The sequence below is a fragment of the Vespa mandarinia genome, chromosome 14, assembly GCF_050613455.1.
Source record: "Vespa mandarinia isolate Hongniang chromosome 14, ASM5061345v1, whole genome shotgun sequence".
Lineage (NCBI taxonomy): Eukaryota > Metazoa > Arthropoda > Insecta > Hymenoptera > Vespidae > Vespa > Vespa mandarinia.
This window is the reverse complement of record NC_140823.1, coordinates 157,597-229,685: the sequence shown is the minus strand read 5'-3', so window position 1 is coordinate 229,685 and position 72,089 is coordinate 157,597. Positions and strand designations below refer to the sequence as shown.

Here is a 72,089-nt window from a genome sequence, read left to right as displayed (position 1 = left end):
AATACATGTGGAATATACGCATGGTACTGTCGCTGCATCTTCCAAATCCCAACTTTCAGGCTCGGTCCAAGAAAAAATGTCGTCCATTTGGCAAAGATTTGATAAGCATCTGAAAAAATGTTGTTCATTTCATTTTCTGTTATTTTCTATATGCGATCTCATGATTTTTAATTAGCTCACTTGTTTTGATTAAGTCCCATAATACGTCGACCATCAATAGTGATTCCGCTATATTCTAATCCAAGTACGCAGTCAACATATCTTCTTTCCTGTTGAAATTTATCTAATCCTATTTTACCTGTTGCCAACATTACGTCTTTAAAGTTTAACGATGCATAATGGATGCGAACAAGATCTGCCTTTTGATAGTCCTTCGTAATTGGTCCTTCGAGCCAACATAATGAACTTAAATCTCCGCGTGACTGTTAAAAAGTGTTATTGCACAAATTTTATTGTATTATTTCATGATATTCGATGAAAATTTGATGAAATGTCCTTACATACCAACTGATTAACGAAGGCATGATGCATAAGCTTTGGTTCACAGGATGGAAGTAGCTGATGCCTATATGATCCCCATACGTTTCCTGGTCGTAAAACATTGATGAAAAGATCGATTTCGAATTGTTACGAATAAAGGAGCAATTCTAAAGAAAATTTCGGGGCTGTAAGATCCTGGCCTAAAACAGCTCGAAAGATTTTGCCTCCAGATTCTTTCTGTAAGCAATTAATGAATCCTAACAGACCAGATTCAAAGTTTCCTTCCTCAACAAGTATCACTCTCATGTTATCTTCTTGTGTTTCATTGGCAAGCACATTTTCTACTTCATTCAAACAGTTAAATTCATTGCTCCTAACATTAATACATAGAATATTTTTCGAAATTTTCTTGATCTTCTTTAACAATATCCACGATTCCTCGAAAGCACGTTTCTCCAAAACTATACCTAATCGAAATTCATTTAGAATAGAATAGTCCAATGGTATATTTTCCTTTACGCACGATAAAAGGAAAGCCCCATCTTTTGTAGATTTTAAAAGTTATTTTAAACTTTCCTTTTTTTCATTGGTTAATAAACAACATGCAACTGTTAATATCGCTACATCATCTGTTCGTAATTTTGTTGATTTTGAAATTTCAACATATTTAAGAATGTCTTCTTCGCTAAATTTCTTTGGTGGTGCAAATAAATTAATGCTTGCTTGAATCGAAGGTAAATTGGCGAGAATGTCTCTGAACAATGGAGAAACAAGTTTTTCCGCAGATATATTGTCATTATCCTCAACGAGTTCTATTGTTTTCACTTTCTTCATTGGTATATTCTCAAGAGTAATATGCATACATAACGTTAATATTTCGCGTAATGACATTTCCCTTCTGTCACGATAAGCAATGAATTTATGTTCTTCGATAATTGGATCACTGACAGGTTTCTTCCGAACAATCTCACTGGCCCTAATATTATGAATTTCCACACCCTCTGTTACAATCACATCAATATCCTCAAATAATTGTACAGGTACATCTGAAATAATATTATTGAATATAAAGGAATTTGCTATATAGATTCACTTTGAATTAAAAGTAAGTATTTACATTTTTCATTGGTTGTCAAACTTTGCAGATATCGTTGATGAGCTTTAGTATCTATTATCAATTTTCGAATTCCAGTCGGTACGAATAAACCTCGGGTATCTAAAGAGTATTTTAAAGAGTATTTTAAAGAGTATTTTAAAGAGTATTGTAAAGAATATTTTAAAGAGTATTTTAAAGAGTATTGTAAAGAGTATTTTCATCTGCAATATGTTAACCAGGAATGCTACCCAATTTTTTTTCCACTCGATATGTCCTTTTTTTCCTGAAACTGAGGCACTGTTTAAACTTCGAAAGAGGCCGCTATATTGGTAACCACGTAGTTTCAGCTCTTTATAGATATCTTTCTCATCTAATTCTTCCTTCTCATTGCCAATATTTGATTTGATCAGATCAAGGGGTATTTTCTCTTGTAACAAGTTCGTTGCAACGCGAATCACTCCAGTAACAATAGCAAGACCTCCTTCGGCCACTTCGAAATTACCACTGCCTGTTCATTCAAAGAACGACATATGTTAACATCTGTAAAACAATATGTAGGTACTAGTTGTGGAGAGTGGGTACCTTTTTGAATCATGACTATCATTTCAATTTTGCCTTTTTTCGGTATGGTGGTAGCTCGATTAAACTTTATATTTTCAATGACAACAGATAATTCCGTGTACACTTGTCCTATCATCATGCCGAAAGTTTGCCAAACCAAACATAAATATCCTGTCGCTGGAAACAAATTTCTGCCATCGACCACGTGACCAATAACGTACTGAAATTCTTCATAATCGATCGATATTTCAAATATTCGTTCACCAAAATCAATTCTCTCTTGTCTATTGTAATCTGTCACAAACCAGTCGTCTGAATGTTTTCATCAAAACACATAATAACGTTGAATTTTTATATTACATTCAGAAGAAATAATTATTAGCCTTTTTCGTTTTCTATATCCTCGTAATTTTTATTTAATAAGGGGGTTTCATTGGAGTACCTCGATTGACCGGATATTCTACGTGTGGATATAATTTAATAAGATCAAGCTTTATACTGCTGTTATAAATCTTCCCTAATGCTTGCAGAAAAATGATCACGTTATCTTTATCATTTAGATGAATTAATGCAATATTCCTGACGGTTGGTTGCAATGATTTTCTTAAAGTCGCTTGTAGTAGATTTTGCGGTCCAATTTCAATCGTGACAACATTGTTCGGAATCAGAGCTAATGATTCTGCAAAAAGTAAAGGTTTCAACAGGTTATTGGTGTGATACTCAGTTGACAAGAGTTTTGCGGCTGATGTCGACCACGCGTTTCGTGGCACCGATGTACTGAGCCATTTTTCACTACTTCCCTTCGCTACTGGTATTACTTTTTTTAAATATACAAAAAGTTTCGATCCAACTGCTGCGATATATCGGCTATGGTAAGGTATATTATTGCACGCTACCTCTTCCACGATAACTTCAGTTGCCTTCCAAATACAAACACATTCAAAAAAATCAATTTAATAGTAGGGAATATTTTTATTGGTAAGATCCTGATTATCTTCAAACGAACCTGTAATTTTTTAACGAATTTCTTCACAGAATCGGTCGGTCCGCTAACAGTTGTACTTTTAGTTCCATTGTGACATGCGATGTCGATATCAACAGGACAGCAATTTTTCAGATCTTCATAGGAAAGCCCTACCGTTGCCATAGAACCATGAGATATTTCTGTTTCCATCAAGGCAATTGCTCGCGAATATGCTGCTAATATCATTTCCTCTGCTGTAAAACATCCATCTGCGTAGGCACAACCAAGTTCACCAACGGAATGTCCGATGATGTAATCTGGCACTACACCTACGGAAGTTAGAAGATCTACCAAGCCGATCTGTAAAGATTTTTTCCTTTTGTTAGAACTTATCGAACGTATGCACTTCTCCCAAATAAATAAATAATTGTCGATATTACCTGAACTGCAGCAATTCCGACGATCGAATGCAAGATATTGTCGAACATGCTATTATCTTTTTCAGTTAAAATTTTATAAATATTCAATTTATACTGTTTTAATATAGCGTCGCATTTCTCTATAGCTTTAGCAAATATAGGGAATCTCATTAGACTTTGACCTGTAAATTACAAATTCTACGTTCCAGTACATTTGGTTATTATTTTTATATTTACGATGAAATAATAGAACAAAAATTTCCGTACCCCTTCTACACTAGTGCGATCCCATTCCAGAAGAAACAACCAATATTGGTTTTTTTATACCGGAATAATTTTCAATGTCTCTCAATTTTTCGTCAGACAATTTAGAACTAGTTATCGTGTATGCTCGACATAAATGACTTGATGTTTCTTTGAGATGAATGTCATGAAGGAGACGAATAAATTCGACATCTATCGGTCGATTACCGATCTGCGTAATAGGATGTTGAAATTGTATTGATCTATTTTATTCTAGAATAATCAAGTATAATATCTTTTCTAATAATATAACTAGTATAATATGTTTTCTATTTAATAGAACGTTTCACCTACATCATTTAATATGGTTACAACTGCTTCTTCGGTACGTCCAGAAACAGTTACGAGTCTTGGCAAATCGTCATCTGGCAATCCTTTATTGACCTTTGTTTTTTGATTTGATTTAAGTAAGACGTGAGCATTAGCACCACCAAAGCCGAAAGTGTTAATGCCTATGTATTCCCCATCAAGTGGAGACGTTTCGGTAACAGCCACGATTCTCCCTTCTGTAAAAGCTTTCACGTCTTTGCGTAGTCGATTAAGATTGATATTTGGTGGTATTAGGCCTGATTCCATCGATATTATCGCCTGTAATATATCAAAGAAACGAAGCTGGACGAATAATTGTTTCGTCTTATACTTCAAAATATGTTTACCTTAGCAATGGAGCACATTCCACTGGCTGGTTCGGTATGACCCAAATTTGATTTGATGGAACCGACTTTAAGAGGATTGTTTCTGTTTTTTGTGAAAATCTGATCTATAGCATTTATTTCTTCAGGATCACCAACTTTAGTTCCTGTACCATGAGCTTCGATGTAATTTATACATGCTGTTGGTACACCGCATTCATCGTAGAATTCTTTGAAAAGAGTACTCTGAATTTGGCTAGAAGGAAAAGTTATTCCCTGTTCCTTATAACCATCGCAATTTGTTTTCGCATGGATAACTGTTGCTTAAATTCTTTTAGCATTTTTTCCTTTTTGCAGAAATGCAACAACTACGGCTTCGCTGCGCACGTAACCATCTGCATCTTCGTCGAAACACTTACAACGACCATCCTCAGACAATATTCCTGTTAGAGAGGTACAAGATAGAATAATTGTTTAATTCTCTCATGATAATTCGAAAGAAAAGGAAAAATGCTTCAAGAAAATATCATATTCAATACCTAAACGTTTAAATAGCAAAGTTAGTAATGGATGAAGGCAAAGATTTGATCCAGCGACGATCGCGTAATCGCATTGTCCGTTATTTATATTTCTATATGCGTGTTCCATCGCAAATAGACTTGAGCTGCACGCGGAATCGATGCTATATGTTGGTTCATTGACACCCAACCAATGCGAAATTCTGTTGGCCATAAAAGCTTTGCTACAGCTTATGATACCAAAGCCATTTACCTACAATTGAAAAGACGTATTATACGGCTTATTCGACCATATAAGTAGTTGTATATAAATAATCTATCTATAGACTGATCGTTTGATCGATTCCCCTACCTGGAGTTTGTCGTAGAACCAAGCTTTCTCGGTGTCGGAGAAGCATGAACCTAAAAATACACCTGTCCTCATTTCACGAAGATCTTTTGGATAAATTCCAGCATCTACAATAGCTTCATAAGTATGTTCGAATAATATTCTGCCCATAGGATCCATAGTATGTGCTTCTTTAAAATCGACGTCAAAAAATAATGCATCGAATTTCTCAATATTGATAATTTTCCCCGTTCGTCGTGGAATATCTGAATGCTCTTATAAAAGATAAAGATAGAAAAGTATTAACATTGTTTAATGCTTACGTTGTTAAATAAAATAGATTATATACGTATAATCGATACCTGTATTTATTCCGTTATCTGTGATACAATCTTTGCGATTAAAAATATTATCTTTCAATTCATACAAATTGTTGGGTTTTGGAAATCAACCAGCGATTCCGGAAATAACAACTTCTTCGCCTGGTTCTGGATCGGCATATTTGAATAATTTGTACGATTCCTCTTGCTCCTTAAACTCATTCATGACGTTATGATATTTTACATTCGTTTGTCTGAAATAGAAATTGGACACGAACTGAAATTGTTAACGATGAATTCTTCTTTTCAATAATGCTATCCCTCTCCATGAAATTCGTTATTTCACGTCAGGTATTATAAGTTCTTGTATCCTTCCGTTCGATTTATTCAAATGAAGATATATTTTTAATTGACTCTAATGAACTACCTTTTTATTTTTTTATTCTGATTAAAAAGTTGATAATGGATATTCTTAAACTTATATCTCCCAGATTGTGTATATTATTTTTCTAGAAAGCTGTGTTAATATAAACAAATTCACGACGATCAGATGTATTGAAATAATAAATTATTAATATTAATAATTAATTATATATTTAAATAATATATTATTTATTAATAATATATCTGGTATATACAGTTAAAGTTATTATTGAAGTAATAGCAGCTTCCATTAAAATATAAAATTAAATACTTCTTCTTAACGTATAGTATGAAAATTGTATTTTATACACAAATATTTATTTATGCAATATATATGTAAAGAAAGTATTCTTTCTTAACTTAGATTTGCCGCACTTCTCATATCCCGCTCTTCGATTGACTTTTGTTATTTACAAGTCGAGCCGTTAAGATTTTGAAGAAAAACGGGCATTAAAAAATAGGACCTATGCACAAGAAATTACAAAGAATTTTTATAAAGATAATATAGAAAATAAAATTTAAATAGTTAGAATAATAAACGTAAATTGTCGTTTCTTTGTTCACAGGTAAGACTGTAAATAGCAAATAATTATAAATTAACAAAGAAGTATACCTTTGTTCACAGAGAAACATATTTTCGTTTATCACCTCATCTAATAAATTTGAGATATTATATATATATATATATATATATATATATATATAAATATATATATATGTATATATATATATATATGTATATATATATATATATATATATATATATATATATAAATATATATATAGATATTATATTTATATATATGTATATGTATATATATATATACACACACACACATTCAGATGCACAAAATATGTTTATATCTATGCGTACGCACATAAAAGTATATCTTTATCTCAATGTCTTTATCTTTCATACGTAATACTTAACAAAAGAGTACAAACATATATTACACTTTGTTTACCTTGTTTATTCCTTTAATAAATTTTGTTAAAACATTTAGCGAGCCTTATAAAACCGTGTTTTGTAATATATACTTTTAAATACATACGAAATAAAATAGGTAAAGACGAATCAGTATTATCTAACGAGTTTTCTCTAATACAAAAATTTTACCTTCTCCGTGTTACTTTTTTGTTACGTAAAATTTAACATGTTTTATAACGATATCGAGAACAAAAGTAAAAATAATAAGTGAACCCAAAAGGCGACTTATTTCGATACCAGAATAGTAATTAATATATGATGATAATATAATTTAAAGAAATATTTTGTATGCTATCTAACCTTGAGATATATGCATAATGAAAAAAAAATAATATGGAGTAGCAAACAAACGAGCGACGCATAATTTGAGACTATTTATCACCTTCTGTTCAAAGCGTGTGTAAATTGATCAACAAGTATTGACAAAATATGAAGTATGAATCAAGGTATTTAGTCATGTCACTATCGTTTCTGTGTATAAGCTGGTTTTGTCAATTCCTTTTCACGCGTATGTAACAACGCGTGTAATTAGTAGTAGACTGCGAACGTACACTTTTCAATCTCTCATATGTATATCTTTGGTTGATGGTAGCGTGTCTTGCAGAGATCTGTGCTAAATACGAAGTCGGTACGCATTTGGTTTACGATAAATGCATAGAAAAAAAAATAAATATAATTGATACATAAAAGAATTAGTATATAAATTTGCGACAAAAATAAGAATTTGTTGAATATTTTCTTAAAAATTATTAGTGAATACTTATATATTATATTAATTATAATAAACGCATAACAATCGTAAGGTAAGAGAAGGAAAAACTATATCGTTCGAAAACAGAAGAATCATTTCGTACATTTTTTCGAATGTTGTTTGTATTAGACGGTCCGTCATGATTTGTTGGGAATTCGCGTTTCAAATCATTACATGAAATGATACAATGTTCCATCTTTTATCATAAATTACCGTCATCATATATGTCATGATGTATACAATATAAGTATATTCTTCTGTTTTTTTCTTCTTTTTACTGTTTTTGTAACTATATTATTACATTACATATTATTATCATAGAAATAATAGTAATAATAGCAATAATATGAAATGAACTATCACAGAGGAAACGATATCATAATAGCGCTAGGATGAATATCTCATAGATGATGTGGAAACAAACTCATTTTTTGATCTTTATTAAAAATAATATATAATATATATATACTAATTATTAATTTTGAAAAAATAATCGATAACTTTATGTAGTTTATATGCATTTGTCATCCAACAAAATTATATTGCTGCTATGTTTTATCCAGCATAGATCACCGCGAAATTGACGTCAGCCATCAGTGGAAAAAATAAATATAAAACATTGAATAATAACACCTTGATAAATTATCAAATAAGGAAAAAAGAGTAAATAAGTTCATTATTTTGTTTTACACCGATATAATAAAAAAAAACCATCGCTATCATGTTAACCTCAAACACAAAAAATTCCTAAACTACGTATCTGGATGCATGCTAATATACAATACATTACTAATAGAATATCTTTCTTTTTAGTTTACAAAATTTAAAAGACACTGCAAATTTTTCCAAAATTTAATAATATTTTAGAAACTCATATGCATTGACGTAAACGATTGATTACTTATTTCCTTATTTTTGCCATAGAATCATTTGGCCAAAGCTCATTAAAATAATTATCGTAGCTACTTCGTGTTTCTCCGCGCATGCAGCTCATTTTTTGTCTTTGGAAATGCTCAAGAAGTCAGAACATCAGCTATTTACTCACAAAACCAAGCAAACAATCGCTACTTTACGGGAAGTGTCAAAGTACTACCTTATTTCTTCGCGAAAAACGTCAACATTTAAATCATCTATGAGAAAGAAGTAATTCTCGACCAACATAAATAAATAAGATCTGATATTAAAGAAGAAAGTGTAACATACGGCGTTGTTTCGGCGAAGTTTTTAAAAAAATTTTTATTTGTACATAAACTATCCTCAAGAAAATATCATTTTTTAACACGATTTTCTGATTGGGTAATGGAGAGAGAGAGGGAGGGAGACAGAGAGAGAGATTGTGATGCGAGCGATAGCGATTAAAATGAATCTATATAACGAGAAGTGAGATGAATATAAAATAAGCCATGTGAAAACAGAAATTTGAAAGCTCGTAAGTAAGTAGTCAAAATCATAAAAATATTTAGTTCAAATTATTCCCCAATATGTAATTTTATGTGTAATAAAAATGTTTAATAACTTCAATCCATGCTTTTTGATTTCTCAAGAAATATTGCAGAATAAACTAATCGAATGCAAATATATGCCACCGCATCGTATTTATTAGATAAGCAGTTTTTCAGACATTCGGAAATTAAAATTTAAATGCGTTATGTATCGAATGAAATATTACGATAAGTTTGTTCGTTCATATTTTTACGCAGATTTACCCGACCTATTTTGAATATGTTGCTATTCAGACGACCTAAGTTCATGGTAAACCTATAAATACTAAAAGTTCAATAGGCCACTAATTTCCTATCGTTAACAGAACTGGAATATATTACTATATTATCATGTAAAGAGGAAATGTATTGATACGTCAAACGCCGTTAGTATTAAAAAACTAACAACCTTAGTACGTTCGATACCACATCGCGGAAAAGAAATTCTCTCCATTGCGCATTACATTTTTTTCGAAATTTTGCAAAATATACTACAGATTTGTATTAATTTATGCAGAAATAAAGTAAAGAATGCCTTCATATATCTGTGACGTTGGACTTTTAATGAAAATCTAATAACTCATGTTATCATTGGAGACATCTCGAAAGCAGACATTTTACAAAATGTAAGAAGACTCATTCTCATTATTCTAACAATAGTAAAATAACTTGCGCATATCTTTGCTATATTTTTTGAGATTTATATTACTTTTTTTGGTAATTGCATTAATTTTCTACAGTACTAAGTTTTATACATTTTATAAAATTTATTCTTAAGTACATTTCTTTTTATCTCCAAAACAATGATCATATTCACCATGTCTTTTTCAATTGGAGATAAAAATATTCGAGATTAAGATCAAATGTTGAACGGTGGCAGTCAATTATTAACTGAGAAAATTCGTCGGAAATATAAAAGAACGATAAATTTGTAAAAATCTAAAGGTATACGTTTACTTCTTGGATACAGATAGAAAGTAAATATATTTATAAAGAATTGAAAACATCAATATTTCTCTTACTTATTGCGCAAAAAAGTCTTGAATAGTTTTATCTCTTTCAATCAAACTCTTTTTGATAGAACATCAAAATAAAATGAAATTTTGTTGAACATATACCACTTCCTTTTAAAATATTATATGGAAATATAATTTTTTCAATTGGTACAATCCGCCTGTAGACCATCCTCCGAAGATAGCAGCTGTTATGTGACGAATTCAGATTTAGGGCAAAATATGCACTCGTCATCGAATCTAGTAAATAACTCGGTTATTAGTACACCGAAATATATGCTTTATTATGATGCCATTAATCAGTAAATGATAGTTGAAGAAGAGGATTTTTGTGAACGGGTTAGGCCAAAGATCGAAATGTAAATTGCGATCTGAACGATAGCTTTCACTAGAAGCACTTTTCTGGATAGAGGTTATTCATCCACTCGAATTCTCTTACCTTACTTTTTCTTTATAGCACGTTTAAGGTTTACTCTTTACTTTCACTTTATATACCATTTGTCGACTCTCTTAACTGTTTCACACACCTTAAGATAGTAATAATAATATGTAGTAGACTATTATATAACACGCTCACACTCGCAAAATCTTTCATAGCGAATGTATTTATTCGAGTATTTTCATTCTAACGATGATATTTTTGTAAAATAATATCGCATATATATATATATATATATATATATATATATATATAATATCTCGATTTGATTATGGGAGGTGATAAACTAAAATATGTATCTCTGTAAACAAAGTGATAAATCTGTGAACAAAGAAACGACAATTTACGTTTATTATTCACACTGTTAAATTTTATTTCTATTATATTATGAATCTTCTTCTAGCTCTCGTGTTGCTTTTCTCTTCTATGTTATATTTCATACTGTCCGTTTCTCTTCCAAGTCGTAATGACTCGATTTGTAGGTCACAAAGAAAAATTGTAAATAATAAAGGACAATGGAAGGGCGGAACATGAGACTTGCGGCAAATCTACCTGAAGAAAGTATACTTTCTTTACATATATATATATATACGTAATGTAAGTATATATTACAATATGTTCTATATGTATGGGTGTTTATATATATGTAAACAAACAGGTTATAAATATTTAATTATTTTTTTTAATTTTATTATATTTTACTATTTAATTTCTTTTATACCTATTTTTATTTCTTCTAGAGCAATAAGTCGTTTTTTCTTCTAATTGGACATATTAAAATAAAATAACAAACGTTTTTTTTTTCTAGTTTTTATTTCGATTTTTGCACCTTTCGCTCATTTCTTTTGTGAATACAAAATTTTTGGTATTTAAGTCTGCTCATTACCTTTGGGTTTTTAATGGATTACGTCATCAATGAGAGTAGGCGCAATTCTTAGCCGATTTTAATGAACGAGATCTCAGTTTAAAGACGAAGGTTTAATCTACGGCACCGTTTCGCCAAATTTTTGAAAAATCTTTATTTTCTTCGAAAAAAAATAATATTAAATAATCGTATTTATTCAAGAATAATTTACGCAAAAATAAAAAGCTATTTCCAAACTCCGCCAAAAGGGCGCTGTAGACTAAATCTTCATCTTTTAAATGAGATTTTGTTCATTAAAATTGGTCGAAAATTACTTCTGTTAATTACGATAGACGCATGGCGAGAACAACGTTCCCCGTTTAATTTGTAATTCATATTTAGTCCATATCTACTGTTGAAGACACACATGCTTTGAACAGAAGGTTGTGAACAGTCATAAGCTTGTATTTAGCTTTGTTAGCAAGAAGCACTTATTTCACTTTCTTCCTTAAGAAACGCCTCTCAATATTAATCATTTTATTTCTATTCTTATCTATATTAAACATCTATAATCTAAGTACATACTTATCCCTTGTTAGATTTAATACTCGTATTTTATTCGATTTAATAATAGTTAAAAATAATTTCTAACATGACTTACTCGTAAGCTTACAATTTCCTTTTCATGGCCTCTAGATAATGGTAAAACATTTTTTATCACAATTTTATTTTCTCTTACTTCATAAAATAAATCAGTTGAACTAAAGGTTTGAACATTGAAAAGTTATTTGAAACAAACTTTATCTGAAACATTTTTGTATTGAACGTCCACTTTTTACGATATGTAACATTGTTTAATCAAAAAACTTAGAACAAACAAAAATGCACAACAGCTATGAATTTTTTTTTTTAAAATATTATTTTAATAAATATTCAAAAGATATGATGACCCTAGTCTTCTTAATATGCTTAATAAAAATTAACTAGTAATATAATATCCTTGTCAATAAATGTAATGATTTATATGATACCATGTCCATATCTGATCGTAATGCAATTGATTCCGTACTTCTTCTTAATTCACGATTAGTCGAAGTGTTTCAGTTTCATAATTTTTGTCATGCGAGTGAGTTTTAAAAATGTTAGCCAAGAAAGGCCTTCTAACAAGCGGAAAAAAAATAGAGGCAATCCATTGGCTTTAAGGAAAAAGAAAGAAGAAATAATTCCATAAAAAGAATGGAATGAATATCCAGCACATAAAGTGAAAATTTACAGAATCCATGTTTGGATACTATACAAGTAAGCACGAATAGTTTTATAAGTATAATAAAATTAAAATGTAATAAATGTGGTTTGCTTAGTCAGATTGAAAGAAAGTGATGATGCAACGGAAATAAATTCAAATGTCAACGCCTGAATAGTATCTAGCAGCAGATATTCGCAATTAGAAGAACTTTGTGCCGTGATAAATATCACAAGCTTCTCCAATAGTACATGAATAAAATACCTTACTATTGTATCAAAATATTTTCGTAGTACGACATATAAACTAATGTCCGAAGCTATAGAGGAGGAGACGAATATTGCTTATCTAAAAGAAGAAGTCAATCACGGTGATATACCTTGTATCACCGTCGTCACAGATGAATCATGGGTCAAAAGATAATATAAGAAACTATATAATTTGTTATCGGACGTAGTCGCAATCTCCAGTTTTGATACAAAAAAGATTTTATATATTGAGGTGCGTAATAAATATTGTTCTGTCTACGATCGGTTAAACGGTACAAAAGTAGCTCTTTGCGATCATCAATGCTACAAGAATTGTTATGGTCTGACAATACAGATGGAATTAGACACAATAGGAGTTACACGTTTCGTTGTAATGTCCAAATGTACGATTTGAAATATGTCAAATTGATCAGGGGTGAGAACAACGTACACCGGAAAATGAAAAACGCTTTGCCGTATTGTCCAGAATTACTAATCGACAAGAGTGAATGCCGCAATCATATATTACAAAACTATTGTAGCCTTTTGCAGACTCTTTGTGTAAATAAATATCATGGCTCCGTCATTCAGCGAAATATCTTGTAGAAACATTTGAAACGTTTGCGATTCGCTGTTACGGTAGCTGTAAAATATTGTAAAGGATAACAAAAACAGCCTCTATATCAACGTGGAGGAATTACAGTAATATATTCGCAATGAACTCTACCATGTTTTTGTTTATCGTGAAAAATGTAGCAAATATAATTACACTGGTAAAGAAAAACCTAGTGAGATTAATCACGTACAGAGAATGCAAAACATTGGTATTTTTAACGAAATATTATCGTCAATGCATTACGTAACAGCTAACGTGTCCAGTTTGATATGGCACGTCCATAACAAACTTTGTCTTAAGCAGTTCATATCAAGCTCGATGCAAAGTTGCTGTCATCATACGGGCAACTTTACTTTACAGTATGTGAATAGAAAACGTCGAATTTGTGATTCACGAAAAGTAAAAGACTCTCAATATCCCGCGAAGAAATTTCATATTGAAAACGACGATGATTATGAACCAGATGTGATTTGTCCTCAGCCATCCTATTTATGTGACAAAGACTTGATGCATGTCAGAAAACTATTTGTAGAATCGTTAAATAAAGAAGACACTTTCAAAATAGAGTGCAAAACTTGTGGATAAACAAATTCTATCGAATGGAGTGAGCTCCAATGTTTGGAAAAATTTGTAAAAGGAAGCCGCGCAGGTCTTGTGTAAAATTCAATTTCAAGAGACATAATAATATTAGGTGGGGAATTGAGAAAGAGTCATTGCCAATTAGACGATTCTCCACCGAGTACGGACTCGATATTGAAGATATGGATCTGATTATAGATAAACATCAACTATTCTTGGCTTTTCCGAACGGGTTAAGTGGTATCCTCATTGAAATCAAATGCCCAGTTTCAATGAAGGATATGATGCCAATGGAAAGAATCGGACGTACAAAGATTACATTCATACACCAAGTGCAGAATCTTTTTACACATCACTCAAAGACAATGATATTATTTAATTCTTTGGATGTCGAAAAGAATGAGTGTAGATAAAATTAAAAAAAACAGTTGCTTTTGTTCAGATAAAATAAAGGAGAAGCTAACAGCTTTTTATTACGAGTACCTTTTACCAGAAATTGTCGATTCCCGCAAAGGACGTAATCTTTCGATTCGAAAATCGACGTAGATTTTAAAAGTACAGCGTGCTTATAACAATTAATCCTAGGTTTCCAAATATTAGCATGCCGCCATTTTTTATTTTACTATTATATTATAAAATGCATTAAATACAGGATGGAGTAAAGACTTTGTGGTTGTTCCAATTGGAAAATCAAAGGTGGAAGATGAGAATCAAGGTACTATAGAAGGTATTTGTTCGGCTAAATAAGCCTTGCATATAGGCGACTGCTTCGAATGATACCATATCATGAAGAATATAAAACGTCATATAAACATAGCAAAACTAAATAGGTTTTTTTATATTTGGACAAAAAATTTTCTCTTTTTGAATAAAGATTTAGTTTTTATAACGCAAATGATCAACGTGTATATTTTCTCAACTGCGTACCAATACTTCTCGTCCGGAAAGGGATATATATATATATACACATATATATTATACATTTACCATTTCTATATTTAATTCCTTCACATACTTATTGCTTTATCTTATCCACAAACTATTCACTAGTATTTCTGTATCTTATTCAATTAATTCACTCTTTCTATATCTTATTCAATCATACGTTATATTGCTATTTATCTGACTCATTCATACACTAATTCACTACTTCTGTTTCAATGAAACACTTTCCATCTTACTCTGTCTAATCGTTTACTCACACAATTATTACTTCTCTTTCTTACCGTATCAGCCACAATTTCTTCACTTTTTTCGTTAATACACTCACTCCTTACTTGTTCCTTTTCCTAACGCACACATTTACTCATTCTTATTTCTCTACTTTATTCAATTACAGAAATAATGGGAGAGAAAGAGAGAGAGAGAGAGAAAGAGAGAGAGAGAGAGAGAGAGAGAGACAGACAGAGGGAGAGGAAGAGAGAGTGAGAAAGAGTAAAAAAGTTAAGAGAAGGGACGTATTACAAGTACGTGTACTCTATGTCGGATCATACGAAATGTCTTTCCTTGAAATTTACAGAAATAACGTTATTGAAAAAGAAATCATTCGAGTTTAAAACATTTAATATTTTCTTTTTATATATGTATGTATTTATATTTAACGTACCATCGTTCTATTGCGTACAACGTCAATTCAATTTATTAGATATAATTTTATATATAATATTAGAATACATTAGATATAATAAAAAATATTAGATATAATTCATTAGATAGAGATTGATAGGTTAAAAATTTATTAATCTTTATTTTTTTTGATTCAAATTAATATTTACTATTGCCGCTACTACCATTACTACTGTTATTATTGTTATAATTAGTACTAGTACTGAAACGATTTTTCACATTTTTTATTATTGTTAAGAACGTAAATGTTGGAAAATAGATTTGCGAGAATCCGTATACATTTTTAATCTTATTAAATCGAAAAGTGATATGAAATAGATAAATTTAGATAAAAATCTGTACCAATGAATTATTATTAATCCTAGTTTAAAAATTTTTTGTATGAGACTATAAAAAATATAATAAAATCGATTATATGTAAATATATATATATATATATATATATATATATATATATATGTATATATGTATATACAAGTATATGTATATATGTATATATATTCAAAATGATTTAAACTTATTTAAATATAAGCAGTAAGCGTTACATTTATTTCATTTTTATTAATGAAGTAAATATTAACGTGTAATATAAAAATGAACATCGGTATGTACATAGGTATGTATATAAGTATAGTACATATAGTATATATTCATATAAATATTTTTTCTCTCGGGAAAATAAAACCACCATCTTGATTCTCTTGTTCCGATCAAAATGAAACCAAATAGAAAAGAAATAAAATAATAAAGTCAACGTAATTACATTTAACGATCCTTTTGATTATAATTTACTTTTCATTTCTCAATAAAGAAACAAAATAAAAAATAAAATAAAATTTATAAATAAATAAATAAATAAACAAGATAAAAGAAATGAAATAAAAAAAAAAGACAAAAAAATGATTGTACTTCTACAATAGTTTCGTAAAATAATACTGAAATGAAACAAGACTAGTGGCACTTTAAGGGTAAATGAAAAAGCACTCCCATACCTTCTTTAATTAACGATTAAACTGTTTCCATCATAAATTGGTCGACACAATAGAGTTAAATGACACTTTTAATTGAAGTTTGTCTTCGACGCCACTCTTTTACTGAACGTCGTCGTTTCATGACAATTCCGGTCTCACTGTTACGAATTACACAAATACTATCGTATATAATACGAAACATATGTATTTACCATATATACATATAATATGTATATATATATATATATACATATATATACATATATACATATATACATATATGTATAGATATACAAGTAAATTTACGTAACTAATCATATCAATATGGAAAGTTTACTAGAATTCAAGAACGTTTGTATTGATTTACTGGAAGACAAATAAATAACCTTAAAATTTATATTATCTGTAAAGTCGATTAACAAGTACGCATAATATGTTTATATACATATATACGTATCGCACAACACATCTGCGTACGTACGTAAGTACTTAGATACGTTGATCGTAATTGAAGAATGTAGAAAATTGAAATGTTCAATAACACGGCTTATGCCGTAATGAAAAATGTCGGTCATATTGAAGAGAAAGATAGGTAAATAGAGGTGAAAGGGGAAGAAGAAGAGTTGTGTTGGTGTCGGTGGTGGACGCGGGTCATATGTGCAATTCAACCGGAAAATGTATTATAATTTCCGCTGGTGTGAGATATCGTTCATTTTACCGAAAGTATTAGAATAATGTTTTGCAATGAAAATGAATTAAACGTAGTGGATTAACGAATTCAAAGAAAAAAAAATCAAATTGGACCAAAATGTCAACAGAACGAATCCACGCCTGACATCGTCTGTGCTTACATTTTTTTTATCAATTTTCCTTCTTTTTTTTCTTCAGTCACCGATCGATAATCAATATTTTCAATTTTATTATTTTCTTTTTTATATATATTTCCATATCGTAAAAGAAAAGTCAGTAAGTGCTTACTCGCTCACGTATATTTTTTTTCTCTCCTCGTATATCATTGATCGATAAAATAATTGTATTTTTCTCTCTTTCTTATAGGTTTTATTTCTATACTTATTTTAAATAACTCATTATGGTAACTCAATTATTTTTCTTTGGAACGAATCGTCAATTCTACTGATGCAATTGGAGAAAAAGATGGAAGTAGAAGAAAAGAAAACACAAAAGACATGAAAGAAAGAAAAATATAAAGAGTTTGAGGGAAATAGAGGAGGAGAGGAAGAAGCAGAGAGAGGAGAGAGAGATAGAAATGGAAAAAAGGAATTTATATGTGAATATGAAGACATATTTACATAATATATATATTTTTTTCATAAAATGGAGTTGTCCTATTTTCAAAATCAACGACTTATATATTCATTCTCCCATAAAGGCATCTTGCCATCGTTGTTAAGAAAATTACCAGAACTTAAGATTGAATTAATATTTAGCGATGAAATGTTGTAATGGCGATATAACTCTCGAATAAATTGGAGATATATTCTAGTATACAATATACTCTCTCAATTCTTACGAACTTTCGTGGAGTGTAATGTCGAGCAAGCTCAATTTGGTAATCTAATTCATAAGAGTACTTACCCATTCAACGTAGTATAGAAACAAGCTGATATTCCTTTAAAATGCTTGGAATCCGTTAAAATCAAGTAGTTGGACTAGATGACACCAGCGAGAATCGATATTGGCGAAAAGTACCTATTCAATATTTCATCTACAAATGATCTTTATATTAATATTTAGCTACTGATTAATATTTCTAGAGTATGATAATAGTGATAAAAAAAATTATGATGAAAAGGAAAAAAAAATTTAATTTTATATGCCAACTGATTAAAGGGAGCATTTCCGAATGATTGCAGTAAAGTTATCAAGGACGCTAAACAATGGGCACAAGAGGTGGTAGTTAATGATAAGAATAGATTGATAAATAGATATCATATATTAATTATAATAAAATTAATTACATATGTACGTATCTTTTTTATTATTTTTGTATCTGTTAATTCAGGTCAAAAAATTGCGAGGAAACGTGGTAAAAATTGGGTGAATAAGTATTGACACTGGAAAGATTAGGAACGATATAGAATCAACATCTCGCCATTATTGGGAACATTTGTATTCGAATTTGCGCGTCGAGGCTCCCTCAAGATTAATAGCAGTTATTAATTTTCATTTCTTTGCTGCAAAGGAGTTAGAAAGGAAGTCACATAACGTTGAAGAAGTTGGATTTGCCAATGAAATTCATAAACGGATTCAAAACTAATATGCTGGGATTGGTAACAAAATGAAAGCTGTTATTGATCCTGCTAAAATATCGACAGTTTGTACGAGCGAAAAATTGGATAATTCTTATTCGCGGATACAAATTAATTAATATTTTTTAAATTTAAGAATCAATAAAGTTTTGTTTAGAATCGTTTTTCAATGTCGTAGGAGTTAATACGGCTAATAAAGCTTGACAGAACGTCTGAAAAAGCACAAAGCAGTGGGTATTATCACGTTAATTGTAATGATAAACAAAATTTTTCTTTTTCTTCTCAGGAATGGTCGCAAGCAGCATGAAGAGAATCTTAGATGGTTTAGTTTAAGAAGTCCTTGGGGATGTTTCGACGAATTGAATAGTTTCGAAGAAAAACATTAAGCGCCGTAGCGTTAACAACCAGACCTCTTCAAGAAACTATAAGAGACGGATTCAGTCAAGTTGTACTTGGCGATCAAAGAGTCAATCTCGATCCAAACTTTGCGTATTTATCACAATGAATCTAGTTAGTACCATATAAATATGGTAGACGTCATAGATTTTCAAATGGCTCAACTGTTCGACTAATTGGCATGGCTCATCCTGATAAATTTGATATCATCAAAGCGTTGCTAGAATGCGCTGGTTTTTTGGAATGCTTTATACTTGTCAATAGTTTTATTAAACTAGTGAAATATCTCAAAATTTATATTCGAAACAATTTCACTACGATAGAGGCTTTAGAGGCCTTAGACCAATCGGTAATCGATACTATTTCACCGGCTAATCATCTCGATGAATTATCTAGATATTAAAATTAAAAAATTAATTATTATATATTAAATATTTCTAAATGTATAAAGATATTTTTTTTTAATTAATCAGTCTATTAATCGCGATAAAAAATTCAACATTATTTAAATTAACTGAGAACGACGGCAAAAAATTTCTCTATTTGTAAGTTGAAGTCTTCCTAAAACAAATGATTTGTTAACCGTGGTGTCCAACGAGATAAAAAATTTGCGAGAAGCCTTCTTAGAGCTTAGCAAATTTAGAAATCACATCAAGAATATCGTAGATCAGCGTATACAAATGAGCGATCAATTAAAAATTCGAACAGACGTTGCGATCGTTGACCCACTTAGTAACAGAAAGACGACTATTCGATAACTATTAGCTAAGCCTTTGTTGAAAATTGGAGAACCAGTAGATCAGTGTCCTATTTATTCTGGTGCATTGTCAAGATCAAAGCTTTTGGGACACGTTAGGAAATAAAGTAATTTTCATCCTAATTAATAATACAATGACGAAACTGATATAATTAAGAATTATTATTAATTTTTTTTTTATTTTCCAAGAGAACAGAAAGAAAGATTATTATCGAACACTGTAATTACAGCCGGTGAAATTTCAATTTGGATCATTTTTAATGGCGACGTTGAACCAAAATGGTTGGAAACATTAAACTACGATTTCGATGATAATAAATTGTTAACATCACCTAATGGCGTTAGTGTCATAGTCGAAAATGGTACAAGATAGAATAATTCAAAATATATATCTTTTATTATCAACACCATTAACGCACTAATTGCTTAAAAAAAAAAAAAAATATACAGATTCATATTCGAGACGCAAAAGTTAGCAAGTGCGAATCCAGTTACAGTTTCGCGATTAGGACTCGTTCATCTTGGAACGATTAATCCGGATTCACTTCCGTTTGTCTTAAATATCGAAAATTTGTCTGTTAACGTTCGGGACAATATAAAGGCATACCTGTTTATCTGTGTGAGTGAAAAGACAAACAACTCAGTACGATCACCACCTTTCGATTTGGTCAATTCGGTTTTGTGTCATTTACGTAAAGCTCATACACAGACACTTGGTACAGAGGCACAAATCGAAAATCAAAACGTTAGCGATAATATGGCCTATTTGATTTACCACACGATAGATTGTAGATGTCTAGATCCTGATAAGCCATTCGATATTGTTTATAACGATAAGTCCGATCGATTAGAACCGTTCATTGACATATATCAATCCATTGGGACGGAGAACAGATTTATTTTACTTTCAAGTAATAATCTTGGAAATATTATACGTATTATGAAACGCAATGTTTAATTAACCTTTACCATGTACTTTTAGACCCGTTAAAAGGGCATTAGCATTTATTTTATCCTGGATAGAAAACGGTAATTCCGTTATTTTACGAAACCAAGAAGACTCTGATAATAGTACCCTAATAGCTGCTGCGTTATCATCTATATAAAATAATGATAATGTACCGTCGACTTTGATACAAGGATTATCTTTCCATAGTGCACAAGATCTTTTTACGCGTTTAAAACGAGCTTGCGTTGGTTTCGATTCATCTTCTCATGAAAGAACCTATAAACCTAGAAATAGTTCACAAGTTATTTTAATCCTTAAAGATATACGTTTAGCTACCAAAGAGATGAAGGTAATTTTATGCGTTTTTTTTTTAAAGAAATAAAAATTTTCATCTACATTGATGGTAAACATCTTTCTCTTTGTAGGAATTGGTGAGAGAATTATGTCAGGACAAAGAATTTCACGAAGATGATTTAGAATTCGCTCGAATTTCATTAACGTTATTTTGTACTGCGGATTCTATTACTGTTCTTCATCTGGGATGAGAATGTCTTATGGCTACATATTATCTATCTTTGGTTATTTTGATGCTTAAAGAACTAAATAAATAATAATTAGATTATATGTACAGGTATGATATTATTCAAGGTCTCCAAGTTCGAAAAGAACTGTTGCTATGTTGAAACTTCATCTGAGATATGCATTAAAACATAAGGATATGGACAATGGAGGTTTTGAAAATGACATTGGCTATGTTAGAAGCTTATCAGTCAACGAACTTGTCCAAAGAATTTTCTTCCTTGTGAACATCGAAGGATCTTATTTTGTGGGCTAATTGCTTTGGCTATTATTTACCTCTTGAAAACGTAGAATATGTCAATTGTCACTTGTTAGAATTTGGCCGACGTTTATTCCATTTAAGTAATTTTCATAAATCTTATCTTTTTTTATTAAATTTGTTTTCTTTTAAGGTTGAACGTCGATTAAAAGAGAGTATCAATATGTTGTATTTTCATTCAGTGGTACAATTGGTGGTACAATTAGAAACATATTCCTATATCACATTTTATGTATTCGTAATGTGTCTCACTTCTTCTGTTATGTTTTCTATACATTACACATTTCTGCTTTGTGTTTCTCCGAATTGTTGCATTTTTATATATGGAAACGGAAAATGCCTTTATGTCAAACGAAATGGCTCATTATGAGTACTTTTGATTTACTATCATGTGTTCTACCTGAGCTGTATTTTTGTAAAACTTGTTTTATATAATATAAATGAAATTTACTAAAAGATAAGTTTCTTACAATTGCATAGCTATATAAAACAAATGTATTATACACAGTTAAAACAAACACATAAAAAAAGAATTTCTTGTATCATTTTAATCTTTTTCTGATAGAATTCAGACTATATAAAATCTGATCAAATTTGTCAACCACTCCTATTGTATTTTTCTAATCAATTGTATATTGTGATCTGATTATTTTTTCTTCTTGTTTGTCGCAATCATATTTGGACAATAATAGGTGGAAATCGTTCACATTTCCCATTTGTCCATCTATTTCAACGCTACCATATTTTCTGTTGAACGAAATACACATTTTCTTTTGTATTTTTTTATTTAATTCTAGTATATTCTACCTGTTTCTTCTTACCGTTCATATGCGTTGGTTAAATTTTTATGTAACTTGAAGAAAACATTGGGACTGCTGTACCAATTATTGGAAACGGAGTTTCCAAGATATGGTTCAAGAAGTGTCATTATTGTCTATCTAGACTTTCCTATGGATTTTGATGGTATGTCTTCAGATATTATACATATATACATTTAAATATACTCCGGAATATACATTTAAATCTTGAATATATTCTATCTTGCTTTCACACAGACAAAGGATTTGATTCCAAACCTGTTTCTTTTTGATGGTATATATTGTTTCAAATAACATCTTTTTTTAAATAATAAGAAACTTTCATCTATACATAACTTTCCATATGGATAAAATGCAGTTTTCAAGAATGTTTTTAATTGTTCAAAAATACAACGTATTTTCATAATTGGATCGTGATTTTTAATGTCATTAGCACAGAAATGCAGATTCTTTAGTAATGTATATTGAACCCTTGACATTATTTCTTCAAACCATTCTATTCTTATTATCATATTCTTATATCAATATACTGATATAGATTTCTTATACATTTATGCCATTAGCATGGTAACGATCACAAAATTATACATCTCAGGAATAGCAGTTACATTAGAATTATGTACAGAGCCTCTTGTACTATTTTCTGAATATTTGTTATTTTGCTCGACAATGAAGTGTATGAGTCTTTTTGTAAATAAAAAATTTGAAAAAAATCGAGAATAGATGATTACGCAATTACACTTGCTTCAATTCCACTATTCTCGTCATCAAATTCGTAAATTGTAGGTTGGAAATTTCTCTGTATTTATGAAAATTTATTTCTATATTTTTTTTTTGCTTTGGTGTAATTTCTATATTATTTTCTTCTGATTCTGATGAAGAGGTTACAAAATGACGTTTTTTAATCATACACTTGTAAAAGGAACGGGCACTTTAAAATCACTTGTTTCCTCAGTATCAGAATCAGAATCAGAATCAGAATCAGAATCAGAATCAGAATCATTAAACCATCAGAATGTTGTATTACTTTTGCATGCACTTATTCTGAACATTTTCTTATCTCAATTTGTCATTTTAAGGATAAAACAAAAAAATAAGTAAAATACAAACATATTTAAATAATATATGATTCTAACGAAATACATAATTGTTGAATTAGTATTCACTCAAATCTGATTGATATAAGATCTGTAGGAATTATGATCGATAAAATTTTCCGGTAGACGCCTCCCGTGTCAGTGGACCGAACAAAGTTTAAGCGTCTTTAGGCGCCTATAATACCATTATAAGGGCAATATTTTTATGGGCCTGTAGTATCACATGCGAAAGTTTTCTAAACGCCTTTAGGCGTCAATAGTAGTCAAAGGGTTAATGTATGAGAGATTAGTCTTTCATTTAGAAATATTTTTTTATACATACTGATCAATTTTAAAATGTTAATATTTAATCATATTTTAATTTTCAGATGTCCTGAGTGCGTATAGTATGTAGATGTGTATGTATATATTTGAAATTTCTATAAATGAAATAGTACGTAACAGTTACTTTGGTGAAATAAAAAATTGATGATAATAAAATGTACTACTTTACTATTTAAGTAAAAGTATAAATCATTTCAAATAGAGATTCGACGAAACATAAAATGAATCATTTAAAGAAAAAAAAGACCTGAAGATAAAACATAATATGTATTATAATATATGTATGTCTGCATACTTATGTACAATAGTTCATACAAACGTACCTATTTATATAACTCATAGTTAAACGTATCTATTTATATTCTTTATATTTTCTCAACAATGTTTCATTGAGACAGAGATATAGTGAATTAGATTATGATTGAGTAAGATAGAGAAATAACAAATTAACGTGCGATTGAGTAAGATATAGAAATAGTGAATCAATTGATTAAGATACAGAAATAGTAGCGAATGGTTTGCGAGAAAAATAGAGTAATAAATATGTGAGTGAATTAAATAGAAAAGGTAAATGTATGATGTGTTTGTGTGTGTATATATATATGTAAAGAAAGTATAATTTATTCAGGTAGATTTGCTGCGCTTCTCATAGCTCGCCCTTCCATTGTCTTTTGTTATCTACAAATTCTTTCGTTACCTACAAATTGAGCCATTAAGATTTGGAAGAGAAACGGACAGTAGAAAATAGGACTTAGACGAGAGAAGTAGCATGAGAGTGTATAAAGAAATTTATAAAAGATAATATATATTAAACAAAATTTAAATAGTATGAATAAAAAACGTAAATTGTCGTTTCTTTGTTCACAGATAAGACTGTAATTAGCAAATAAGTATTAATTATCAAATAAAGATTTAATCCTTTGTTCACAGAGAAACATATTTTCGTTTATCACTTCACATAATCAATCCGAGATATTATATACATATATCTTTTCTGATGGAGTTGCGCGACAAGCGAGCCTCGCTATAAACGAGAAGTATTAGCGCGCAGTTGAGAAAATATCTACAAACATGAACGTTGAACATTTGCGTTATAAAAACTAAATCTTTATTTAAATATAAGAAATTTATGTAAATATAAGAGAGTTTGTTGTCCAAATCTGACAAAACCTACTTAGTTTTGCTATGTTTATGTATGACTCGTTTTATATTCTTCATGGTATGGTATCTTTCGAAGCAGTCGCTTATATGTAAGACTGGTTCAGCCGAATAAATAGCACTATAGTACCTTGATTTTCTTCTTCCACTTTTGATTTTCCAATTGAAACATACAATTGAAACATAAACTCTTTACTCCTTCCTGTATTTAATACATTTTATATTATTACTGTAAAATAAAAAATGGAGGCATGCTAATATTTGGAAACCGAGGATTGATTGTCATAAGCATGTTGTGCTTCTAAAATCCGCGTCGATTCTCGAATCGAAAGATTCGAACGTAATTTATTACGTTCAATTCTTTCCATTGGTGTCATATCTTTCATTGAAGGTGGTCATTTGACTTCAATGAGTGTACTAATTAATCCGTCTGGAAAAGCCGCCAAAAATAGTCGATTGTCTGATTCCATCTTGCCGTCGGGCATCGAACAGCCACGATTCCTGTGAATTTTGGCCTACATGATCGAAGGAGATTATTCGAACTTCTGGATTATTCGAAGTTGTATGAACAAAATATGAATTACTAATCAAGCGGGAAACGTTGTCCTCAACATGCGACTATCGTATCGGTATATAAACTTGTCGTTATTCTCCTCACACGCGACATAACAATCAGACTCTGAACGCACACTTTTTAGTCTCTCATATGTATATGTTTCGTTGATGGTAGCGTGCATCCTGCAATCATCCGTACTGAATACGACGTCAGTACGCATTTGGATTATGATAAATGCATAGAAAATAATATAACAATAAATATGATTAACACATATAAGAATTAGTATATAAATCTGTAATAAAAATAAGAATTTGTCCAATAATTTCTTTAAAATAATTAGTGAATACTTACATTTTATATTATTTTAATATAAATTAAAACATGAGTTCATTTCCATACTGCCTATGAAATGGAACTCCCAACACTTTTGTTCTTACGTGGTTCCCCCAGTAGGACTAGTCCACTCTATATTACTTCGGTTATTATTACTACTAATAATAATATACTGCTATTATTGTTACTGATAATAATACTAATAATAATAATAACAATAATAAATATGTATTTAAATATTATTTATATATATATATATATATATATATATATATAAGGATATTATTTAATACATCTTATATTGTAATAATAAAAACAATCAACTTCGACTGATCATGAGTAAAAAGAAACAGTGTGCAGAGAAAAACATTACGATCATAAGATAATAAAACAATGAGAAACATAACGGACGAAAAGAAAAGAAACATTTCGTACTTTTCTTTATATGTCGTTTGTATTAGATGGTCGGTCATGTTTCGAAATTATTAAGAACATGATTTGTTGGGAATTCGCGTTTCAAACCATTACATAAAATGATACAATTTTCCTTCTATCGTTATCATAAATTACCGTCATCATATGTCACGATGTATACAATATAAGTACATTTTTCAGTTTCTTCTTTTTTTACTGTTTTTGTTACTGTATTATTACATTATATATTATTATAGTAATAGTAGTTCTTGCATCGTGAGGTCACAAGTTTTTAGAGCGTTTCCAGATAAGCATCTCACACCGGACCAGCGATGATAGTCGATTTGCCTGGAGAATTTCCCGTCTCTTCTTTGTCGTCAGAATTATAGACCCACTAGACTAGGATACCGTTGCAGACCGTTACCAAAATAACGTTCGCCGCGTTTCCGCAAATTAATGGGAGAACGCGCGTTCTTTTAAAAGATCCTGTGAAACTCGTGAAGTAAATACGCGATAATAAATATTGCGTGAATTGAAGCTATCATAGTATATTTGTTGAAATAAGATACAATTATTGATGTGTTTTGTGTAATAAGGTTTTGTGTAATATAGTTGTGCTGGCTATATTTGAAGGAGTGATAACCAGTAACGTTTAATATGATTCGAGAGTTTATATATCGTGGGTCTGAAAGGTGTAACTTGACTAAAAATTCTTAAGTTCTTGGACAAAGGTGGCAATGTGTTTTTATCTATGCATTCTCTTAGCAAGTATCCAACAAGTCCCCAATGGTAGATATTCCTAATAGTTACATATTCTCTTAAGAGAAGGTACTCTGAACATTTGAGAGACGCGCGTGTGTGTCAACAGTGGTAAAGTATATGAATATGAAGTGAACTTTTAGAGGAAATCATAACAAAACAGCGCTGGGAGAAAAAATTTGTACATGATGGAAACAAACTCATGTTTTGATCTTTATTAAAAAATAATATATATGTTTACTAATTATTAATATTTAAGAAATAATCGACAAATGTATATACTTTATATGCATTAGTCTTCGTACAAAATTATACTGCTGCCATGTCCTATCTAGCACAGACCACCGTTAAATTCACGTCAACAATCATTGGGAGAAATAAATATAAGAGCCTAGATAGTAACACCTTACTAAATTATCAAATAAGGAAAAAAGATTAAATTAGTTCATTACTTACTTTTACATTGATACAATAAAAAAAAAACAATTTATTACCTTCAAGCACCTAAAATTCACGAATTACGAATCCGAACGCTTGCCAATGTACTATTCGTTACTTATAGAACCTCATTCTTTTTAGTTTTTAAGGTACTAAAAGAACTACAAGTTTTTTTCAAAATTTAACAATATTTTAAATTCAAATCCCTTGACATAAACTATTGGACACGTATTTACTCATTTTTGCCATAAAATCCATCTGGTGAGAACTCATTAAAATGATTGAATTAGTTATCGTAACTTCCTCGTGCAAGCTTTTCTTTGCGTTCGTAAATGTGCAAAAAATCTGAACATCGTATATTTAAGAACAAAACCGTGCTGTGCAATCGCTGCACAGTACTAAACTTCTTTTTCGCGATAAATGTCGAATACAGCATTTGTACACCTATATTTATGAAGCCATCAATGAGAACAGAAGTAATTTTCGATTAATTTTAATGAACAAGGTCTCAATTTATAGATAAAGGTTTAATTAATAAAGAAAAAAAAAGCAGCGATTGTTATTTTATACTAATATGCCCAATTAGAAAAAAAAACGATTTATTATCCTAGAAGAAATAAGAATAGGTATAAAATAAATGAAATAGTAAAATACAATAAAAGAAAAATAAAATTAAATATTTATACATTCGCACATTTATGTACATCCATATATACAGGACATATTGTAATATATACTTACATTACATACATATGTACATCCGTTATTATTTTACAAAAATATCATCGTTAGAATGAAGATACTTGAATAAATACAATGAAAGATTGAAAGATTTTGCGAGTGTGAGCGTGTTATATAATAATCTACTACATATTATTATTACTATCTTAAGGTGTGTGAGTTAAGAGAGTCGACAAATGGTATATAAATCGATAAAGTGTATATAAACAGTGAACCTTAAGAGGTTCACTCTAAGTGAACCTATAAATAAAGGTTCACCTATAAAGAAAGAGTAAACAAGGTAAAAAAATTCAAGTGGATTTCTGACCTATATCCAGAAAGATGCTTTTAATGAGAGCTATCATTCAGATCAACAGATATATTTCGTTCTTCGGCCTAACCCTTTCACAAAAATCCTCTTCTTCAACTATCATTTACTGATTAATGGCATCATAATAAAGCATATATTTCGGTGTACTAATAACCGAGTTATTTACTAGATTCGATGACGAGTGCATATTTTGCCCTAAATCTGAATTCGTCACATAACAGATGCTATCTTCGGAGGATGGTCTACAGGCGGATTGTACCAATTTAAAAAATTATATTTCCATATAATATTTTAAAAGGAAGTGGTATATGTTCAACAAAATTTCATTTTATTTTGATGTTCTATCAAAAAGAGTTTGATTGAAAGAGATAAAACTATTTAAGACTTTTTTGCGCGATAAGTAAGAGATATATTGAAGTTTTTAATTCTTTATAAATATCTTTACTTTCTCTTTTTATCCAAGAAGTAAACGTATACATCTAGGCATTAAAAAATTTATCCTTCTTTTATATTTCTATCGAATTTTCTCAGTTAATAGTTGACTATCACCCCTCTACATTTGATCTTATTACTCGAATATTTTAATCTCCAACTGAAAAAAACATGGTGAATATGACCATTGTTTTAGAGATAAAAAGAAATGTACTTAAGAAAAAATTTTATAAAATATAAAAAATCAGTATCGCGGAAAATTAATGAAATTACCAAAAAAGAAAAAAAATATAATATAAATCCCGAAATGTATAGCAAAGATATGCGCAAGATGTTTTACTATCGTTTGAATAACAAAGGATGACCATTCTTATACTTTGTGTAATGTCTACTTTCGAGAGAAATGTTGTCTATAATGATAATGAGTTTAACAAGTTCATTGTCAACGTTATATATCTGTAACGCACCGATTTCCATTAAAAGCCCAACGTCACAGATATATGACGGCAATCAATCTTTACTTTATCTCAGCATAAACAAAAAAACCTACAGTATATTTCGAAAAAAATGTAACGCGCAGTAGGGAGAATTTTTTTTTCTGCGGTGCGGTACTTTTCCGCAGTGCGAACATATGAAAATTGTTTGTCTTTTTCTTCTAACGTCATTTGACGTATCAATACATTTCCTCTTTACATAATAATATAGTAATATACTTTAGTTCTGTTAACGGTAGGAAGTGACAAGAACGGCATTTCAACTTTCAGTATTTACAAGTTTATCATGAACTTAGATAGTCTGAATAGCAATATATTCAGAATAGATCTGGAAAATCTACGAAAAAATACGAACCAATAGACTTATCGTAATATTTTATTCGATAAGTAACGGATTCAAATTTTAATTTCCGTAGATCTGAGAAACTATTTATCTAAAAAATACGATGTGGTGGCATATATTAGCATTTGATTAGCTATTTTGGTTCTACAATATTTCTTGAGAAATCGAAACGTATGGACTGAAGTTATTAAAAATTTTTATTACAAATAAAATTACATGTTGGGAAATAATTTGAACTAAATATTTTCATGATTCTGTCCACCTACAAAGTTACAAATCTTTTGTTATCATATGGCCTCATTTGCACTCTCCTCGCTTCTCATTACATAGACACCTTTTGATCGCCATCGCTCGCAGCATTCTTTCTCTCTCTCACTTTCTTTCTGTCACTTTGACTTTCCCTCTCTCTTCTTTCTCTGAATCAAAAATCGTGTTAAAAAATAGTATTTTCTCGAGAATGGTTTATGCACAAATAAAAAGTGTTTTAAAAACTCCGCCGAAACAGCGCATTATTAAACCTTCTTCTTTAATATTAATCTTTCTTCTTTAATATTAATCTTTCTTCTTTAATATGAGACTTTGTTCATTCATTTTTGTCAAGAATTACTTCGGTTCTCATAGTACCGTCCTGTTCTCGACATTTTTCGCAAAGGAATAATATACTCTCTATATTACTCTGACGCCCCTTGTGAAGTAGCGATTGTCTTCTTGGTTTTGTGAATAAATAGCTGATGCTCAGATTTTCTGAACATTTCCGAACGCAAAGGAAAGCTTGCATGGAGAAATTAACATAAGTCACTCAATCAATTTATTGTGCTTTGATCAGATGATTCTAAAAAGAAAGGGATTCTATAAGTAATATATACTATATTGGCAAGCATCCAGATCCGTAGTTCAGAAATTCTAAGTGTTTAAGGCTAACATGATTCCAGTGATTTTTTTATTGTATCGATGTAAAAGAAAATAATTATCTAATTTACTCTTTTTCTTTATTTGATAATTTAGTAAGATGTTAGTATCCAGTCTTTTATATTTATATCCTCCACTGATAGTAAGCGTGAATTTCGCGGTGATTTGTGCTAGATAGGATATAGCAGCAGTATAATTTTGTTCGATGACAAATGCAAATAAAGTATATATTTATCGATTATTTTTTTTAAATTAATAATTAGTGAATATATATATTGTACATTAGTCTTAATATAGATCAAAATGTGAGTTTGTTTTCGCATCATCTACGAAATTTTCCTCCTAGCGCTATTTTGATATCGTTTCCTTTGTAGTAGTTCATTTCATATTATTACTATTACTATTACTATTACTATTACTATAATAATAATGTGTAAGGTAATAATGTAGCAACAAAAAGTAATAATGTAGCAAGTAAAAAGAAGAAGAAACAGAAAATATATTTACATTATATACATCATAACACATATGATGACGATAATTTATGATAATAATAGTAAGAAAAATGTATCCTTTTATATGGTAGTTTGACGTGTGAATTCTCAACAAATCATGTCCTTGATAATTTCGTCACATGATCAACAGTCTAATACAAACTCATCTGAAGAAAAGTATGAAACGTTTCTTTTGTTTTCGTCCGCTATCGTTTCTCTTTTTCTTATTACTTAATGATTGTTATGCGTTTATTATAATTAATATAATATATAATTATTCACTAACTATTTAAGAAAATATTGGACAAATTCTTATTTTTGTCACAGATTTATATACTAATTCATATATGTGTTAATTATATGTATTATTTTCTACGCATTTATCGTAAACCAAATGCGTATCGACGTCTTACTAGGACGGATTACTGCGAGACGCACGCTACCATCAACGAAAGATATACTTAAGAGAGACTGAAAAGGGTCTGTTCGCAGTCTACTAACAGTATATTCTATTCACATAAAACTGATTGTTATGGAACAGTGAGAGGGAAATAATAAAACAAACTTATACAATGATACGATAGTATGACAAAGACAGCGTTTCCTAATTGATTAGTAATTCATATTTTTTCCATACTTGATGCTCTATTTACACACACATTGAACAAAAGTTCATGAATAGTCTTAAATTATGCGTCTATTGTTCCTTTATCACTTCGTACTATTTTTCTTCATTATGCATATATCTCAAAGCTACGTAGCGTGCATGATACTTATTTAAATTATATATTCACCATTAATTATTTATTATTCGGGTATCAAAGTAAACCGCTACTAAAGTTTATTTATTATTTTTACTTTTGCTCTCTTTATTGTTATAGGACATGTTAAATTTTAGATAACAAAAAGATTATACGGAGAAGGTAAAATTTTTGTATTAAAGAAAACTCGTTAGATAATATTGATTTGTCTTTACTTATTTTATTTCGTATATATTTATAAGTATATATTACAAAATATGGTTTTATATATAATGTATTAACTTAATAAAGGAATACAAGATAAACAAAGTATAATATATGTTTGTAGTATTTGGTTCAGTATTAGATATGAAAAGTAAGGACATTTGGAACAGATATAGCTTTATATGAGTGTTTATGTAAGCGCACGCGTAGGTATATAAATATTTTGTGTTCCTGTGTCTGTATATATATATGTGTATATATATGTATATACATATATTTTACTGTTTAACTTTATCGTTTCAATATTGAACAGTGCTCTTTCATTGACCATGACGTACCTAATTAGTATAAAAAGAATAAATAAATTCATTAAGGTCGGTTAAAAATGTATCTTCATTTGAATAAGTAGAACGGAAAAATACAAGAACTTATAATACGTGACGTGATATAACGAATTTCATGGAGAGGGATAGCATTATTAAAACGAAGAATTCTTCGTTAACAATTTCAGTTCGTGTCCAATTTCTATTTCAGACAAACGAATGTAAAATATCATAACGTCATGAATGAGTTTAAGGAGCAAGAGGAATCGTACAAATTTTTCAAATATGCCGATCAAGAACCAGGCGAAGAAGTTGTTATTTCCGGAATCGCTGGTAGATTTCCAAAATCCAACAATTTGTATGAATTGAAAGATAATATTTTTAATCGCAAAGATTGTATCACAGATAACGGAATAAATACAGGTATCGATTATACGTATATAATCTATTTTATTTAACAACGTAACCATTAAACAATATTAATATTTTTCTATCTTTATCTTTTATTAGAGCATTCAGAAATTCCACGACGAACGGTGAAAATTAACAATATTGAGAAATTCGATGCATTATTTTTTGACGTCGACTTTAAAGAAGCACATACTATGTATCCTATGGGCAGAATATTGTTCGAACATACTTATGAAGCTATTGTAGATGCTGGAATTCATCCAAAAGATCTTCGTGGAACGAGGACAGGTGTATTCTTAGGTTCATGTTTCTCCGACACCGAGAAAACTTGGTTCTACGACAAACTCCAAGTAGGGGAATCGATCAAACGATAAGTTTATAGATGGATTACTTATATAAAATTACTACTATGGTCGGATAAGCCGTATAATACGTCTTTTTAATTGTAGGTAAATGGCTTTGGTATCATAAGCTGTAGCAAAGCTTTTATGGCCAACAGAATTTCGCATTGGTTGGGTGTCACTGGACCAACATATAGCATCGATTCCGCGTGCAGCTCAAGTCTATTTGCGATGGAACACGCATATAGAGCTATAAATAACGGACAATGCGATTACGCGATCGTCGCTGGATCAAATCTTTGCCTTCATCCATTTGTAACTTTGCAATTTAAACGTTTAGGTATTAATTATGATATTCTCTTGAAGCATTTTTCCTTTTTTCTCGAATTATCATGAGAGTATTAAACAATTATTCCATTTTGTACCTCTCTAACAGGAATATTGTCTGAGGATGGTCGTTGCAAGTGTTTCGACGAAGATGCAGATGGTTACGTGCGCAGCGAAGCCGTAGTTGTTGCACTTCTGCAAAAAGGAAAAAATGCTAAAAGAATCTATGCAACAGTTATTCATGCGAAAACAAATTGCGATGGTTATAAGGAACAGGGAATAACATTTCCTTCTAGTCAAATTCAGAGTACTCTTTTGAAAGAATTCTACGATGAATGCGGTGTACCAACAGCTTGTATAAATTACATCGAAGCTCATGGTACAGGAACTAAAGTAGGTGATCCTGAAGAAATAAATGCTATAGATCAGATTTTCACAAAAAACAGAAACAATCCTCTTAAAGTCGGTTCTATCAAATCAAATTTGGGTCATACCGAACCAGCCAGTGGAATGTGCTCCATTGCTAAGGTAAACATATTTTGAAGTATAAGACGAGACAATTATTCGTCCAGCTTCGTTTCTTTGATATATTACAGGCGATAATATCGATGGAGTCAGGCCTAATACCACCAAATATCAATCTTAATCGACTACGCAAAGACGTAAAAGCTTTTACAGAAGGGAGAATCATGACTGTTACCGAAACATCTCCACTTGATGGGGAATACATATCCATTAACTCTTTCGGCTTTGGTGGTGCTAATGCTCACGTCTTACTTAAATCAAATCAAAAAGCAAAGGTCAATAAAGGATTGTCAGATGACGATTTGCCAAGACCCGTAATTGTTTCTGGACGTACCGAAGAAGCAGTTGTAACCATATTAAATGATGTAGGTGAAATGTTCTTTTAAATGGAAAACATAAAGATATAATACTTGTTTATTCTACAGTAATATAGAGCAATACAATTTCAACATCTTATTACGTAGATCGATAATCGACCGATAGATGACGAATTTATTCGTCTCCTTCATGATATTCATCTCAAAGAAACATTAAGTCATTTATGTCGAGGATACACGATAACTAGTTCTAAATCGTCTGACGAAAAATTGATAGAAATTGAAAATTATTCTGGTATCAAAAAACCAATATTATTTGTTTTTTCTGGAATGGGATCGCACTGTTCTGGTACAGGTACGGAAATTTTTGTTCTATTATTTCTTCGTAACTATGGAAATAATAACCATTGCGATCAAATGTACTGGAACGTAGAATTTGTAATTTACAGGTCAAAGTCTAATGAGATTCCCTATATTTGCTAAAGCTATAGAGAAATGCGACGCTATATTAAAACAGTATAAATTGAATATTTATAAAATTTTAACTGAAAAAGATAATAGCATGTTCGACAATATCTTGCATTCGATCGTCGGAATTGCTGCAGTTCAGGTAATATCGACAATTATTTATTTATTTGGGAGAAGTGCATACGTTCGATAAGTTCTAACAAAAGGAAAAAATCTTTACAGATCGGCTTGGTAGATCTTCTAACTTCCGTAGGTGTAGTGCCAGATTACATCATCGGACATTCCGTTGGTGAACTTGGTTGTGCCTACGCAGATGGATGTTTTACAGCAGAGGAAATGATATTAGCAGCATATTCGCGAGCAATTGCCTTGATGGAAACAGAAATATCTCATGGTTCTATGGCAACGGTAGGGCTTTCCTATGAAGATCTGAAAAATTGCTGTCCTGTTGATATCGACATCGCATGTCACAATGGAACTAAAAGTACAACTGTTAGCGGACCGACCGATTCTGTGAAGAAATTCGTTAAAAAATTACAGGTTCGTTTGAAGATAATCAGGATCTTACCAATAAAAATATTCCCTACTATTAAATTGATTTTTTTGAATGTGTTTGTATTTGGAAGGCAACTGAAGTTATCGTGGAAGAGGTAGCGTGCAATAATATACCTTATCATAGCCGATATATGGCAGCAGTTGGATCGAAACTTTTTGTATATTTAAAGAAAGTGATACCAGTAGCGAAGGCACGAAGTGAAAAATGGCTCAGTACATCGGTGCCACGAAACGCGTGGTCGACATCAGCCGCAAAACTCTCGTCAGCTGAGTATCACACCAATAACCTGTTGAATCCTGTACTCTTTGCAGAATCATTAGCTCTGATTCCGAACAATGTTGTCACGATTGAAATTGGATCGCAAAATCTACTACAAGCTACTTTAAGAAAATCATTGCAACCAACCGTCAGGAATATTGCATTAAATCATCTAAATGATAAAGATAACGTGATCATTTTTCTGCAAGCATTAGGGAAGATTTATAACAGCGGTATACAGCTTGATCTTGCTAAATTATATCCACACGTAGAATATCCGGTCAGTCGAGGTACTCCAATGATATCACCACTTATTAAGTAAGTATTACGAGGATATAGAGAACGAAAAAGGCTAATAATTATTTCTTCTGAATGTAATATAAAAATTCAACGTTATTATGTGTTTAGATGGAAACATTCAGACGACTGGTTTGTGGCAGATTACAATAGACAAGAGAGAATTGATTCTGGCGAACGAATATTTCAAATATCTATCGATTATGAAGCATATCAGTACGTTATTGGGCACGTGGTCGATGGCAGAAATTTGTTTCCAGCTACAGGATATTTATGTTTGGTTTGGGAAACTTTCGGCATGATGATGGGACAATTGTACAGTGAAGTATCTGTTGTCATAGAAAATGTAAAGTTTAATCGAGCTACCACCATTCCGAAAGAAGGCAAAATTGAAATGATAATCATGATTCAAAAAGGTACTTTCCACAACTTGTATTTATATATTGTTCTACTGAGAATTTAACATATGTCAATCTACTAACGAACAGGAAGTGGTAATTTCGAAGTGGTCGAAGGTGGTCTTGCTATTGTTACTGGATTGATTCGTATTGCAACAAACTTGTTACAAGAGAAAATACCCCTTGATCTACTCAAAGCAAATGCTAGCAATGAGAAGGAAGAATTAGATGAGAAAGATATCTATAAAGAGTTGAAGCTACGTGGTTACCAATATAGCGGCCTCTTTCGAAGTTTAAACAGTGCCTCAGTTTCAGGAAAAAAAGGACATATCGAGTGGAAAAAAAATTGGGTAGCATTCCTGGATAACATATTGCAGATGAAAATACTCGCTTTAGATACCCGAGGTTTATTCGTACCGACTGGAATTCGAAAATTGATAATAGATACTAAAGCTCATCAACGATATCTGCAAAGTTTGACAACCAATAAAAAATGTAAATACTTACTTTTAATTCAAAGTGAATCTATATAGCAAATTCCTTTATATTCAATAATATTATTTCAGATGTACCTGTACAATTATTTGAGGATATTGATGTGATTGTAACAGAGGGTGTGGAAATTCATAATATTAGGGCCAGTGAGATTGTTCGGAAGAAACCTGTCAGTGATCCAATTATCGAAGAACATAAATTCATTGCTTATCGTGACAGAAGGGAAATGTCATTACGCGAAATATTAACGTTATCTATGCATATTACTCTTGAGAATATACCAATGATGAAAGTGAAAACAATAGAACTCGTTGAGGATAATGACAATATATCTGCAGAGAAACTTGTTTCTCCATTGTTCAGAGACATTCTAGCCAATTTACCTTCGATTCAAGCAAGCATTAATTTATTTGCACCACCAAAGAAATTTGACGAAGAAGATATTCTTAAAAATGTTGAAATTTTAGAATCAACAAAATTACGAACAGATGATGTAGCGATATTAGCAGTTGGATGTTGTTTATTAACCAATGAAAAAAAGGACAGTTTAAAACAACTTTTAAAATCTACAAAAGATGGAGCTTTCCTTTTATCGCGCGAAAAAGAAAATATAACATTGGACTTTTCTATTTTAAAGGAATTTCAATTAGGTATAGTTTTGGAGAAACGTACTTCAGAGGAATCGTGGATATTATTAAGGAAGATCAAGAAAATTTCGAAATATACTCAATTTATTAATGTTAGGAGCAATGAATTTAACTGGTTGAAAGAAGTACAAAATGTGCTTGCCAATGAAACACAAGAAGATAACATGAGGGTGATACTTTTTGAGGAAAGAAACTTTGAATCTGGCCTCTTAGGATTCATTAATTGCTTACAAAAAGAACCTGGAGGCAAAATCTTTCGAGCTGTTCTAATTCAGGATCTTAAAGCGCCGAAATTTTCTTTAGAATTGTCCCTTTATTCGGAACAACTCGAAACCGATCTTGTCATCAATGTTTTACGACCAGGAAACGTATGGGGATCATATAGACATCAACTACTTCCATCCGGTGAACCAAAGCTTATGTATCATGCCATTGTTAATCAGTTGGTATGTAAGAACATTTCACCCAATTTTCTTAAATATCATGAAATAATACAATAAAATTTGTGCAATAACACTTTTTAACAGTCACGCGGAGATTTAAGTTCATTAAGATGGCTCGAAGGACCAATTACGAAAGACTATCAAAAGGAAGATCTTGTTCGTATCCATTATGCATCGTTGAACTTTAAGGACGTGATGTTGGCAACAGGTAAAATTGGATTAGATGTGTTTCAGCAGAACAGAAAAAATGTTGACAACGTACTTGGATTTGAATATAGCGGAATCAGTACTGGTGGTCGACGTATTATGGGAATTAATCCAAACAAGTGAGCTAATTAAAAATCATAAGATTGCGATTTAATCGTGAAAATAATCGAGAATAATAGAAAATGAAGGAAAATAAAATGAATAATATTCTTTCAGATGCATATCAAATCTTTGCCAAATGGACAAAATTTTTTCTTGGACCGTACCTGAAAGTTGGAGTTTGGACGATGCAGCGACAGTACCATGCGTATATTCCACATGTGTTGCTGCACTTTATATTAACGGAGAAATGAAAAAAGGTGATAGAATACTCATCCACTCTGGTGCTGGTGGTGTTGGCCAAGCCGCGATTACCTTAGCTCTTCACGAAGGCTGTGAAATATTTACTACAGTTGGTACACCTGAAAAACGTAATTTCATTAAAGAAACATTTCCCAGTATCGACGATAATCATATTGGAAATTCTAGAGATACTAGCTTCGAACAAATGATTTTGCAAGAAACCGACGGTAGAGGTGTAGATATAGTTCTAAATTCTTTAGCGGAAGAAAAACTTTTAGCATCTCTGCGTTGTTTAGCCTATAGAGGACGATTTTTAGAAATTGGAAAGTTTGATTTAGCTGCAAATAATCCGCTAGACATCGATGCCTTTACGAAGGAGATCAGTTTTCATGCTATAATGTTAGATCAAATTATAGTTACCAAGGACGGAATCAGAAATGAAATAAGTTCAAAAGTAAACAAACTCCTTAAGGAAAATGCAATCAAACCGATTGTAAGAACAATCTTCGGCAGAGATCAAGTAGAGAAAGCCTTTAGATTCATGGCTGCTGGTAAACATATTGGAAAAGTAAGTTGTGATTGTTGTTTTAATATTCATTTATTTGTACTATCTTAAATTATAACTCGAAATTCATCTTGAATTTCGTAGATTCTAATAAAAATACGCGAAGAAGATAAACCACTGAATACACCGATCTTGGCTGAACCTTATTATACATGCTACCCAAACAAAAGCTATATAATTATTGGCGGCTTGGGTGGTTTTGGGTTAGAATTAATCGATTGGTTGGTTCTTCGAAATGCTACAAATATTGTCATTACTTCGCGAAATGGCATAAAGAATGGTTATCAACAAATGAGAATCAAGAGATGGGAATCATACGGCGTGAATATTAAGATCCTTGTCGGTCTCGATGCGGCTAAACAAGAAGACTGCGAGCTTGTAGTAAAATCAGCAATAGATCAAGGTCCCATCGATGGTATATTTAACCTCGCGGTGTCTTTGAAAGATTGTATTTGTAGTAACCAAACGATGAAAACTTTTGAAGAATGTTTCAAGGGAAAAGCCTGGGCAACGAAACGTTTGGACGAAGTTACTAGAAAGCTTTGTCCAAATCTTCGGCATTTCGTAGTCTTCTCTTCCGTCTCGTGCGGAAGAGGAAACGCTGGGCAAACAAATTATGGTATGGCTAATTCCGTTATGGAAAGAATATGCGAAAAGAGAGTAGAAGAGGGTTTGCCTGGATTAGCTATTCAATGGGGAGCTATTGGAGACGTCGGTCTTGTCGCGGACATGCAGGATGACGATAAAGAACTTGTTATTGGCGGTACTTTACAACAAAAAATAACATCATGTTTAAAAGAAATGAATCGATTTTTGGTACAGGATAAACCTATAGTTGCTAGTATGATAGTCGCTGAAAAACGATTAGGTGCCGACAATGAGGAAAATGTCGTAAATAGTGTGTTAAAAATTATGTGTAAGTTTCGCTTAATTCATGCTTATCGCTAAATTTAATAATTTTATTTTTTTCGCTCGCTTTTACTGTCTTTATCTTATTTAAATAATAATTTCTTGAGTATAGGTATTAAAGACTTGAATAGTTTCAATCCACATACTTCCTTGTCTGAACTTGGAATGGATTCTATGATGGGTATAGAAATAAAACAAACTTTAGAGCGCGAGTATGAAATATATCTCAACGCGGAGGACATTCGCAGCTTAAGCTTTGCCAAACTTATGAAAATGAACAACAAGCTATCAGGTGATAGTAATCGTATTAAAATTGCTACCGACAAAATATTATTTGGTACGAATATGTTGTTGCAATTGTTCGGCGAAAAACTTTCCTCCGATCTAATTGTGCCCCTTAAAACTAAACCAGAGGAAGGTCGGAGCGAGATATTCTTCATTCCAGGTATTGAAGGCTATGGTATCATTTTCAAAACATTAGAATCGAAAATTAAGTCGCCAGCGACTTGTTTCCAACTTGGGATAAAGTATGAATTAGAAACTATAGAAGAAATGGCCCATTTATTTCTACCGGTATACTCTTTTACTAAAGATATATTTGATTAAATTAAATATTATTCAATCTGTTGTATTAAAATGGTATGTAACTTTACATATTACAGCATATATTAGAGAAACTTAAAGATCGAAAAGATTTTACTTTAGTGGGGTACTCATTCGGATCGCTTATAACAATTGAACTCACGCGACAATTAGAAACCAAAGGATTTAAAGGCCGGTTAATTTTGATAGACGGTGCTCCTCAACTAATGAAGGAACTTGTAAACGAACAGTTTCAATCGTCATCGGAGGAAGAGCTACAAAACAAAGTTTTTGTTATTATTGCGAAAACATTAACATCTGTTAATATTGAACAGGTTTGTCATCGTTTTTCTATTTCTTGCTTTTGTCAAACGAATTTCAAAACGTTACTTTCTAGTTTGTACTTGAATTGGAAAAATCCAAAACGTGGGATGAGAAAGTAAATGCATTCTTTAATGTATTGTCTCCCATACACAAGCAATTATATTTGGAACGGGATCAAAAAAACGCCATCCTTTCATTTTATGTAAGACTGCATGCAATTATGAAATATAATCCAGAACCAATACCATATATAAGAACACCGATCATATTGTTTAAACCGATGTTATCGTCTGTAAAACATATCTCGTATGATTATGGATTACAGAAAGTAAGTTTTAAAAATTTTTATATATCATTAATATAACACTAATCTATTATAAAGTACTCTAAAAAATAATCTATATAACATTAATCTATTATAAAGTACTGTTATTTTCAGATAACTGAAGGCAAAGTAGAAGTACATGTTATTGACGGCAATCATGCCACGATGTTAGAAAACGATGAAATTGCAATGGTGATTAATCATGAACCGCTTAAACGGGATTAATAAAAATTAAATGAGATGAAGTAATATATACATATACATTTGCTTGACGTTTAGTTCTATTCGTAGAAATGATAAAAATTAACTTCGTCAAGACTTTTTACTTATTCTATTTATCCAATAGCAGGATATTGCGACACAAACAGTTTGTAATTTCACATTATTATTATTACAAACTTGATCTTATTCATTACTTATGTATTTTTACATTGTTTTATCATTATATCGTTTATTAAAAATTTCGTTGTATTCTAAATAAATATTTTATAATATAATAGTGAATATTTTTATTATTATTATCATCAAAGTAATTTTATTATAAATATATTTAATATTAAGAGATATTATTATTTAAACAAGAGAATTTATATTAAACGATATAATCATAAATCAAAGCAGAAATACGTAAAACACAAATAAGACAGATTTTTCAAAAGTAATGATAATAACATTGAAAATAATAATATAAAAATGACTATCTGGAAGTAATTAAATAACTATAGTTATCTCCACGTTTGTAGTTAATTCTACATTTTAAATAAATTCGAAATGATGGAGATGACGAAATAACGATATATTTCCTTAATATATTCCGACCTGTCAAAAATTAATTATAAACTCTTTTTGTGGAACGACAATATTAATTATTTATTTATTTTTCTTTGTTTTAATAAAGTGTATAATTTTCCTTTAATTAACAATAATTTTTGGTTTACTTACTTCTACAAAATATACTTACTACATTATCAACATCCTGATTACACAAAAAAGAAACCAAATTTTTTAGTTTCACTTTCTTAATGCATGAAAATTTCCGGCAAATAAATTTTGTTCTATTTGAGTCATTCAATCTTTTCGGTCAATCTGTCTATCTTTTCCAGTTAATTTACGGCAAGATTTTGTAATTTTCAAGGAAAAATCGTTTCAATATATTTTCTCTGATTCTTCAGAAAACTCCTTAAACGAATACGAATGCTTAATCACGTATCCATTAGTATTAGTAGTAAATTTACATAGTTTGGTATTACATATACCAAAATATGTAAATTTTATCAAATCAAGACTTGTTTTTGATTATCTCAACAATAATAATAAATAATAAATAATATAGTACAAAATATATTTTCTACAAATAAATAGCATTGGATCATCAATTTGACCAACCTTAAACTATTTCCGGCTATCAATTTATCAATATTGTTTTTGACAAATTCCACATGATTTTTTCTATCTATCACCAATTACAAATATATTTGGAGTTTATATAAAGTTTATGTGTGAAGTGTATATAAAGAATGTTACATAGATTTAGATAAATTGATGGTAACTCTCCATCTATGCATATTTTCGGTAATCATTTCTGTACGATATACTCGTATTTCATCTTGATTGCACACTCCAATGCACTTTATACGTTTATACGTACGTGCGCATGTATTTAATAAATGTAAGAGAAAGGCAGAGAGGAAGAGAAAACGAGAGAGAGAGAGAGTGACAGAAAGATAGAGAGGAAGAGAGAGAGAGAGAGATAGAGAGAGAGAGTGAGAGAAAGAGAGAGAGAGAGAGAGAGAGAGAGAGAAAGAGAGAGAGAGCACGTAGATGGTGATTATATGCGTATCTATTTTAAAAGCTTTCGTTTCTTATAATAAATTTGAGATTGTTAGAATAGAACGAAATGGATGATTTGAATTGAACTGATGATTTGAATTTGTTGTATTATTCAATCGAAAATTTATGCCCCTTCTCAGCAGCTTGATAGTAAACAAAACAATCAACTCCACGAAATGACGTATTATATAGCAACTACTCGCATTACATCAGATCGTACATCAGATAACGTTTCATGATTCGAAGTATAAAATAAAAATTGTTTAATATTGTTATTGTTTCAGATATTTGTACAGAACTCTTCCTAATGTTCAAAATGATGATTATTTATAGATAGTCTTAGACTATGAAAAATATCGATGATTTTTAAGATGAAAGTCCTTGGTTGTTTCCGACAACGAACATTCTAAATACAGAGATTTTTGAAGTAGGGATAATGACAAACTAATGAATCGCGTTAAATACCAAAATATGAGAATATTTAGCCTATTGATTAGAAGAATTTATTGCGGGTTTAGACGATCGATTAATCTAAACAGGGCCTATTATTTTCGTCAGATTTTAGCAAGAAAAAGTTCTGGAATCGTCGTCTCAGTAATATCGTATCCCGCACCATTTTAGTCATGGTCAATCGACAAAACAATTCACTAAAGCAATCTTACTTGCTTTGGAGAACCGAAAGGTGTCCGCAATAGCAAAATGTCGATCCAGTGTCTGCGAAAAAACACGGCAAATCTTTCTTCAGGAATAAGTTCCGAGACAGGAAAACGATGCTATCACAAATCAAATATTTATACAGAATCGCTGACACAGATTAATCGAGAATCGATTACTTGATAAATAATCTAAGTTGCGAATTGGTCATAAAAGACATTAAGATTAAAAAAAGACACCCGTAAAATCATCTTAGTCGTAAATCGATAATGAGATTTTTTTCATACATAGAATACATCTTAGTATCAAAAAGATGTACAGCGCTATCAATAATTTATACGTGAATAGATATTAAATATCAAAAATTAACATATACGTATTTATTTTATGTGCAAATTAAGAGATGTTTATTACTTTAGGTATCGAGAAATAATATATATTTATTTTATAGAATAGTTGTAATGATGGGAAAGAAAATCATTCTAATGGAAGTTATAATAAATTTTGGCACTGATTTTTTTGAAAAATTTGTTTATCATTCAATTATTCCGACTAATTACCTTGCAAATAATATCTATATGGCATCGTAATTACTGTTATTAAATAAACCTGGCAACCTTTAACTATCTCTGACTGCACTTGACATATTTTTCTTTCGAGAAGACTCCATATGAAAGAATTTAAAATAATTATGTTAGGCGATAGAGCAGATTAACATATTGCATGACCGCGACCATTGTAATTCCGATATAATTTTTCTCTTGTAATAAACGATTTATGCGCTGGACAACCATTATACTCATATCATTTATTGACAAGGATATTAAAGTAAAAACAATTAGTTTCGACTGATCGTGAGTAAGAAACCGTGTGGAAACAAATGCATAGCGATCATAAGTATGTAAGCAAAGAGAAACATATGGAAAGAAAACAATATTAACGTTTCGTACTTTTCTTCAAATATGTTTGTATTAGGTAGGCGATCATGCGTCGAAATTATCAATAACACGATTTGTTGAGAATTCACGTTTCAAACCACCACATAAAATAATACATTTTTCCTTCTTTTATTATCATACATTACCATCATCGTTTGTTCCACGATGTATATAATATAAGTTCATCCTATTGTTTCTTCTTCTTTTTATTGTTTTTGTAATTGTATAACTAAATTACATATTATTATCTTAGTAATCATAGTAATAATAGTAATAATATGAAATGAACAACTACAGTGAGAACCATAACAAAATGCCACTGGGACAAAAATCTCATGATGTCGAAAACAACTCATATTTTGATCTTTATTAAAAATAATATATAATATAAATATTCACTAATTATTAATTTTGAAAAAATAATGGACAAATGTGTATACTTTATATGTATTTGCCATCGAACAAAATTATATTGCTGATGTGTCCTATCTAGCACAGATCACCGTGAAATTCACGTCAGCCATCAGTAGAGAAAATAAGTATAAAAGGTTGAATAACAACACCTCACTATCTAATAAGGAAAATCAATTATCAAATAAGAAAAAAAGAGTAAATTTGTTCATTATTTTCTTTTAGATCGATACCATAATAAAAATATCATAAAATAATTAAAGCCATGTTAGCTTTGAACTTAGAACTATAAAATTATCAATATACTATACATTACATATAGAATTTCTCTTTTTAGTTCTCAAAGTCTAAAAGAAACTATAAATTTTTCCAAAATTTAACAATATTTTAAACTCAGATTCTTTGACATAAATAATTGAATACGTAGTTCCTTATTTTTACCATAAAATTATCTGACTAAAAAATTATTAAAATGATTGAGTCATTTATCATAACTTCCCCATGCAAGTTTTTCTTTACATTCGAAAATGTTTAAAAAATCTAAGCATCAGCTATTTATGCACAGAACCAACCAGCCGATCGTTACTTCATGGACATAAAACATACGTCATTCCAGCATGTATATGAAAATCAGTAATAGGGCTACGAACTTCATCTCTTTTGCCAAATATTTCGAGGAACGAAACAGTATTAAACTTTTTCTTCGCGAAAAATGTCAGCATTTATACCATGAATGAGAACAGAAGTAAATCCTAATCAATTTTAATGAACGAGGTCTCATTTTAAAGACAAAAGTTTAATCTACAGTGTGTTGGTTTCAAACCCATGAAAAATCTGTTTTTCCTTCAAAAATAAATCGTATTAAAAATGGTATTCTTCGAGAATAGTTTATAAAAACCTTTTTAAAAAATTTGAAACCAATATACCGTAGATTATATCTTCGTCTTTAAAATGACATCTTGTTCATCAAAATCGGTCAAGAATTATGGCTGTTCTCCTTGATGTTTATTGATGTTTTAATCCTTGATAAAAACCAGAGGTAATGAATAGTCTTAATTGTTTGAATTCTATTGACACAATATATATAAACAAATAGAGCCAAACGAGCAACTTCATTTTCCTCAATTTACGGAAGACAATAACTACTGTGAAAAATCTGTGGACATTGGAAATACATCGAACAACTATGCTGGGCCAAAAATAATGTCAGATTCCGCATCCAATGAAGTCGATATGTCAAAATCGTTTTGAAATATGTCGTTCCAAGAGATTAAGTAATATTTTGATTTAAAACTATACAATTATGTGAAAAAGTATCTTATTTTCGATTGAATCGAAAGTTTAATGACTTTTAGTTTTTTTTATAAAACATTCTGTACTTTCATTAATCAGATTGACCTCACATGAAAAAATTAATTTTAGAAGAAATTATTAATAATTACGTTTATAACTTTTGTCCAACCATATAAATAAATGATATGTATTTCGTCAAATTTTAGTTCTATTTAAAAGAAAAAACTTTTATCTTAGACTGTGTTCTCTATCTCTTACGGTATACCAGTTATAATATAAAATCGAAAAATGGATAATTTTCATTATCCCCATGGAGTGAGTATTAGCAGGAAAATTAAATTACGTAATACATACCTATATAAACTTTACATATTTCTAAAGTTTCATAATCTCCTAAATTTGCGGATCTGGAATCTTCCCTTCTAAGAAATTATCTTTGATAATTAGGAAATATCGCTATCGCTTACAGATCAAGGAGCGAGATTTCAGGCGGGCTTCTTTTGTTTCAAATTGGATCCTGTGTCGTACGATGTTTTTCCACTGGTCACTTCATCGCCATATGGTTGATCATCGCATATCGATGCGCACACTATCTGTGGCATGTACGCTCATGATAAGTTAGTATTTTGTTTGCTGCGATTATATATTGTCAAAGAGGTTACTATTTATATTCTACGAAAAAGTATTTCTTACTAATGATAGTGATTGACTTACGCATTCATAAGGATAATTATTAAATTCAAAACGATTTTCATGAATTATTGAACAAATTATTAAACAAACGTACCCTTTTCATACATCATTGAATTTAAGTAGATTTCATCTACGATATCACCTAGACAAAGGTTATGTGGTGCCATTTAATAAGTTAACCTTGATTTTTTATTTTAAAAATTATATCTTTGCAATGTTTATTTTGGTTTTGTTTTACTTATTTATTTTGGTAATTTAATCGACGATTGAGCAGAAATATTCTTCCTGTTTATGATACGAATGCAATTTTTCCCGTTATAACTTGGTCATGTTTCGATTGTTATTACTTATTATATTTGACAATGACAAGAGTTAAAGGAATGTTGAAATAAATAAAAAAACTAAGGAAATAGGTAGAACAAAACTCATCCTGTTATTTTAGAAGATGGTGAGCGAGATTATGATTGAAAGTTCACTCAATACATCAACAATAGAAACTTCTGTGTCTTCAGGTTTCTCAAAAACGTGATTCGTGAAGTCTTATGTAGTGAATTCGAATAAGGCAGTGTATGAGATAAAGATATTAATGTAATTATACTTCCGTGATGCTTAATTCATTATTCAATGATTTTTTAATTTGCAGTTTGCAGTAGAGGGAGAATAAACTGAAGATGTTGCTAAAAGAAATAAGTTAGTTTGTAGTGATCAATTTCCTCTAGAAATTGTAAAAGTCATAAACAATGTTTTATAACTGATAACTACAAGAATAATGAAAAGAATGAAAACACGATTTCCAAATTAAATAGTGTAAACATCTACCCGTCGGAATAAATATCAATAATTTTCTATATCGAATAATTGAGAAATTTATTCGTATTTTTACGATTTTATTACTTTCTAATGCACGTTGACACGAAAGTGAAAAATCTTGGCGAAAAATTTACAGAAATATTTGGTCATTAAAAGATCGTGGCGAGGGAGACAGCGACGACACATTTTCTATGCCGTACAACAGATTTTCTTTTTGTATCAATCAACATCTAAGAAAGAACATCGCTATGAATGTTTCGAGACAAAGCAACTTTTTACGTCGTAAATGAGTTTTCCCATGAAAATTTCTTTCTTTTCTTTTCCATAGGATAATGCCAAATAAAAGCAGCGCTCAAAAAGAAAACTCAATCGATAGGTGACGACCTGATGTTCTTTCTTTCTTTCATACTCTCCCTCCCTATGTCTTTTTTTTCTACTCTTTCTCTCTTTCGGTCACTTTCAATATTGGTAGTGAGACAACCAAAGTGAAGGATTGCCCAACCTGAGAAGTAGGAATTATGGGCAAGATAAATATGCAAGGACTGAATACGGCTGGATAAGGAATTTGCGGGTGTGTGGCGAATCAATAAAAGAGATCAAAAGAAAGATATAGTAAGAAGTGGGAAAAAGAGAAAGAGAAAGAGAAAAAGGGAGAGTCTCGACTTTTTCTTTCTCTCTTTTCTCTCAGGCCGATATTGAAAGAGGGGAATATTTTACCATCTCTCTCTCTCTCTCTCTCTCTCTCTCTCCCTCTTTATCATCCTATCTTTCCTTCTCCGTCTTAATCGGTCCATATTTCATCTCTAGTAAATAGCACTTCTTACAGAATACACTACAAACGGATATCCTTATTGATTTTATAACTCGTGAATACCCACTCGTTTAATAACTAATTGGGCATCAAGCTCAGTGTCCTCTTAACCTTTCCGAGCATCGTTTCTGAACGAGCTCCTCCGCCATCCCTCCTTGATAGCCATCCTATCGAGTTGTTACTACTATCCCTTTCTGGATAGATAGATAGATAATGAGGAAGATAGAAAGAAAGAGACACTGTGTGTGTGTCTCTGAGAGAGAAAGAGAGAGACAGAGAGAGAGAGAGAGAAAGAGGGAGAAGGAGAATAAGAGGGGAGGTAGGAAAAAGATGGCGGAGGAAAATATCGTCGCGCTGTGATTGCCAAATTGGATATTAACACTTCATCTATCTATCCTAGATACATTTCCCACGGACTGCTGCAGCAAAGTTCAAAATTGGCAAACAGCAGTTTTGACGGAGTGAGCGCGCCGCGACGGCAACGGATACCCTCCTTCATTTCATGTATATATGCATAGTTTGCTAAAGCATCTCCTTCTGTTGTCGCCTATTACGTTATGTACCTATCTATGCGCGCGTTTACTTCCTCGATGGAATTTACGCTATCTCTATTCCCGCCATACCCTCCTACTCTTCTCATCATCGTCATTCTCACATCACTGACTCTCTCTTTCTCTCTCTCTCTCTCTCATTCTTTCTCTTTTTCTCTTCCTCATTCCGCTTTGATTCCCAAGACAATGCCTTTATAAGTTACGCTGGCGCGCATCAGTTTTGTTCGAATTTATATCTCTCTCGTTCTTGATCTATTCCCAATAAAATGAAAATTATCTTCGCTCCACTCCTACATTGATTCTTTTCCCGCTTTTACTTCGTGAAGTCTCTTCGAGGACAAAGGAAAAAAGAAAGAATAAAGAAAAGAAAGAAAGCAAAAAAGAAAAAACAAAAGAGAAAATAAAAGTAAGATACTCTGCGAGAAATCAAAAATCACTTTAATGATTTCTCTAAGAGATCAAAAATCGATGATTATTAGAGGAATTTATTATCAATTCGAAAAGTTGCTAGATCATAAAAGTATGCAATCGAAAGGGTTGTTGCGAACGATAACAATCCTTTTATAATAAGATGAAAAGTCACATCCGCATACCTTTAAGATTTCAACATTTCCGCGGACAGAAAGAGGATGATTCATACACAGGGAAAGTTTCATAAACGACTTGCTGTTTTAAGTACTTTTACTACTTCCTCGATGATGAGTGGATTGTCTTCCGGATTAATGTTCCGGGCAGATTTCGTGGGGCTCTGTACGTCTTTGATTTGAATTTTAACAGGTGTTTCTGTTGTTGACCTATCGGATGGTAATTCGCCGGTGGGTATTTCGAGTTTCTCTGACTTCGAAACTTTACTGCTGTTTTCGATGGGGCTTTCTTAATCTCAGCACAAGCCTTCTCTATCTTTTTTGCATCTATAACCATTTCTTTGAGCTTGTTCTCGTACAACTATTCATTGGAAACCATCGAGTCTATCACTGGTTTAATACTTTTGTTTAGCTGTGATGTAATAAATGATTTTCGTGCTTTAATCTCTTGAAGAAAGAGATCCGTTAGTATCTGCCCAGCGTGATTGATATAATCCATAAATATATCCTCATCTAGGCCGGTTTTCGGGGGATCTATTAAAATAGAAACTAGAAGCCACTAACGCCCATATAATGGTACTGACATATTTCTGAGTGACCAAGAAGTGCTGGTCTCTTTTTTTAGCAATATCTGATAGCAGTGGTAGTATCTCAAGGTTTATTTTGGACAATTCAGTGTAATTATATATGATTCTAAGATTTCTTTTTTATTTTTCTCTGGCAGGTCTTTATTTTTCTACTTCAACCATGTTTCTTTTAGTTGTGGATCTTTACTCAGGACTTTCATTCAAAATAGTGAATAATAAACGTAAATTGTCGTTTCATGATATCTCGAATTTATTAGGTGAGATGATAAACGAAAATATGTTTCTATGTGAACAAAGGATTATAAATCTTTATTTATTAATTGGCGAATATTTACTATTTACAGTCTTACCTGTGAACAAAGAAACGACAATTTACGCTTATTATTCACTATTTAAATTTTATTTACTATTTTTTTTACAAAATTTCTTAGTGATCTCTCGTCCTACTTCTCTCGTCTAAGTTCTATTTCCTAATGCCCGTTTCTCTTCCAAATCTTAATGGCTCGACTTGTAGATAACAAAAGACAATAGAAGGGCGGGACATGAGAAGCGCGGCAAATCTAACTTAAGAAAGTATACTTTCTTTACATATATATATTACATATATATATATATATATATATTTACTTAGGTAAACTAAATAAATTATATATATATATATATATATATATATATATATATATGTATAAATATATCAATAAATTGTTAAGTACAAAATTTATATTTCAGAAGCACTTAAAAAAACAAAAAATATCTTCGGTCTAAATAAAAGTTGATTTCGTTAAAAGAATAGAAGAATAAGAGTGTGTACGCGGTTAGAAATGAAAATCCAAAATTTTCACAGTAAATGGGTGCGTGCATGGATAACACAACATTCGATGTCGAAGAAACGCATAAACATCGAAAATAGGAACGGGACTTCGATAAAATCATCCTCGGTCAACGGTTCCTTCGTAGTACTACCAGCGCACTATGGATGTGGTATAGCGTACTTACAAGACGATATTCAAAAATACTACAGCATGTGTAGTGTGTTTCTTTAATTTAGGGACAAGATTCTACCCGTCACAGTCTAACAAATTGTGAAAGATCTTTCCATTTTCTTCGTATTAAATCCTTACCGCTCATTTGTAAACCATTTTTTCTTCAATCTTGAATTCAATTTCTCTGGATATGCCTCTTTAGGGATTATAAACGGTTAAACTAGCACAAATACACATAATAAGAACAACCGCGCGCTAATATGTTGCTACATTAAGTAGCAACATGTATGGGGTATGTCACGAACGTGTGTAATTTTGTAATTTATAACTTGGGAAGAAGATATAGTGGCACGTCAAACAAAATTTTTGGGATGGAGATTCTTAATAACAAATTTTAACCACCTACTAAATTTAATATAGCATACGACGTTGATACGCGTAAAGTACATTGTTTATGAATTATTGAGAATGGACTGAGATTGAGATAGAGAAAGTGAGATGATAATGCAGTATGAGTGAGATGAGTAACGATAAAAAAAATAAAACAAAAGCTGATAAAGATTGCTAAATGCGTATGTACGAATGTGAGAAAGACTACGGGAAGTACGCGAGAAAAAAACAACGAATGGACAATGTTGAGAAAAACTCCAGGTAAATAGTAGTTTTTGGGCAAAGAAGAGTTGTAGTATGTCCGTGTCCGAAAAGACTAACATTCTGTATTATTATATTATTTCTTTTATTATTTTTCCATAATAAATATCCATTGATTTTTATTTCTTTATTAATCGCAGCTATCCTTGTATATATAGAAACGCCTATAGATTTTCAGAAATGGGATAATAGAAATTCCTACAGATCTTCAGAAGTGGGATTGTTAAAATTTCTATAATACTGTAGTTATTCTTAACTAAAGAAATTAAATAAACAAAAAAAAAAAGAAAAGAAATTATTAGTCATTGCACTCGATAGATCTAGATCCGATAAATCTATATTATTTTTCGTCAACTAGTCTTATTGAGTGATACGCAACGGGATAGTCTTGCACACGTGTAATAGATATTGCCTATCGTCAGGAACCAAACAAGTCAAGTTTTCGTTTTACTCATGAATAAGTTTTTAACATTTAAAAAAGTCTTTCCTTTTCTATCGTTCTTTTCTTCTTCTTCTTGAGACAAGATATACAAAATTCATGGCTTCATTTTTTGAAAAAATAATCTTTAGAGGGAAAAATAGTACTAATAATAATGATGATAATAATAATAAGTTGACTCGTGAAAAGAATGGACACATTTAGTCGTAGAATTCGAGTTATCTTCCATTACATTTATGAAACACGGAAGAACTTAATTATCAATTCGTATACTAAGCTTTTAACTGTCCATTATATTTATTAATTTTATATTTAATTTCTGTTTTACCTTTTTTTAACTTAATATTTTTACTATATTAATATATATAGAATAATATGTATATATTAACATATATGCACTTAATATATATATACATGTACATATAGTAGCGGCCATATACTTAAGTACAGGATAGAAATACATATTGAAGTATGATATATCTGTAAAGAAATAGAGTAAAAATAAAACAACTGTAATTCTTAACCCTTTTATTACGAGCGCCGACTACAGTCAGCATCCATACGACATCCTGTTTATAATCTGCTTATAGTCGGCAAAAAGATTCTACTATATCTGTAGAGTATCTCTTGATTCTATTGACCAATATTGAATTAATCCTATTAAAAGTATATTTTGAAAGCATATAAGGTATACTGAACACCGGAAGAAGTTTCTACTGATTTTTCTATTCGACAGTGGAATATTTGTACGATACAAAAATATTATGATAAAAAATCTTTCTTGAACCGTTACAAATAATTGGAAAAATGCGATCATTAGTACAATTTTACGGTTTAGAGGTTAATTCTTCAAAAGGTGAGAAACATTTATTTGAAACTTTTGTTTGAAGCTTGTTTTAAAAAACTTTTTAAAACAAAGTTTAAAGTTTGTTTTATAAAATGTTTTTCCGCCTTTGTCAGCATGCTACAGCAAACTTCAAAAAGAATTATATTTTCAGACATATTAATTGATTCAAAAAATAATTCAGATAATGAAAATGAAAATATCTTTATGGAAAAAAAGAAGAAATATTCGTAGTACTTTAGAATTAAAACCAGAGATGATTGAAAAAGACAATGACAGCTACTACGATATATGGATGTTAAAAATTTGTATCCCTAAAATATATAAATTTACGTCAAAATATTCAGGAATGTTAGTAGATCAGCAAATATTAGTAAATCAGCAAAAATTATAGATTACATTCAGCTCTGAGGATTTCGTAGAATTCATTGCAAATCAAAACAAATCAGTATTGATCTAAAAAAAAATAACAATAATATAAAGAATCCAAAAGGAACAGTATCGACTGTATTGTATTGTTTTTTTGCTGTGTCATTTCTAATGATACGCAACAAAAAGTTGTCATTAGTAGAATATGTAATTAGTGAAGACAAACATCTCTAGAGTAATATTTCTGAATAAAATAATGACTAGAGATTGCTATTTGAAATTGTTAGGGATACTACATTTCACCCATGTTATCAGAATTATATTATGTTCACTAATGATCGTTTGTACATAATACTGAAAGTTATTTATATATAACGAAAAACATTTAGTCAATCATTTCAACCTTACCTGCGGCTATATATTGACGAAAGTTTATTTTCATATAAAGGGTGGCTACTATCCTTCAAGCAGTACAATCCTTCGAAAAGAAGTAGATCTGGCATGAAATCCTTTATTCTCAGACAGAATTTATACAAGATATAATTATTTATGCCGAATTAATTAATATTTATTTATAGGATAACGAAAATAAGTTTATTGGAAAATTGAGAGTAAAAGTTCACTTATGAAGCCTTATTTAGAAAAAAGCCATATCCTTTACGTAGATAATTGGTATTCGAGTACAACTTTATATAATCTATTATATAATAATCGTACAAATGCATGCGGGATCGTAAGAAAAAGGCGAAAGAAATGCCAAAGCTAAATGATCGATTAAAAAAAAGAGAGGCATCTTCTATTTCATCCAGTAATTTATCAGTCGTAAAGTGGGTTGATAAAAAAGAAATATACATGTTTTTTTTCCATGCATACGGCAGAATTTGCAACAGAATTCAGGTACAAAGGAAAAAAAGTTATCCAAAAATCTTTATGCTTATTATATAATAATAATTCAATGTGTACAATAGATAGAGCCTATGTGTTTATAAGCATTGTGAACTTAATGAGAAAATCATTGAACTGGTACTGCAAATATTTTTTTTTTATTTTTTAGGCAAATGCGTGAGCAATGCTTATTGAATTTACAAATATAAAATGAAAGAACCCATGGCCAAGTTTCAAGAGCAATTAATCAGAGAAATACTGGAAAAGTATTATTAACTTACAAATCATCATCATAGAACAGGTAATAATTACCATTACAACTAACAGAAAGACATTTTCCTTCAGTTTATGTATCTGTAGGGAAAAAACGAAATGAAATGTGCGCCATTTCCAATGCAAACGATGAAAGACGCGAATCTATGTATGAATCTAAGAATTTTAATGTAGGTTTGTGTATCTATCCTTGTTTTAAAATTTAACATTCTCAATTATATTACTAAGAATTATAATTTGATATATTAATTACCCTAAATTGTATTTTTATTCATAATAATTGCAAAATATATTCATAATATTTACATATTTACAATTTTATTGAATATGCATATATACACATATTTACTAAATATGCATACTTATTTTCATGTTTCTCTTATAATATGGCAAAACAGTTGTTACGTAACACTTAAAGTGTATATACATGAAAGTGCAAAAAATAGCGTTGAAAGATGTAAATGCGAGCACCATAGATTAATGTGCACATTTTTCGGTATGATACCCCATTCAGTGGCATTTCTCCGGTGAAGCGAACTGTCGTAACAAAAAAGTTAAAATTCGTATTCATAATATAAATATTGAAGCAAATATTTTTTTTTCGTATTCTAAGAAATAATGTTTTGTTTGGAGCGTCAATTTTTGCAATGGTCAAATACTTAAGGATGCTTTGCGTATCGTATTGCCAGGAAAAATAAATTGTCCTTATCAATCTCGATCGAGTAGTTCGTGTAGTTAGATGTATTATAAAGAGCATTAACATGAGTAAATAAAGAAATATCACAATGAAACAACCAGAACAACGAAGACAAGTACACATTTTTGCAAAAAAGTGGGAAATCATATCGCTAAATTTTTCCGGAACTAGTAATATCCAGAGTTGCCTGGTTCCAAACCATGAAGTATATCGAATGTTTTGGAACCATAGATAATGTTCCTCTTAAAATTAGTTGGAACCATTGATAATATTCCTCAAAAATAAATTAATGTTCCTTCGTTACAATTTTCGTTAAAATCTGATGCCAGAACTGATCGAAGGATCCGTAAGTCTTCCGAGGCAGACAGATTTAAAACTGCAGTAACTATTCATTCTGAAATTAATCCTGATTTGGATAAAAAAGTAAGTGTTCGAATGATATGACGTCGTTTAAATGAGTTTAGTTTAATGGGTCGAGTGGCACAGAAAAAACTATTCATTTCGGAAAAGAATTAACTAGCAAAAATTGCATTTGCCAAAAAATATTTTCATTTGACATCATAACAATGGTCTAAAGTAATTTTTACGGACGTGTTGATATTTAATCAATTTACTTCTGACGGAAGAACTTCTATGTCAGATGCCGTGTAAGAGAAGAATTTAAAAAGGTTATACAATTTAAAAGGAAGTTCTCTTTTCATCTGGGGTGCAATGACACCGATCCCATAGTGGGAATCATGGACCATTTTAAGTATTCAGATATAATTAAGAATGTGTTACTCTCATATGCCAGCAATGAAATGTCAACGAATTGAATCTATCAGGGTGATAATAATACGAAACACAAGGCTGGCATAATAAAATAATTTCTAAATGAGAAAAATATTAATATAATGAAGTTGCCGTCACAGCTTCTGGATTTAAATCCGATCAAAATATTATGAATTGACGTCAACAAATTCGTAAAACAACAAAAATCTAGAAGAAACCTAGAAAAAACTTAAAAGAATTATACATTGTTATTCAAGACGATTGAAAGTCCATTCCAATAAAGAGATGCATTCGGTTAACACAATTTATGACATGAAGATGTGGCGATATAAAACAAGATGTGGGTTATAAAACAAAAAGATTTAGGAACTATATATTAACGTATAAAAATATAAAAATTAAATAAAAATGCAAAATATGAAAAATAATTGTGTCCTTGAGTATGTGTCCACTTAAAATATTATATCTGAAATTGAACAATTTTTTTCTTGTTAATGTTAGAAGGTAAGTAAAAGTTTTTTAGCTACTGTATGTAGTAAAGTTTACACTTACTATATATGCAAGCGACAATTGTATAATTGCATCCAATTTTGCAATTTACTAATAAAAATATAAATACTTCAAGTGTTTGTAATTATATGAAATAAGGTATTTGAACTTTATTCGAACCATTCACTACTGTATCTTATTCAATTAATTCATTATTTCTTCTCATCTTAATCAAACACGTTAACTTACTATTTCTCTATCCTACTAACTCATGCATTAACTTACTATTTCTCTGTCTCAATGAAATACTCATCATTTCTTCATCTCTTTCAATCAGTCATTCTCACACTATCTTTCTATCTATCTCTCTCACTCATTTACTCACTCATTATTTTTTTATTTTACTGAAACATTCAAAATTTTTTCATTCACACAGTCACTCTTCACTTTTTTATGTTACTAACTCAAACATAAACTCTTTCCCTATTTCTTTATTTTTCTCAATTGCAGAGAAAGAGAGAGTAAGAGAGAAAAGAAGAAAGAAAGAGTTAAGAGAAGGGACGTACCACAAGTACATTCTATGCGTCGGAATCATACGAAGTACCTATCCTTGAAAATCATGAAAACAACGTCATCGAGAAAAGATCGTTCGAGTTTAGAGTTCAAATTATTTAATATTTTCATTTCACGTATGTATGTATTTATATTTAACGTATCATCGCGCTATTGCGTACAATGTTAATTTAATTTATATTCATTATCTAGATACTGATAGGTTTAAAATTTATTAATTTTCATTTTCTTTGATCCAAATTAATATTTACTATGACTACTATCACTACTATTATTACTATTATTACTATTAGTACTAGTGCAGAAACGAGTTTTCACTGAGACTGATCATAAAACTTGGAAAATAGATTTACAAGAATACGTACACATTTTTTAACTTTACAAAATCGAAAATTATATGAAATAGATGAATTTGGATAATAATTACTAATACTAAGTATTAATGGATTATCATTAATCGTAGTTTAGAAATTTTTTGAATGAGATTGTATGCGTAATAAAATCATTTATATATATACATATATACAAATACATGTATATAAGTATATGTACATATGTGTATATATATTCAAAATAATTTAGACTTATTTAAATATAAGTAGTAAATGTTACATCTAATTAATTTTTATTAATAATGTAAATATTAATGTGTAATATAAAAATGAACATAGGTAAATAAAATATATGTATGTAGGTACGTATGTATGTATAGTAGATATTATATTATATATTCATGTCATTTTTGTTTTCAAATGATTCATTTTATACTTCGTCGAATTGTTATTTAGAACGATTTATATTTGTACTTAAACAATTATGTTATAAATTTATTATTATCAATTTTTCATTTAACCAAAGTAACTATTCCTGTATTATTTTATTCATAACATTTGAAATACACACTCACACAATGCCTACACAGAATGTGTAAAAATTAAAATATGGTTGAAAATTAAAAATTTTTTAATGGATTATTAAGTATGCATAAAGAAAAATTTTTAAATGAAAAATTATTCTCTCGTGCATTAATATCGAAAATATTACAAAATTTAAGCACACACACACATATGTACATATATTATAAAAATGGTACACGTTGCAAAAGTTTATTGGAAATAAGAAAAAGAAAGAAAGATTTCTTTTTTAGAAAATTCGTTTAAAAAAGAAGAAAAGAAAAAAGAAAAAAGAAGGAAGAACAAAGTAAACTAGTAAGAGCTAAAAAGCAAAACGGAAGGAGAGGCTTAGTGTTTGTGTGGTAGTATTTAGTCCGTATGTATAATATAGCATATATAATATATATATCCTTTGAAAGTTAACCACCGGAGTTTTAATAACACTCCGTATCGCGTTTCGCAATGGTCAATGCCCATTTCGTACTCCTCTCCGATAAGTAACATTTATCGATAACAGAGACGCAAAGAAAGAGAGAGTGAGAGAGAGAGAGAGAGAGGGGGGGATAAAGATTCATTTCGATAGAGTTCAAAGTGCGAGACAAGCTCTGTTTCCTTCTCTCTCATCTCTTTACCTATATTTCTATCCGCCATACTTCCATGCTTTTTTCTCACTCTCTCTCTCTCTCTCTCTCTCTCTCTCTCTCACTCTCCCTCACTCACTCACTCGCTCACTCACACTCTCACCCTTTTGGATTTCATCAAGAAGATCCTTCGGTATGTTTTCGCTTATATGTAATATTGTATTAAAAAAGACTCCTTAATGAGCGACCAATTAATGCTACCCGATACTTTTACTTCTTAAAATACACTACTAAATATACCTAATATTTATCGTATCAATTCAACTCGTTTTTATTTTATTTTTATGGAATCCTTTCGAAGGATAACAAGGTGAACATCCATTCCTATCGTATCTGAGAAACATAATGCATTTAGCGTTGAGAACTCAATTCAAATTCCATAAACGAATTACAAGAAGTATTTATTCTCCTACTATCTGTCCTCGTCACACGTGAATAAGCTGATACCTCTTTTAAGAATCCTGTTCGGTCTAAACAATTCACATGTGATATTCCTCCTTATATTAACCCCTTGCTGTATTTTGAGGAGTCTGACTCGTGATACAAATTTTGTACCTAACATAAATATCACGAGTCACACTCTTGGAATGATTTTTCGCCAGTTACAACCGTGATTTAGTTCTTACCATTATGCGACGAGAGTTTTTTATGATCCTTCTTTGTTTCAAGGTGAACATTTCTCATAATTAAATTTTTTGTTTAGAACATGCTATTTATTTTTAAACGCGAATAATTAGATTCCTTCTACTTGAGGACCCTCAGAAGTAATTTCTGTTGAAGTATTGTCTATTTATAAAATATAATTATGAAACTGCTATTTATCATCTTGTAAAATAAAACAAATTTATAATATATATTTATATATATATATATATATATATATATATATATATATATATAAAAGGAAAAAGAATTAAATTAGTGTTGACATCCACAAGAGCTGTATCGCATAAAGTAAAAGGCTATATCACAGGTATTCACATTTCGCTTCGTATTGCAACTGTTCGTATTGCGAATATTAGCATCACTCTGGCCTGTTTAGCGCGCGTCGTCGTCTACTGCTTGGGCCCGCATTTCGTCGAGCTAAATAATACGGTAAGGAATTAATGAAATTTTCATATATTTGATAAATAGTAGAACAATATTAGCGTACATGGACGACCTACTCGTACTATAGGAAGATTCATCGAAAGGCGTGAACACGTTGGTAGTAGATTTGAAAACCGTATGCTTATCAGGCCTCTCGATTAATTAGAAAAAATGTATATAACTTATGGCGGAGTAATATTGAATGTTAATTATATTATATGTCTCGTTGATAGTATCTCAATGATAGTATTGTAATTATGCTTGTCATACCTAAAATTCACAACGTTTAATATATATTTTTTAAAAAGTGACGTCTCTACACCATTTTATACTCTTTACTCTCTTATACTCTCTACTCTCTATACTCATATTGTTTCGTTGTGCCGAAGCGTCATAATGTGTTTTCATATAACAAAGAAATATAATAAATTAAAACCCTCATTATTGTCGATTACTATATAATAAAAATGTCAGATGGAAAGAAGAAATAGCGATCGAGGTCTAGATCGTGAGATGATCATCGCTCGAAGCGTCGAAAGGAGAAAAAGATGGATCAACTGCAAAGTCAATTGAATAACCTAACAAAGGTTGTACAGTCTTTAGTAAATGTTCAAAAAGAACATATTACATCAAACTCAGCTAACGATGAAAATAATGATAACGAAAAAACTGGTAAGTATATTATCTTAACCTCATGTTTATTAAGTTAAATCTCATCTTTCCACACGAAAGTTGAAATAGGCAAGCCGACAGTTTTTGATTTGTTTTATACAAATATAACAAAGACAAATAACAAGGTTTTGATTTGTCTATATACGACAATGAAATTGAACCATTGTAACCTAGTTCAATAAGAACATTATCACAAATGTACAACAAGTGTTTCTTGGTTTTTTAATCCTATATATATATTCTCAATTTCTGAGAGGTTGAGAACAAGGAGAATAATCCACCACAAGAAGTGATCGTAGAAAATACACTAAGAGATACACCAAGAAAAAGATACACCAAGCACATTTTACCAAAGCAATGAAAACAGCAATGTTTTAAAGTTGCTGGTTGTGGACGCGAATGAATACAAATTCAAAGAGGTTAAATATCATCCGGATTTAAAAAATTCATAGTTAAAATGGAAAAACACTGGTCTTCCGAACAAGAACAATAAAGAGATCATAAACTCTTACAATAGAAAGGGCGAGTTTTATATTGAAGCACCTGAAGTAAATCTAGAAATAATCCCAGTACTCTCAGATATCGCAAAAAAACGAGGCGAGCATTTTCTGGACTATAAAATTGTGACTACTATGATCGCTTTAGGTACTGCGTTCTCTATGGTAATCGATCAACCGGAAAGACTGAATGAAGACTTATTTACTAACTATGTAAGCTATGCTGGTCAAAATTTGACTGATGTCTACTATCAACAAATAGTAGCAAGAAAATTTTTTTTTACACCACAATTAAATAAAAATATAAACATGGTAGCAGAAAATATGCTTCCGAATGAATAGTTTTATGGTGACAACTTTAAAGATAAGGTTAAGTATATAAAAGAAATTGAAAAAGTATACGCACATATAAAAGAAAAGCCTCCACAAAAACCAGCACGCAAAGGTCGGGACCAGGAAAATGTCAACTACTTATTTACGAGCTATCGAGTTAAATATCAACTACTTATTATTTACGAGCTATCGCCATGTGAATCAACAGCAGAAACGTTGCCAACAAAATTCAAACCGATAACCCCCATCATCTTGGACGTCACATGGGACAAGCCGATCATTATCAAGGAAATAATTAAGGTAAAAATAGCTGGTCGTTTAAGTTATTTCGAGAACGATGAAAAAACATAATCACTGATAAATACATACTAAGTTATATTAGTGGATATAAAATTTCTTGTATAAAATTCCTTAGCAACAAAATCCTCCCAAAGAAAAAATTCATCTCATTATTATAAAAGGATTTGGAAAAAATACAAATTGAAGTTGAAAAACAACTAAGGAAAGGTATCATTGAGAAATGCGACGAATGCGAAGGACAATTCATCTCATCATACTTCCACGTTCCAAAACCAGATGGTTTAAACCGTTTCATTTTTAACTTGAAAGAATTAAATAAATTTATTGAGATTAGACACTTTAAGCTAGAGGATATTCGATCCGCTTTAAGCATACTATTTCGTGAAGTTTTTTTAAGTTCGTTAGACTTAAAGGATGCCCATTTTCTTGTACCTATTCACAAAAAATATAAGAAGTTTCTCAGATTTATATTTATGGAAAAAATGTATCAACGTCTACCTTTTGGTCTTTGTACTACCATACATTTTTACTAAGATATTGAATGCTGTAGTTAATGTATTAAGAGTACAAGGAATACTATTAGTATTATACTTAGACGATTTTCTTTTTATTTATAAATCAAAAACCGCCTGCGAACAAAACATGAAAAAATCTGCTGAAAAATTGAAATACTTAAGCTTGATTATAAATTATGGAAAAAGTGCATTAATTGTATCATAGATTAGAAATATAAATATCTGAGGTTTATCATTGATTGATATAATTATTCTTTAAATCTAACAGAAAAGGAAAAGGCACAAATTATCAAATTTGCGGCCGAGTTTGAGTTCGAAAAATCTTATAAAATTAGGAGATTTGCACAATTCTTAGGAATATTGACATCAATTGACCTACGGTAAACTATCCACTGTAAACGGTTTGAACGGCAGAAATTTCTTGCGTTAAAATTCAACGGTGGAAATTACGACGTTTCTATCTTAATTGCTAAACTTGCACTCGAAGATCTGAATTGATGGAAAATAAACGCGAATATGGGTTCACGTCTTATCAAAACCCAAATATACACTATTAAAATTTTTTCAGACTCGTCTCTATCAGGTTGGGGCTGTTTTTGTAATAGTAAACGAGCTTTTGGTTTTTGGAATGAACAAGAAAGGAAAAATCATATTAATTACTTGGAATTACTCGCTGCTTTTTTCACGTTAAAATGTTTTACATCAGAATTATCGGAATGTGAAGTTTTATTTTAACTTGACAATATGACAGCTACTATTTCCTACGTGAACAGAACTGAAGGTGTACAGTTTCAGCATCTCAAAACATCTAGAAATGATGTAAAGAAAGCAAAATATGAATAAAGACATCATATATTCCTTCAGCTGAGAATACAGAAGCAGACAGGATATCGCGTAATATTAACATTGATTCGGAATGGGAGCTGAACAGATCTGCATTTAACCAAATTGAAGGTCAATTAGTGAGTCCTTCTCAGTAGACTTATTCACCTCGCGAATAAATAAAAAGTGTAAAAAGTTTTACTCTAGATATCCAGACCCAGAAGTAAAAGCAGAAAGTTTACTGTATCATGGAAAAACAAAAAATTTTACGTATTTCCACCATTTACACTTATATTGCACACTTTAAGAAAAATTATCAATGAACAAGTTGAAGATATACTAGTAGTGTCATTATTGCTTACATAATCCTGGTACTCGTTGTTTACATTTCTCCTCGTTGAACCTACAATTATTTTCAAACCTAATATTAATTTATTACAATCTTCTTGCAGATCCAAAAATCATCCGCTAGCATCTTACCTTTCATTGATGGTCGAAAAATTATCAGGACTGCCTATTTAAAGAGAGGATTGTCAGAAGATACTGCCGACGTTATAATAAAATCTTCCACTGTGTCTATATTAAAGTAGTACGAGTGCAGCCTTAAATGGTGGTGGGACTTCTGTCATCTAAGAAAAGTCGACTTATTTAACACAAAGACAACAGACATTATTAATTTTTTAAGTGATCGTTTAAATGACGGCCCATATTATAGTATCTTGAACACTACTCGATCAACAATCTCCTTGATCTCAGCATACGATATCAATGAAGATGGGTTGATATCCCCTTTTTAATAGTTTCAAATTAAAGCCAACTAAATCAAGGTATGATACCACATGAGATGTATTAGATTATATTGATAAACTTCAATCATCTGAAAGACTGAAATTAAAAGAATTCAGTGAAAAAATAACATTGAAAACGCTCAAAGGCTACGAACATTGGCACTAATCAATATTAATAGCTATTTGTTAAAAAAATTAATAAATATTTTTATTATAATAATATTATCTATATTAATATACATTGAAAGAATATAATTTAGGGTATAAAATAATTATTTATCATTTACATTATAATAAATAATAAATCTATAATAATTTATCATTCTTAATTAATATAATAATTACCTATCTACATTATTAAAGAATATAAGAATAATTATTTTTACTCTATTTAAATTTTCACATATTACTCGAATATATGCTATAATATATGACATATCTAAAATTATTTATTAATTAGGAGAATAATTATTTTTACTTTATTTAAATTTTTACATATTATTCGAATATATGCTATAATATATGACATAATAATAGTTGTATAATAGTTGTAATAAAGAGATTAAAATTAAAATCACGGAGCAAATAAAAACTACAAAACTCTGCTCATTCAACTCAGTTTTGATATTGCCATTTTTTAAGGAAGCACCAAACTTTTGTGTAATCTCTACCATTTTAAAATATGTTGAGTAGACAAAGGAAATAAGAAAAAGGGAATAAAAAATTTATTTATTCCGACAACGAAGCCTCATAGTTCAGCATTTTCACAAACCATTGGTTACTGGATAAAATCGCTATTAGGCAAAGCTGGCATTAACACCAATCAATTTACTGCGTACAGTACACGGCACGCAGCAATGTCAACAACGCACCAAAGATGTGTTGATGATTATAAGACGCAATGCTGGGTGGACGCCTCTTCTCAAACTTTTTTCAAGTTCTATAATAGACCCATTTAAGCTCATATAATCGGTTTGTGCAAGTCATTTTAGATAAGTAACTAAGTAGTAAAGTAACTAAGTAGATAAGTAATAATTAAAATCATATCTTCTTTCTCTTGTTTAAAGTATATAAAAAATAAAGTAATAGATTAACTCAAAATTCCAATTGAAATAATATCTCCGTAAGAAAGATATATTCTTGTTACTCTCGTTAAACCACGTCGATAAAATTCGGTTTGAACAACATCGATAAAAACCGGCTTCGAGAGAATCGAACGAGATTTCGATTTGTCACCTTTCAGCGGATGTCACGAAAACGAAAATCGACGCAAAGCCTGACAACGGGATCTTCAAAACTTCGTATACGTTTCGATCAAGAATAACTTCTTTTTTAATACATTCCGTCGAAAAGATTGGTAAAATCTCCACACTGTGGCACATTTTCTGTTGAATATTTTTCGATCATTAACTGCTGAATCCAAAAATATACGTGATTGCAAAATAATGCTAATTCTCTGTTGCAATTCAAATAATGTTCACACAAGAACGATATCTTCTTTTTGCTCTTGATAAATCTTGTCCGTAGAAACCGGCTTCGATAGAATCGAACGAGACTTTAATTTTTCGATCTTTTGACGATCACGCAAGCGAAAATCAACTCGTCCTAATGATGGTGTCTGAAAAACATCGAATCAGGTTCAATCGCTATAGAATTAATAATATTTCCGATACAATTCGAAAAGACTGATTGTCTTAATGGGTCGAAACAAATTTCTTTTTCTTCTTTCATTTTATTCACAGATTAGTTCGAAAACGGAGTTACTTATTAATATTTATCTGCGCAAGAACTAAAATCCCTGTTAAATAAACGAGTAAGAAAATATTCGAAATATATCCATCGTATCTCGGAATCGAAAAGTTTTAAAAAGAAAAAGAAACAAGATAATTAAACTCTAACTATCGTAATAATTACAGTCGCCGTTAACAATCCTCGATTAAAACAACATATATATTTGAGCATAATATATTACAATATAATATTACATTATAAAAGTTTCGCATTAATGTATAATTAATAGTCAAATGCATTTCTATTATTTTGAAAGAATTGCCTGCCTGCCTGACTTCCTGACTGTTCTTATTTTTTCCCTTCTACTCAATTTTATTTCTCTATTAAATCGTCAAGTATTATTTCAACATTTAAAAATGTCTTACGTTTTTTTTATTTTTTTTTTATCGAAAATCTTTCTAAATATATATATATATATAGAAAAAGAGAGTTTATCGATAACTCGAGTTACACTCTCTTATATATATATATAACTCTCTTATATATATATATATAACTCTCTTATATATATAAGACCAAATGCTTCGAGGTCGCAAAAATAGATCTTTCGATATTACTAAAGAAGAGGATAATGATCGAGAAAGGGTGTTTCAATTGATTAAATTTGTTCATCGTTACATTAATTGTCTAGAAATTGATTCGCAGAAGCAAATGACTTTTATGAAATATGTTTCTTTTTTTTACTTTCGTTCTTTTTTTTATTATTATTTTGATATGAATTATGATACAAGAGTAATCATTTATCATTTATAAGCGTAAATTTATTTATTTATTTAGTTATTTCCTTCCTGTTTTCTTTTTTTTTTTTTGCAAATAAATTCCAAAAAAGACAATAACTACTTTAGAGAATATAGATAAAATATGAAATAAGAATAGAAAGAAAAACAGAATTAAGTTTTAAGAATTCTCGAATTAGAAAATAGATAACATTGTCGATACTGAAAGCGGGGGAGAATACCGTACCATTTCTCTCTTTCTTTCTCTTTTTCTCTCATTACCATCTTGTCTTTCCTTCTCCGTCCGTCTCAATCGGTCCGTACCTCATCTCCACTAAATAGCACTTCTTACATGATTCACTACTAACGAGTATTCCTGTCGATTTTACAAGTCGAAATATGTGAATACCTACTTCTTTAATAACTGATCGGGCATCAACTTCGTGCCCCCTTGCCCTCTACGACTCTCGTTGCTGAACGAGCTTCTCCGTCAACCCACCACGATAGTCATCTCTTCGAGATGTTACTACTAATTCTTTATGGATAGATAAATAAACAGATAGATAATAAGAAAGATAGAGAGAAACAGACTCCGTGCGAGAGAGAGAGAGAGAGAGAGAGAGAGAGAGAGAGAGAGAGAGAGAAAGAGAGAGAGCGAAGATAAAAAAGGATATAGAAGAAAGATGTTAGAGAAAAATACCGTCGTGCTACGATCGCCAAATTGGATAGTTACACTTCATCAATCTATTCTAGATACATTTCCCGCGAAATGGTGCAGCAAAATTCGAAATTGACAAACGGCAGTTCGGATAGAATGTGCGCACCCTGACGACAACGGATACCCTCCTTCAGTTCATTTATATACGCATAGTTTGTTACATCATCTCCTCCTGTTGTGTCACGTTGCGTTATGTACCTATCTGTGGGTACATTAACTCCATCGATGGAACTTACGTTATCCCTATTCCCGCCATAACCTTCTAAAAAGCTCATCGTCGTCACTCTCTCTCTCTCTTTCTCTCTCTCTCTCTCACTCCCTCTTTTTCTCTCCCTTATTCCGCTTTAACTGCAAAGACAATGCCTTCATAAGATATGCTGGCACACATCGATTTACTCGAAATTATAACTCTTCCGTTCTCGATTTACTCTATATAAAATGAACACTATCTCCGTTCCACTCCTACGTCGACTCTTTCCCCACTTTTCTACCGTGAAGCCTCCTCGTGGAAAGAGGAAAAAAGAAAGGAAAGATAAGAAAAAAAAGCAAAAAAGAAGAGACAAAAGACATAATACAAGTAAGATACTCTACGAGAAATCAGAAATCTCTCTGCGACTTATTATTAATTCGGGAAGTTGCTAGATCGTAAAAGTATACAATCGAAAGGATTGTTTCGAACGATAACATAGATGAAAAGTCACATCAACATATCTTCAGGATTTCTACATTTTCGCGGATAGAAGAAAGATGATCCTCACACAAGGAAAGGAGAAAGAAAGAGAGAGTGAGTAAGAGAGAGAGAGCTCGATAGCATGCGGGATGAGAGAAAGAGAGAAAGAGAGAGAGAGAGAGAGAGAGAGAGAGAGAGAGAGAGAGAGAGAGAGAGAGAAAGAAAGAAAGAAAGAAAATGAGAGAGAGATGGAAAGCGAGAAGGACAAAAAGCAAACTTTCCAGAGGATGGCGGATCCTTGCAAGCCAGACGGTAAATACATTTTTAAATAAGTCAGCCTTGTCATTTCATTCACCACCTCCTGCGTTTTCACGTGTTTCCGCATATTTCGGCGTACGTTCAATCAAACCCATTCCTTTTTCATATCCTCTCATTCTCCTTTTCCACTTGATTCATTCTCACTTTTTTTCTCCAATCTTCTTTACTTTTCTTTCCCTCTTTCTCTTTCTCTATCTTTCTTTTTTTCTAACATAAACCAAAGTCCGACTTGTAGATGATGTTGCTATTTAATGAAATTGTTGACCAATATTTCCACATATACAGACACGTACATGTTCATATACGTATGCATTGGAAGGTCGAACATATCGTCTAAATGTACCAGATTTCTCGAACGGGAAGGAACACTAAAATTCCACTATAAGATTAGCGAAAGAATTGCTTTTAGATACAAAGAATATCTGATACTATATTAGATTATAAAGATCTTTTGGAAGAAGAAAGAGAAGAAAGAAAAAAAAGGAGAAAAGAAAAAAAATAAAAAAATGAATCCATATAATTCGCAGAAATTGCGAATAGATCGATAAAATTTGTTTTTTTCCTTCATCATTTCGGTATGTACCTATTTCTTCATCGTTTGAATTCAATTATGATTGATCACCGAGGGTGATTAAAGGTTCACAATAAAAGATTCGCTGGGTCGTGACAAGGACAAAGAGATAAAAAACCACCATTACAAGTACCACCTACCGCCAACCACAATATCCTCCAAATCTAAAAAAGCCCCTATCCTCTAAATCTAATAAATCCCCTCCATCATCATCACCAGCATCACTAGCACCATTACGACACCAACTACAGTATCATCCAAAACCACACATCCACACCCAATAAAACCCAAATCAATCTCTTACCATCACCACAACCATCAGCACCACCACTGCCATCGCTACCACCATCGACAACCTAAAAACCTCACACCCAAGTCTTTTCATTCAAAGATTTTCTACTTAATGTACTAATATTTCTTCGTGTGCAATTGTCTTAATGGTTCGCACTTTTTTGCAGTAGTCAATGTCGCTCAATGATTTACCAACATCACGATCGTTACTACCCCTCTCAGATACTGTTCCCTTCATAGATACAAAAAAAATACTTTTTTCGATTTATCGGTTCCGCAAATCCTGCGGGTAATTTTCAAGTTTACGATTCCGTCACGATTTGCGTTTGATAATTTCATTAAATCAAGTGGTTTTCAATTTCTAGAAAAGACAGTCTATTCAAAATTATACTAGAGTTATAAAAAGAAACTTTGCATTTATAAATTTACAAAGATATCCTTTTCAGAAAATAAGATTTGGCAATATAATAACTTAAATGAAAAATATGATTGTATAGATGTCTGAACCTTTTCTAAAATTGTACTCTTACAATTTTATTGTATCTTAAAAGAAATAATTGAAAATGTATAAAACTATCGTATCGACCCTATTAAAAAGAGAACGAAAAAGTAAAAAAAGGAATTGATAGCGCTCTAAACGTTGAGCTCGATTAATCGGAAAAAGTAAAAGAGAATTGAAGAATGAATTAACCCTTTTATAATACAATAAGTTTTGTGTCTAAAAAAAAAAAAAAAGAAAAATTATATAATATGAAATTTTCATATTTAAACAAAATTATAGAATTCATAACTATAATATAATTTTCATATTTTCTTTTAATAGTTAATAACAGAATTAATTTTTCCTTTTAAAAAAAAAATTATATAATGCAAATTTAGTTATTGTAATACTTTACATTAGTATATACATATGATTATAAAATAAAAATTTGTAATAATTTCATCTTTACAAAAACCTTCTAACTGTCTATAATCAAAATTTGTTTCATATATAAAAACATAATTATATAATTGTAAGATCAATTATAAGCCGAAGGCGTGTGAAGTTTGATCAAAATTATATTCTCGATAATAATAATATAGGTTTTTAAAGGCAGAAGGGTAATTTTTTACTTAAAATTTTTCTTTTTATTTAAAAGCAAAAGAAAACAAGTTCCATGGTTTGAAATTATTATATAATAAAAGAGAGTTAATTAATACTCAACTTGTATTCAAAATTGCATGTGCAAATTGGCCATTGGAAGCCTGAATTGATTTATTATAAAATTGAAAGATGGTTTGAGAAATAATCGTCCACCCAGCACTGCATCTTATTGTTGTAATGTCTACATCTCTATTGTATGCTGCATAGCGTGTGCTATATGCCGTAAATTGATTTGTATCAACTTCTGTGTTTCCCAACCATGATTTGATCCAGTGACCTATATGACCTTTAGCTATGACCGCTCCAAACGGTTTTGTAGTTCCAATGAACAAATTCGTTGTCTAATCATCTCTTAATTTCTTAGTACAATCTATGAAATCTAGGATTGCGGAGGCCACACACAGTCCTGGTTTACTATTGTGAAAGGGTAAAATCAGTTCGGGGAAAATGTTTCTGGTTTTGATGCCTTAATCAATTCAGTTATGTTAATTTTTTCTAGTTATCAATTCATATCAGTGCTAAAATCTGAAGTCTTTGAGCTGTAGTTAATATCAATAACGTTACTACTTTTTCTGCAACTTCTTTTGATTTCAATTTCTTAATTGGATGCATCTTTTCTATGTATTCCAGTATAGGATCGATGTCCCGCGTTGAAGAATATACTTTGACTTAGACGGTCTTTGCTTAAATATGATTTTAATAAAACGTGATATTAATCCATCTTTGTTAATATCATATGCTGAAATTAAATATGCAGTAAATCGGGCAGTATTAAGCGTAGTGTAGCTTGCTCCATCTTTAAATTGACTATTTAGGAATTTAATAATATCTGTAGTTCTTGAGTTAAATAAATCAAGATTATTTAAGTGTGAAAGTCCATGATCGTTTCAGACTACTCTGATACTGCTTCAGTGACTGAAATAAAATTTATCATCATATCTGCTGTTTCTTCTGTAAGTCCTTTCTTTACGTACGCCATCCTGACAATTTCCGTGCTGCCAACAAAACGTGGGATGCTAATGGGTTACTCATGTCTCTGTAAGAAGAAATTAATAAATTCTTACTTGGTTTAAATACCATGGTAGGCTCTATGAGGAGAAATGTGAACGGAGTATACCAGGGCTGCGTTGGCCATATTGGTATGACTAACACCCCAACCGTTTTGTTGTTAATTATTTTTCGAAGTGTACGTAAAATAATTGAAAGTGGAAGAAAGGCATCGAACTGTTAATTTGTCGATGATGTAGTGAAAGCATTCACTATTTTCGTTTCTAAGTCAGGAAATCTAGAATAAAATGTCTTACATTTTTTATTTAATCCAGTCAATCTTTAATCTAGCAAAGAAATCAACTGAAAATGGGCCGAATTTTTTCTCAATTCGATGAAAAGCAGTCTGAGGAAGCTCCCATTCAGAATTTACATTTACATTGCCTGATGCTCTACTTGCCTCAGTATTTTCTGCTAATATTATGTATGATGCCTT

At 30.7% G+C, this 72,089-nt stretch overlaps 2 protein-coding genes and 1 long non-coding RNA gene across 6 annotated transcripts in view; 1 reads left to right on the top strand and 2 right to left on the bottom strand.

Annotated features, from left to right (window-relative positions):
• The window catches only part of LOC118450784 (fatty acid synthase-like), an 8,828-nt gene extending 2,922 nt beyond the window's left edge, over window positions 1-5,906 (bottom strand). The window contains 15 exon segments of the mRNA XM_085661229.1: window positions 1-109; window positions 181-422; window positions 505-1,526; window positions 1,598-1,701; window positions 1,784-2,084; window positions 2,159-2,470; window positions 2,559-3,057; window positions 3,144-3,461; window positions 3,542-3,702; window positions 3,788-3,995; window positions 4,118-4,411; window positions 4,480-4,898; window positions 4,995-5,226; window positions 5,326-5,576; window positions 5,664-5,906. The exon segment at window positions 1-109 is cut by the window's left edge and continues 87 nt beyond it. Coding sequence (XP_085517355.1) covers window positions 1-109; window positions 181-422; window positions 505-1,526; window positions 1,598-1,701; window positions 1,784-2,084; window positions 2,159-2,470; window positions 2,559-3,057; window positions 3,144-3,461; window positions 3,542-3,702; window positions 3,788-3,995; window positions 4,118-4,411; window positions 4,480-4,898; window positions 4,995-5,226; window positions 5,326-5,481 — 4,377 coding nt within the window. The 5' untranslated portion in view covers window positions 5,482-5,576; window positions 5,664-5,906.
• A 27,230-nt stretch (window positions 5,907-33,136) lies between these two features.
• LOC118449629 (fatty acid synthase-like) lies at window positions 33,137-42,617 on the top strand. The gene is made up of 19 exons (XM_035884429.2): window positions 33,137-33,387; window positions 33,475-33,725; window positions 33,825-34,056; window positions 34,153-34,571; window positions 34,640-34,933; window positions 35,033-35,240; window positions 35,335-35,495; window positions 35,576-35,893; window positions 35,980-36,485; window positions 36,576-36,880; window positions 36,953-37,357; window positions 37,429-38,450; window positions 38,532-38,773; window positions 38,871-39,564; window positions 39,646-40,477; window positions 40,583-41,043; window positions 41,133-41,387; window positions 41,450-41,704; window positions 41,816-42,617. The coding sequence occupies exons 1-19, from the start codon at window positions 33,204-33,206 to the stop codon at window positions 41,924-41,926; spliced, it is 7,155 nt and encodes a 2,384-aa protein (XP_035740322.2). The 5' UTR covers window positions 33,137-33,203; the 3' UTR covers window positions 41,927-42,617.
• A 28,006-nt stretch (window positions 42,618-70,623) lies between these two features.
• Window positions 70,624-72,089, bottom strand: part of LOC118449631 (uncharacterized) — a 4,622-nt gene continuing 3,156 nt past the window's right edge. For all 4 annotated transcript variants that reach the window (XR_014982946.1, XR_014982949.1, XR_014982948.1 and 1 more), the window contains 3 exons: window positions 72,054-72,089; window positions 71,724-71,891; window positions 70,624-71,642 (listed from right to left, as the gene is read on the bottom strand). The exon at window positions 72,054-72,089 is cut by the window's right edge and continues 258 nt beyond it. This is a non-coding gene — a long non-coding RNA (uncharacterized LOC118449631). The remainder of the gene's footprint in view (window positions 71,643-71,723; window positions 71,892-72,053) is intronic.

Excerpts from the sequence above, each read along its gene's own strand:
- LOC118449629 (XM_035884429.2), top strand. The coding sequence starts at position 33,204 with ATGAATGAGTTTAAGGAGCAAGAGGAATCGTACAAATTTTTCAAATAT. Across the intron at positions 34,572-34,639 it reads GAATGTGCTCCATTGCTAAG|GCGATAATATCGATGGAGTC; the intron begins GTAAACATATTT and ends GATATATTACAG. Across the intron at positions 36,881-36,952 it reads GATAATCATGATTCAAAAAG|GAAGTGGTAATTTCGAAGTG; the intron begins GTACTTTCCACA and ends ACTAACGAACAG.